The sequence below is a fragment of the Dendrobates tinctorius genome, unplaced genomic scaffold (assembly GCF_039654945.1).
Source record: "Dendrobates tinctorius isolate UK_male_01 unplaced genomic scaffold, ASM3965494v1 ptg000036l, whole genome shotgun sequence".
Taxonomy (NCBI): Eukaryota; Metazoa; Chordata; class Amphibia; order Anura; family Dendrobatidae; genus Dendrobates; species Dendrobates tinctorius.
In genome coordinates this window covers 30,920,211-30,992,299 of record NW_027361704.1, presented here as the reverse complement: position 1 = coordinate 30,992,299, position 72,089 = coordinate 30,920,211, and positions in this window count along the sequence as shown.

Genomic DNA, 72,089 nt, shown 5'->3' with positions numbered 1-72,089 from the left:
TGCTGAGCCTGTTAACAGCACAGGTACTCAGCGGCACACATGCGCTAACCGGTCACCGGAGTAGTTATAAAAATAACGTCACTACATCCAAAAGGACCTACCGTAACTGGACGTGTGCGTGGCGTCGCAACTGCGAACGCCGGGCAGGACTGCAAGTACAGCGCGGCGTAAACTGTGCCACAGAGATGGCACCGCTATATCGCAAGCGCGATGCAGGACGCTAGCTGCTGAGGTAGATGGAGCATAGGCGTGATGGCGCTAGCGCTGCTACTGGCTGAACCCAAACACTCACACAATCGTATTATCAGAGGGAAGGGGTTTCTTAATAAGTCAGTCACCAGTCCAAGCATCCATCAGCAAACATACAGCAGCAAGTAAGAAAAATACTATCGCATGGCAGAACAGCCATGCGCACTTTTTATAGTGAACGGGACCTTCCGGAAATCTCCAGAGCCCTGGGCTGAACCAATGGACCTGAGCACCTGACTCCTGAACTCCAATGGGAGCTCATCCCATGAGCATGCTCAGAAGAAGGGACGAAGGACTTAGCCTCTGGAGAAAGTTGCTGTAAAGCAATCTCTTCTGCAATCTCCTTTGCATTAACCACAGAGAAGGAGACTGCATCATGTGAGGGTCTAGATTCCTGCCTAGCAATGGCCGAAATCTGACTCCTAACATATACAATATTGGAAGATCATGTAAACAACATACTCTCCTAGTGCAATTGCAACAATTATAAAGTGTTTGTGCTGAGAGGGTCTACCATTAATTGTAATCTGATAATGTGGAAAGCAGGGGCATAAAGTAAATCTACTGCCCATACCCAAGTTATAAGGGTTGCATGGACTTACCCATGTTGTAAAGTGGCGGTGCACAGACCACAGAATTCCCAGGGGCCGACCCCAGACGCACATTTCGTGTAAGCTTTTTCAATGGGGAATTCCCCTCCTCCTCAATGTCAGTGATATTTCTCCAAATCCTGGCCCTCCTCATCACATCCACGCAGTCATTTATACCTCCCATCCACGTTCTATCACATCCATCACAAATATCCGTAACCACTCTAACATTATATCCGTTTTCCTAGTCCCCGCTGCCCCAGTCCCACTTATAGGAGCTTTATGGAATGCTCGCTCTGTCTGCAACAAACTGTCCTATGTCCATGATCTTTTCGTTACTAACAAACTTTCCTTCCTCGCTATCACCGAAATCCCCTCTGACACAGCTTCTCCTGCTGCACTTTCATATGCTGGATTCCACCTTTCCCACCCCCTTGCCCCAGCAGCTAGCATGGCAGAGGAGTTGATTTTCTCCTGTCAGATAACTGCTCCTTCAACCACATCCCACTTTCACCCTCTGTTACCCTCCCTTCCTTTGAGGTGCACTCTATGCGCATCTACTCCCCCTCCAACCTCCAACTGGCTGTTATTTACTGCCCCCAGGGCCAGCCACCACCTTCTTCAACCACCTCAGCACCTGGCTACTTCATTTCCTCTCCGCTGACATCCCCACTATCATCATTGGCAACTTCAATATACCCATTGACTCATCTAACTTAGCCGTCACTAAACTTCTAACTCTTACTTCCTCCTTCAGCTTCGCTGAGTGGTCTTCGGCAGCCATTCACAAAGATGGCCACACACTGGACCTCATCTTCACACACCTCTGCTCCCTATCTAATCTCTCTAACTCACCTCTACCTCTTTCTGAACACAACCTACTCACATTCTCTTCCCTTTCCTCTCCAGGTCCACAATCCCCAAACTACAAATTTGCACACCTTCACAAAAATCTCTAACACCTTGATCTACACTCACTCACTGAATCCCTTCTTCCTCTTACAGACATAAGTTCCCTACACAATGTGGATGCCGCTTTATATTTTCAACATTTTTGCCAAATTTCAGTTTTTTTCACAAATAAACGCAAGTCATATCAAATAATTTTTTACCCCTATCATGAAGTACAATATGTCATAAAAAAAACATTCTCAGAATCAACAGGATCCATTAAAGCGTTCCAGAGTTATTACCTCATAAAGTGACAGTGGTCAGAATTGTAAAAACTGGCCTGGTAATTAACGGGCAAACTACCTCTGGTGGTAAAAGGGTGAAGGACATCAAGAAATGGGCATCTTTGAAGACTTTCGACTCAGTGGTCAGCTGATTAGATCTACAAGATACTTGGAAGAACTACCCTTCTGGGTTCCTTCAAAAACTGTTTGCAGATGTATCAAGAAGAATTGATGCTTTGATGCTGTATTTAAGGCAAAGAATGATCATACCAAATTTTGATTTGATATGATTTATTGCAGTTTTGAGAGACAACATTCATTTGACCATTTAATTTACTGAAAAATATGAAAAAGAATCCATTGTGTTCTGGGTTTTCATGAATTCACTTTACAGTAAATTACATATTTTCTTTGTCCTACAGATAATTTGTTTTGTTTTAATACAGAAAAAATAGTTTTTGGGTATATTTTAAAGTTGTATGAGGACTTGATTTTTGTAGTGCAAACTGCAGTTTTATTTACATCAACAATATTGAGGTCCCTATAGCTTTCTAATTTGACTTCATTGCATTTTTTGGGGAGGCAAATTACAGATCTACACAGTCCAGCCATGGTCTTATCTTCATAGATGTGTGAACATGGCAAATAAGCAGGCCTTGGCCCTGGCTGTCATGACAATGCTATTTGCACTATCGCATTGTGGTAAGGAGATGTTTGTCAGAATAGACACTTCCCCCTGTTTCTAAACACTTGAATGCAAATATTGCATTTACAGTGGTATTTAAGGGGGTCAAACTACTCAGTTTTGAACTAGCTCTAATAGCAGCAGTTTGACTCAAATCTTCAATACATGCAATGTTCCTGATGAAGGAGTTGGAACAACTCAAAACTGCATTGCTCATCTTAAAACAATTGGAAGAGCCCTTCATCTACCATATTTCTTTAAAATGAAGTTTATTCCTAATTTCTGGAAACCACAAGTATTGGAATAATTTGTAAATCAAACTGTGCCCCTATGTTGTATTCCAATAAGAAGCCAAGTAGACACAAGTGAGCACTGCAGCAGTTATACAATATGTATACTTTATTAACCCCTTAGTGACGGAGCCAATTTGCAGCTTAATGACCAGGCCAATTTTTAACGTTCTGACCAGTCACTTTATGAGGTTATAACTCTGAAATGCTTTAACACATCCCACTGATTCTGAGAATGTTTTTGATGACATATTTTACTTCATGTTAGTGGTAAAATTTCTTTGATATGACTTGCGTTTATTTTTGAAAAAAAATGGAAATATGGTGAAAATTTTTAAAATTTTGCAATTTTCAAACTTTTAATTTTTATGCCCTTAAATCAGAGAGATATGTCACACAAAATACTTAATAAATAACATTTCCCACATGTCTGCTTTACATCAGCACAATTTTGGAACCAAAATTTTTTTCTAGGAAGTTATAAGGGTTAAAAGTTGACCAGCGATTTCTCATTTTTACAACAAAATTTACAAAACTATTTTTTTAGGGACCACCTCACATTTGAAGTCACTTTGAGAGGTCAATATGACAGAAAATACCCAAAAGTGACACTATTCTAAAAACTGCATCCCACAAGGTGCTCTAAATCACATTCAAGAAGTTTATTCCACAGGAACTGAAGCAATGTGGAAGCAAAAAATTTACATTAACTTTTTTTTACAAACATTTTAACTCAGAACCAATTATTTTATTTTCACAAGTGTAAAAAAAGAAAATGAACCACAAAATTGTGAAATTTCTCCTGAATACACCGATATCTCATATGTGGGAGTAAACCACTGTTTGGGCGCACGCCAGGGCTTGGAACCAAAGGAGCGCCGTTTGACTTTTTCAATGCAGAATTTGCTGGAATTGAGATCGGACGCCATGTTGCATTTGGAGAGCCCCTGATGCGCCTAAACAGAGGAAACCCCCAACAAGTAACTCCATTTTGGAAACTAGACCACTTAATGAATGTGACATATGCTGTGACAAAAAATAGGTTTACGTCTGAGAGTGGACCCTCTGGATCGCGGCACTGGAGCTCCCGGGGGTGAGCGTGCCAGGTGGTGCTGACCCCTATACAGGTGCCGTTAGGGGCAGGCCCTCGGAAGACAGATGCCGTGACTGCTAGAACCAAGAGGGGCGGCTCAAAGGACTGAGTGAAGCGTGCAGGACTGAGAACGGAATGCAGAGGGGAGCAGGAAGTACCGAGAGGAGAGCAGGATGGAGACACGGAGTACAGGACGGAGGCACGGAGTACGGGACTGGGTACCGGTGTACAGGACAGAGACACGCAGCACAGGACTGGGTACTGGAGTACAGGACGGAGGCACAGAGTACGGGACTGGGTACTGGAGTACAGAGTAGAGAGGAAAGAGTGAGAAGGGGGAACCCCTAAACACTTTGGCCAGGATACCGTAGGGAAAGCCACACGATAATCAGGTGTCTCCACCATGTTGGAGACGCCTGATATACCCTGTGCAGCCAGCGGATTGGGCGCTCAGGCCGCTGGGCGGGCACTGCAGGGTTAAGGGATCTGCAGAGTGCGCGCCCGCAGCCTAAGGCACCCGCATGAAGCAGGCACGTGCCGGACGGAGGAGAAGGAAGAGGAGGCGGGCACAGGGCGGCGCGGCGAGAGCTGGTAAGTAAAGGCGGCGGCGCCGACGTGACAGTACCCCCCCTTTACGTCTCCCCCTCCTGAGGTTAGACAAAAACCTCTTTAAAAGGCGAGGAGCATTAATATTCTCCTTGGGTTCCCAGGACATCTCCTCGGGACCAAAACCCTTCCAATCAATGAGGTAGAGGGTACGCCCCCAAACTTTTTTCACGGCAAGAATCTCTTTCACCTCAAAGACATCATCGGCCCCTACTGGCTGAGGAGAAGGAGGTGGGACTGAGCAGTACCGATTCAGCACAACAGGTTTGAGGAGCGAGACATGGAAGGCGTTAGGGACCCGAAGCGAAGCCGGCAACTTCAATTTATAAGCCACGTTATTAATGCGTCCCAAGACCTTGAACGGACCGATGTACTGAGGACCCAGTTTGTAAGAAGTTATCTTCAAGCGAATATACCTAGTTGACAGCCAAACTTTGTCGCCAGGTTGGTATGGTGGAAGATCTCTGCGCCTCTTGTCTGCATGTCTCTTAATCCGGATACTGGATCTTTCAAGAGCCTCTCTGGTCTCCCTCCAGACTTGAGAAAATTCGGTGGCGAGGGCATCTGCTGCGGGAACACCAGAAGGCATAGAGAGAGGTAGTGGAACACCAGGGTTCTGGCCGGAAACCATGAAGAACGGCGTTTTGGTGGTGGACTCACTAGGATGGTTGTTGTGGGCAAACTCTGCCCACGGCTGAAGAGATACCAGTTGTCTTGATGGGCGTTCGAGAAGTGACGCAGGTAGGCTGTTAATACCTGATTGATCCATTCAACTTGCCCATTGGACTGAGGGTGATAAGCAGAGGAGAAGTCCAGAGATATACCCATCAGCTTGCTGAGTGCCCTCCAGAAACGGGAGGTAAACTGGACTCCATGATCTGAGACAATTCGTTGAGGGAGTCCGTGAAGCCTAAAGATCTGGTGTATGAAGACCTTGGCCAGCTCAGATGCCGTAGGTAATCCGGGCAGCAAGATGAAATGGGCCATTTTGGAGAAACGATCGACCACTACTAAGATGGTAGTACACCCGGAAGAACGAGGTAGATCGGTGATGAAATCCATACCAATCTGTCGCCAAGGGGCTTCAGGAGGAGGCAAAGGGTGGAGCAGGCCGGACGGCAAACTTCTTTGTACCTTGTTCAGAGCACAAGCCGTACAAGAGGCTATAAAATCAGTCTCATCTTGGCGAAGGGATGGCCACCAGTAGTAGCGCGAAAGAAGGCTGAGGGTCTTCTTGACCCCGACGTGACCCGCAATCTTGGAGGAATGCCCCCAGTCCAGCACTTCAGACCTCTTACTCTGTGGGACGAAGGTCTTGCCTGGCGGAATGGGAGAAAGCGTCACGGGCGCCACGGTGACAACCTTGGCAGGTTCAATAATGTCAGATGAACCCTCCTCAACCTCAGGTGATTGTAGGGACCTGGACAGAGCGTCTGCCTTGATGTTTCTGTCCTCAGGTCGAAAATGGAGTTTGAAGTCAAACCGGGAGAAATATAGCGACCACCTAGCTTGTCTGGAGTTGAGCCTTTGCGCGGACTGAAGATAGGCCAGGTTCTTGTGATCCGTGAAGATTATGAATGGATGAACTGCCCCTTCTAAAAGATACCGCCACTCCTCCAGGGCCATTTTAATGGCCAGTAATTCCCGGTCCCCAATTGCATAATTGCATTCTGCGGGGGAGAAAGACTTAGAGAAGAATCCACACGGCACCACTTGACCAGACGTTGTCCGCTGAGAAAGCACCGCTCCCGCACCAGTAGAAGAGGCATCCACTTCTAGGATGAAGGGCCTATTGACTAACGGCCGATGTAAAATCGGGGTGGAGGCAAAGGACTGCTTCAAGGCGAGAAAGGCCTCTTCAGCCTCTGGAGTCCAGGCATTTGGTTTGGTCCCTTTCTTGGTCAAAGCAGAGATGGGCTTGGTCACCGAAGAGAAGAAGGGAACGAACTGTCTGTAATAGTTCACAAAACCCAGGAACCGCTGGATGGCTTTTACTCCAACCGGACGTGGCCATTTGAGAATGGCGGACAACTTCTCGGGGTCCATCATTATTCCGGAGTCCGTGATGATATACCCTAGGAAGGGCAATGAGGCTTGCTCGAACAGACATTTTTCTAGCTTAGCGTAGAGTCTGTTCTCCCGCAGATGTTGCAGAACCAGCCGAACACTTCTTCTGTGAGTGGATAAGTCAGGGGAAAAGATGAGTATGTCATCTAAGTATACAACGACAGAAGAGTAGAGTTGGTCTCGAAAGATCTCATTAACGAACTCCTGAAAAACTGCCGGGGCATTACAGAGACCAAACGGCATAACCAAATACTCGTAATGGCCGTTCCGAGTATTGAAGGCCGTCTTCCATTCATCCCTGGCACGGATTCGGATCAAGTTATAGGCTCCCCGTAGATCCAATTTGGTGAAGATCCGGGCCCCTCTCAAGCGGTCAAAGAGTTCTGGGATCAGCGGCAGGGGATACCTATTCTTGACCGTGATACTGTTCAGGCCCCGGTAGGCAATACATGGCCGAAGGGACACGTCTTTTTTCCGGACGAAAATGAATCCCGCTCCAGCAGGAGAAGATGACTTCCGAATAAAACCCCGAGCCAAGTTTTCCTGGACATATTCAGACATGGCCGAGGTCTCTGCCGGGGACAGGGGATAAATTCTTCCCCTGGGGGAATCGCTCCTGGCAACAGCTCAATAGGGCAGTCGTAGGCACGATGCGGCGGTAGCGTCTCAGCCTCCTTCTTACTGAAGACATCGGCAAACGAGTGGTAAGCCGTAGGAAGCCCAGGAAGATCGATAGGAGCTTGCTGCGGACTAGGGCGAGATACCGGCAACAGACAGCGTTTATGGCAGAAGTGTCCCCAGCGGAGAATCTCCCCGGAATGCCAGTCTAGAACAGGCTCATGAAGACGAAGCCAAGGTAAGCCGAGGAGCACGGGATGGGACAAACTGGGCAAAACATAAAAGGCAATTTTTTCTCGGTGAAGAGCTCCAACTTGTATCTCCACCTCAAGGGTGACCGTGGTGATAGGTTCAGGTAGTGGTTTGCCATCCACGGAAGCAATGGAGCGTGGACTCTCTAACGCAACAACCTGAATTCGGAGCTGGTCCACTTCTTTGAGCCGGATGAAGTTACCAGCCGCACCCGAGTCCACATACGCCTCCACAGATCTGCGCTCCCGACCTGAAATAATTAAAGCTGAAATAGTAAGGGGCAGAGAGGAATCGGTGTCACCTAGGAAGGTCTCTCTTACCTGGCCTAGGCGGAGGCGTTTCCCGGCCGCACTGGGCACGTGCGCACAAAATGATTAGCCCCGCCACAATAAAGACAAAGGCCCTGCGTCCTTCTCTCCCTGCGTTCTTGCTCCGACAACCTTACACGGTCTACTTGCATGGGCTCAGGTGTGGAATTACTCGAAGACGCCGGGGTGCGGGGAAAGGTCGCCTGGTATAGCCTAAAAGATCTCTTCTCCCTAACTGACTCCCGGGAGCGTTCCTGAAACTGTAAATCTATATGGGTAGCTAGGGATATGAGATCTTCCAGAGTGGTAGGAGTGTCCCGGCCAGCAAGCTTATCCTTTATTTTACCCGAGAGTCCCCTCCAAAAGGCCCCAACCAAAGCCTCGTTATTCCACCCTAGTTCAGAGGACAGTGTCCGGAAGTGGTTAGCATACTGTCCTATGGTGAGGGAGCCTTGGCGAAGATTGAATAGAGCCTCAGTGGTGGATGCCACACGGCCAGGCTCATCAAATACCCTGCGGAAAGTATCCAGGAACTTGTGGATGCTTGATACCACCGGGTCATCTCTCTCCCAGAGAGGATTAACCCACGCTAAGGCCTCTCCCTCTAAATGGGACACAATGAAAGCTATCTTGGCCCGATCTGAGGGGTATTGCTGAGGTAGGAGCTCAAAGTGTAAGCGGCACTGGTTTAAAAAACCCCGACACAACTTGGGGTCGCCGCTAAACCTGGGAGGTTTCCCCAAGTGTGGTGGCGGATGGGATAAGGGAACCTGTGGTAAGACAGAAGCGGCAGCAGAGGATTGTAGGGACTGGAGTCGGTCGTCCACGGACGCCATGTAGCTCAGAATGTGGGATTGGGCGTCACGCTGCTGCCCGAGCTCCTGCTGGAGTCCCGCTAGCAACGGGGCGTTCCCCGGATCGGTGGTTTGTAAGGCGGATAGGCGGGTGTCCATGGACTTCATAAAGGACATTATTCTAGTCTGATTTTCACGCAAAAAGAGCAATTCCTTTTGGGTGGCCGCCGAGGCGCTAGCAGGGTCCATGGCCTGATTATGCTGTGACCCATGCTGTGACAAAAAATAGGTTTACGTCCGAGAGTGGACCCTCTGGATCGCGGCACTGGAGCTCCCGGGGGTGAGCGCGCCAGGTGATGACGACCCCTATACAGGGGCCGTTAGGGCAGGCCCTCGGAAGACAGATGCTGCGACTGCTTGAACCAAGAGGGGCGGCTCAAAGGACTGAGTGAAGGGTGCAGGACTGAGAACGGAATGCAGAGGGGAGCAAGAAGTACCGAGAGGAGAGCAGGACTGAGACACGGAGTACAGGACGGAGGCACGGAGCACGGGATTGGGTACCGGAGTACAGGACGAGAACACGGAGCACAGGACTGGGTACTGGAGTACAGGACGGAGGCACGGAGTATGGGACTGGGTACTGGAGTACAGGGCGGAGGCACGGAGAAAGGGACTGGGTACCGGAGTACAGGGCGGAGGCACGGAGCACAGGACTGGGTACTGGAGTACAGAGTGGAGAGGAAAGAGTGAGACGGGGAAACCCCTAAACACTTTGGCCAGGATACCGTAGGGAAAGCCACACGATAATCAGGCATCTCCACCATGTTGGAGACGGCTGATATACCCTGTGCAGCCAGCTGATTGGGCGCTCAGGCCGCTGGGCGGGCGCTGCAGGGTTAAGGGATCTGCAGAGCGCGCACCCGCGGCCTAAGGCACCCGCATGAAGCAGGCACGCACCGGACGGAGGAGAAGGAAGAGGAGGCGGGCACAGGGCGGCGCGGCGAGCGCTGGTAAGTAAAGGCGGCGGCGGGCCCCGCCGTTGCTGGGACGGCAGCGGCTACCACCGCCGACGTGACAATGAACTTATCTAGATGTGTGTTGAGCAGTTTTAACCTCCAAGTGCTTCACAGAAGTTTATAACGTAGAGCTGTGAAAATAAAAAAAATCATTTTTTTCCTCAAAAATGATTTTTTTTAAGCCTGCTATTTTTTATTTTCCCAAGGGTAACAGGAGAAATTGGACAACAAAATTTGTGCAATTTGCCTTGGGTACACTTATACCCCAGATGTGGGGAGAACCACTGTTTGGGTGCATGGGAGAGTTCGGAAGGGAAGGAGTACCGTTTTGGAATGCAGACTTTGATGGATTTTTCTGCAGGCATCATGTTGCATTTGCAGAGCCCCTGATGTGCCTAAACAGTAGAAACCCCCACAAGTGACACCACTTTGAAACTAGACTCCCCCAAGGAGCTTATCTAGATGTGTTGTGAGCAGTTTAAACCCCCAGGTGCTTCACAGAAGTTTATAACGCAGAGCCATGAAAATTAAATATTTTTTTTTCCACAAAAGTGATTTTTGAGCCCCCAATTTTTTATTTTCCCAAGGGTAATAAGAGAAATTAGACTGCCAAAGTTGGTGTGCAATTTGTCCTGAGTACGCTGATGCCCCATATGTTGGGATAAACAACTGTTTGGGCACACGTTTGGGCTCAGAAGGGAGGGAGCACCATTTGACTTTTTGAACGCAAAATTGGCTGGAATCAATGGTGGCGCCATGTCGCGTTTAGAGACACCCTGATGTGCCTATATAGTGGAAACCCCTCAATTGTAGCTCCAACCCTAACCCTAACCAACCCCAAACCTTAATCCAAACCATAACCCTAATCCCACCCATAACCCTAATCCTAGTCCCTAACCCTAATCTTAACCCTAATCCCACCCTTAACTCTAATCCTAACTCAAATTCCAACCCTAACCCTAATTCTAACCCCAACCCTAACTCCAACCCTAATTCTAACCCTAACCCTAACGGAAAAATGAAAATAAATATATTTTCTTTATTTCATTATATTTCCCTAACTAGGGGGGTGATAAAGGGGGGGGGGGGTATTTACTATTTTTTTATTTTGATCATTTTGATAGGGTTTATCACAGTGATCAAAATGTACATTCAATGAATGAATGAAATCTGCCGGCCGGCAGATTCAGTGGGCGCACTACGCAGGCGCCCACCATCTTCTTCCCTGAAGAACCGGAGTATGCAGGAGGGTCGAGGACCGCCGGGAGGTACCGGGGGGAGATCGGGGACCCTATGTCTCTCTCCTCGGATGTGCGATCACATCAGAGGAGAGAGAAAGTAAATGCAAAATTGCGGCTTTTTTTGCAGTCGCCAATATACGGTTAATAATGGCTATTGCAAAAGCAGGGTCGGTAAAAACAGACTCGAATCATGTTCTCTAGGGTCTCGGCTACCCGCGGCAGCCAAGACCCCAGGGAAAATCTGACTTTGGAGGGCGCTATACACTTTTTCCATAGCGCTGTTAAAGGTACTTAAACCACAGTGCCATTAATTAACTACTGCCATATCGGCGTTCGTTAAGGGGTTAAATATAGTAGAGGTAGACTAAGAACACTAAAAACAGAAGTTAATCTATGAACTATTTATAATTAGTTACAGATATCAACAATTCCAGTAGTGATGCAGTAACCTCCCGTATGGAAGGACCGACTACAAAATATTCAAATTGGAAGAGAACATATCCACCTTCCAAAAATTACAACAGGGAAAGGCAGTTTGATAAAAGCAAGGTAATCAATTTATCCTCTCACATTCTTACTTCATCACAGTTACAAGACCTGGAAAATGGGTTAACATTCTCTCTGTCTCATTCTATAGATCCATTTCTAGCCACAAAAGATGTCCACTTCTTTGCAAGAAAGCTTATTTTGAAAAAATTACACTCCAAACCCAGTGCAAAAGAGGTGTTTACAGCAATGGGAGAACAGGAGGCGTTACATATCTTAGAATGCCTTGCAGAAAAATACGATATCTCCACTCAGATCTGTAACTTTCCCTTTCAGGATTTTTAATAAACAAAAAAAATTTCTTATGCTAGTTTTTTTCCCAGCGGTTGACATTTTTAACAGACTTGTCACCATCACCAAATTGAAATGTTGGTTAAGGGTAAGTTCACACTGGGCGTTTTTGCTATGCTTTTTTTCTGCAGCCAAACCTTATTTCTTGGCAGGAAACAAGCTGAGGCAAAAATGCATGTTTGGGTGTGCTTTTGATGCATTTTTTTATTCAGTTTGTAGTAGTTTTGGTGTGTTTTTTCCATGCATTTTTGGGGCTACCTTGTGTCTCTTTGTGCATGCTAATAAAGTTGAATGTCCCCAGAGAAAAACTAACTACTTCCTATATATCCTGTGCAGTGATGAGGCAGCGACCCAAGCAAGTTCAAAACAAAATGTATTTAATGTCCAAAGCTCACACAGTGCACAGCACGCTGTATCCTCCGAATCACAGACGGGAAAACAAAAGACAGTCTGGGACCGGTTGCCATGAGTAGTGTTGAGCATTCCGATACCGCAAGTATCGGGTATCGGCCGATATTAGCTGTATCGGAATTCCGATACTTAGTTCCGATACTTTTTTCATATCGAATACCGGAATCGGAAGTTCCCATAATGCTAGGAGCCCGCTCGATTTTATTCAGCCAATGGGGATCCTCAGAAGTGTGGGCACATCCTGTTAGGCATGTAGGCGTGTTAACTACTGGCATGGCTGTGATTGGCTGCTGAAATGATGTCATGATGCACTATAAAAACCGCTGCAGCCGCCATTTCTGGTCACTCTGCTGTGAATTCAGTTAGGGACAGGCTGCTGTTGAAGACTGTGAGGGACAGTTAGAAATAGCGATTCTAAAAACAATATTGTGCTTTATCCAGGCTACATAAACCACCACTGTAGCTTTCTTTTGCCTAGCAGCAGTGTTCACAGCTGTCTGCAAGGGCTGTGTGAGTGCAGACCCACGCTGTGTAGTGTGTCCTGCAGGCACGTCTGCATGTAGGCCGCCCAGCGTGTGTCTCTGCCTCATACACATTTTTCTTTTATTGCTGCTTTTTTTTCTCCTGTATAGTGTGCTTCCATACGTATCCATATACGTTGGTTGCAAACACTAAAGGAGTGGACAGCGGAGCCTTTCAGCAGCCTTTCAGTGCTATAGCCCATTTCTCTGCACTGTTTTTGGCTGTCTGATAGGTCTCTCTGTGTGTGAGTGCAGCTCACGTTGCAGTGTGTTCTACAGCCACCGCTAGCTGTAGTCCGCTCAGCGTGCGTCACTGCCTTATACATAGTCCTTTTTTTGCAGCTAATTTATCCAGATTTTTGTTCCTATATTAGTGTGCTTCCATCCGCATCCATTGTCATTGGTTGGTTGCAAACACTATATAGGATTAGATAGAGGAGCCTTTTTGCTGGCTTGTGCCCTTCAGGGCCAGCCAGACAAGTATCACCCTATTTTTTGGAGCCTCATCAATTGCATTGTAGGTTAGCTTCCTGCATTGTAATCGCTCCAAAAAGTTTGTGATACTATAGCTTTCAAACTTTGGTCACATCCTTTTCTTCCCCCCCCCAAAAAAAAAGGAAATAAAGTTCACCAAACACTCCACTTTACAGTTGTCTAGGCCACATTAGATCATATTAAAGTGTAGTACACACACTCTTAGCCAAATTAGTGTTTCTTATACTGGTTAGCAGGTGTTCAGGAATAAGAACACTAAGCCACCCCTTTTTTACTTTTCTGCCTATCTTTATCAGTCTACCAAGATGAAGAAGGCAGGGAGTAAGGCACATGGTCGTGGCCGTGGAGTTTCAGCAGAGAGAGGACGGGGGGATTCAGCAGGGAGAGGACGTGGGGATTCGGTGTCTGCTGCGGCCACCAGTGACCCGGCATCCCCCACTTTTACCAGGCAACAGTCCTTCATGCGCAGCTTTGTAGGACCTCGCCGTACCCCACTGCTGCGTGACGAACAAATTGAAGCCGTTGTCGGATGGATGGCAGCTAACGCATCCACTTCAATGACTTCCGCATCCTCCCAAGGCCAGAGCACTGAAGAGCAACCATCTGTCTCTTCACCACCTGCCAAATTGCCCAGGCAGTCTGAGAGCCATGGACAGGAGCCATCTCAATCTTTACTTCTGTTCTCAGAATCTGTTGGCTTGGAAAGAGGTGGCCAGCCAAGCAGCATTCTAGAGCGTGAAGAAGAGGGAGTATGCAGTGATGCGCAACTGCTTTGTCCCTCTGAATCTGAAGAGGCGGGTGGGCCAGTGCCTATTGTCAGCACACCTCAGTGCTCATCTGATGATGATGAGACTCAGTTGCCAATTTCTGGTGCGTACGGTGCTGGCGAGACAACCCAGGACCAGCCGGTGCTTGAAGAGGGGAGTGGAGATGATGAGGTCCTTGACCCATCATGGCGTCAGCCACAGGAAGGTGGTGGGAGCAGCTCTGAGGAAGAGATTCCCCGAACGTCCAAAAGAGGTGGGAGAGGGCGGGGGCAGACTTGGTTGCCTGTAGCCTCCACTTTGGCACCCGTGAGGAGCAATCCTCTTCCAAAACACAAAACGGGCGCTCCCAGGACTTGCAGTGCGTGGTCTTTTTTTGACACAGTTGCAGATGACATTTGCTTTGTCAAATGCAAGCTGTGTCATCAGAAAGTGAAACGAGGGAAAAATGTCAGCAACCTCAATACCACAAATATGTGGAAACATGTGCGTACCAAGCACGAGGTGGAGTTACACAGACACACTGAAGATGTAGGCCAACCTTCAGCAGCACCTACCACCTTTTCAGCTCGTGTTAGGGCCTCTTCCTCCAGCTCACACACAGCTGGTTCGGCTTCCTCACTGGAACGCCATGGAAGAACCACTGCCACTGTTGTCCAGAGACCCAGTGAAATTCCACCCACTGAACCACGTTCGCAGTCATCAGCACACTCCCAGGCCACTCACCAGCAATCGGTAGCACAGGCATGGGAGAAAAAGTGGCCATACTCGGCAAACCATCCCTGAGCACTGGCTCTGAATGCCGGCATTGCCAAACTACTGGCCCTTGAGATGCTGTCATTCAGGCTGGTGGAGACTGACACCTTCCGGAACTTTATGTCATTGGCAGTTCCACAATACAATGTGCCCAGCCACTTTTATTTCAGCAGGCAAGCCGTCCCTGCCCTGCAAAAGCATGTGGAGGGAAAAATTAAAAATGCGCTACTAAATGCCGTCAGTAGCAAGGTCCACCTGACCACCGATGCGTGGACCAGTAGCCATGGACAGGGACGATACCTTTCCCTCACTGCCCATTGGGTCAATGTTGTGGAGCCGGGTACAGATCTGGAGAGTGGCTCTGTACGTATTCTGCCAACTCCAAGGATTGCAGGAATGCAGTCTGTACATATTGAGTCCTCCTCCTACTCTAGTTCCTCGGAATCAGCACTGCGTGAGCCTGTTAGGCCAGATATGAGCACAGGTGTGGCCAAACGTCAACAGGCCGTCCTTAAATTAATTTCTTTGGGGAATCGGAGCCACACAGCACAGGAGCTCTGGAATGCCATCAAGCAGGAGAGCGATGTGTGGTTTGTGCCAGCGAATCTCCAGCCAGGTTTGGTAGTGAGTGACAATGGCCGAAATCTAGTGGCAGCTCTGGGCCTAGGCAACCTCACTCACATACCATGTCTGGCACACGTGCTCAATTTGGTCGTGCAGAGCTTTCTGAGGGACTATCCGGATCTTGATGCACTGCTGCACAAGGTTCGCCTAGAGTGTGCTCACTTGCAGCGTTCCAGCATGGCAAGATCGCGCATTGCATCTCTGCAATGACGATTCCGCCTGCCAGAACATCGCATCATATGTGACCTCCCCACCAGGTGGAATTCAACGTTACATATGTTGGAGCGGTTGTGTGAGCAGCATGTAGCAGTCATGGAGTACCAGCTGCATCAGGCGCAAACAAGTCGCACTGTGCGCCGGACACACTTCACCACCACTGAGTGGGCCACTATGAGGGACATCTGCCAAGTTTTGCGTGCCTTCGATGACTCCACGCGGATGGCCAGTGCAGATGATGCACTAATCAGCATGACTGTCCCCCTCATCTGTCTGCTTCAAAAAACCTTACAAGCACTAAGTGAGGAGGTTTTTGAAGAGGTCGAGGATGAGCAGTCAGAAATGCCATCTGCTTCTGGCAAATCTGCGCAATGTGCTTCCACACAAAGGCCCAGGCAGGGGACACTTAGTGAGGAGGATGACGAGGAGTCAATGGAGGAGGAGGAACACATCTCTCCAGAGGAGGGAGGTACACAAAGCTCTAGTAGTCAGTGTGTACAGCGAGGGTGGGGTGATGCTGAGCAGGCAGAGATGCTGCCTCAAGCTGGGGACAGCGTTTCCGGTCCAGTTGGCAGTCTGCAGCACATGGTTGATTTCATGCTGCAGTGCTTGTTAAATGACCGCCGCATCGCCAACATTCTCCACACGGCAGATTATTGGGTGTACACCCTCCTAGATCCTCGCTACCGGGACAACTTACAAAGCCTCATACCACAGTTGAACCGGGAGCGAAAAATGCGGGAGTACCAAGAAACACTTGTGCAGGCCATCATGTTCTCCATTCCCCCCGCAAGTGTTGCTGGTAGTGCGTTTCAAAGCAGCCATGTGGGTAGAGGCAGTGGAGGAAGCTCTGCACAAAGAGGTAGCAGAGGCAGTGCCACAGGACAAGGCAAGGCCAGTATGGCCCAAATGTGGAAAAGTTTTGTGGGACCGCCACAAACGGCTACACCATCACAGACGGCTCCAGTCAGCAGGAGGCAACGTTTCCGTCAGATGGTGACAGACTACTTGTCGTGCCCTGTTAGTGTTCTCCCAGACGGCTCTTCCCCATTCAAGTATTGGGTCTCTAAGCTGGATACATGGCCAGAGCTTAGCCAGTATGCATTGGAGGTGCTGGCTTGCCCTGCTGCCAGTGTATTATCGGAACGTGTCTTTGGTGCTGCAGGTGGTGTGGTAACAGACCGTCGCACGCGACTATCCGCCGATAATGTTGACCGGCTTACTTTTGTGAAAATGAACAAGGCCTGGATCTCACCTGAATTTGCCAGTCCTCTTCCAGAATAAATAATTGGCTGGCAACAGGATCCAGGTCTCCTGTTGTGTTCATGTTTCTATGACCTGAACTTTATTTCCTGGGCTACAGCAACGCCCGTTGTTGCTCAGAAGTGCTGTCCGCACAGACAAAACACTCGCTCATGTGTAAGTGGGGTTCGGTAACATCAGCTGATCCCCTGCTGTGTGTATGACAAAGTGTCCTGCTCCCTCCACAGTCAAACAACCTCAGATTTACACCTGGCTCCAAGTAGGCCTCGGCCTACTACCTGATTTTCCCTGGGCTCTGACACCGCCAGTTGGTGCTCAGAAGTGCTGTGCGCACAGACAAAACACTCGCTCATGTGTAAGTGGGGTTCGGTAACGTCAGCTGATCCCCTGCTGAGAGTACGGCAAACTCTCCTGCTGCCTACAACTTCTGACTACCTCTGATTTAATATGTTCTCTGATTTGCCCACTGTCTCCATTCTGTTTTGAGTATTTCCTCCGGCCTACAACACCGCCTGTTTCTGCTCTCAAGTGCCGTCTGCACAATCCACACTTGTTCCTGTGTTACCTGGGTCCTGTAACATCTGCTCATCTCCAGAGGTGAGCACGGCAATGTCTCATGCTTTGTCTACATTCCCACTACTTGTAGTGGAAATGTGGACAGAGCAGGAGACATTGCCTGACTCAACTCTAGGGAGAAGCTGCTGTTACAGAACCCCAGTAACACAGGATCAAGTGTGGGTTGTGCAGATGGCATTTCAGAGCAGCAACTGGCGTGGTTGGAAGCCAGAGGAAATACTCGAAACAGAGTGAAGACAGAGGCCTAATTGGAGTACGTTGACAGTTAGTAGTAGTCTAGAAACAATCGCAAACTGCCACCAAGTAGGCCTCGGCCTACTACCTGATTTTCCCTGGGCTCCGACACCGCCAGTTGGGCTCAGAAGTGCTGTCCGCACAGAAAAACACACTTGTTCATGTGAAAGTGGGGGTCGGTAACGTCGACTGATCCCCTGCTGTGTGGAGGGCAAACTGCTGCTGCCTCCAAATTCAAACAATGTCTGATCTTAAATTGCCTCCAAGTTGGCCTCAGCCTACAAAATGACTATCCCTGGGCTCCAACATCGTCAGTTGTTGCTCGGAAGTTCTGTCCACACAGAAAAACACACTTGTTCATGTGACAGTGGGGGTCAGTAACGTCAGCTGATCCCCTGCTGTGTGGAGGGCAAACTGCTGCTGCCTCCAAATTCAAAATACCACAGCTTTACACCGGGCTCCTAGTAGGCCTCGGCCTGCACCCTGATTGTCCCTGGGCTCCAACAACGCTAGTTGGTGCTCGGAAGTGCTGTCCACACAGAAAAACACACTTGTTCATGTGAAAGTGTGGGTCGGTAACGTCAGCTGATCCCCTGCTGTGTGGAGGGCAAACTGCTGCTGCCTCCAAATTCAAACAACGTCTGATCTTAAATTGCCTCCAAGTAGGCCTCAGCCTACAAAATGACTATCCCTGGGCTCCAACATCATCAGTTGTTGCTCGGAAGTGCTGTCCACACAGAAAAAAACACTTGTTCATGTGAAAGTGGGGGTCGGTAACGTCCGCTGATCCCCTGCTGTGTGTATGGCAAAGTGTCCTGCTCACTCCAAAGTCAAAATACCTCAACTTTACACCTGGCTCCTAGTAGGCCTCGGCCTGCACCATGATTGTCCCTGGGCTCCAACAATGCCAGTTGGTGCTCGGAAGTGCTGTCCACACAGAAAAACACACTCGTTCATGTGAAAGTGGGGTTCGGTAACGTCAGCTGATCCCCTGCTGTGTGGAGGGCAAACTGCTGCTGCCTCCAAATTGTAACTACTTCAGATTTAAACATTCTCTGATTTGGCCTCTGTCTCCACTCTGTCTCTAGTATTTCCCCTGACCTCCAACACCGCCAGTTCCTGCTCACAGTTGCCGTCCACGCATTCACACATGTTCCTTTGTTACTGGCGTTCTGTAACGTCAGCAGATCCCCCAATATGTGTCCGCCACTGTCTCCTGCGCTGTCCACCTTCCCACTGCAAGCGGTGGGAATGTGGACAGAGCAGGAGACAGTGGCAGACACACATCAGGGGATCTGCTGACATTACAGAACCCCAGTAACCCAGGAACACGTGTGGATTGGGCAGACGGCTGCTGTACGCATAAACTGGTGGTGTTGGTGGTCACGTGAAATCCTGAAAACAGAGTGGAGACAGATGCCTAATTGGAGCACGTTGACAGTCTGTTTTAGCCTACAAACAATCTAAAACTACCACCAAGTAGGCCTCGGCCTACACCATAATTCTCCCTGGGATCCAACAACGCTAGTTGGTGCTCGGAAGTGCTGTCCACACAGAAAAACACACTTGTTCATGTGAAAGTGGGGGTCGGTAACGTCAGCTGATCACCTGCTGTGTGGAGGGCAAACTGCTGCTGCCTCCAAATTCAAACAACGTCTGATCTTAAATTGCCTCCAAGTAGGCCTCAGCCTACAAAATGACTATCCCTGGGCTCCAACATCGTCAGTTGTTGCTCGGAAGTGCTGTCCACACAGAAAAAAACACTTGTTCATGGGAAAGTGGGGGTCGGTAACGTCGGCTGATCCCCTGCTGTGTGTATGGCAAAGTGTCCTGCTCCCTCCAAAGTCAAAATACCTCAACTTTACACCTGGCTCCTAGTAGGCCTCGGCCTGCACCATGATTGTCCCTGGGCTCCAACAACGCCAGTTGGTGCTCGGAAGTGCTGTCCACACAGAAAAACACACTCATTCATGTGAAAGTGGGGTTCGGTAACGTCAGCTGATCCCCTGCTGTGTGGAGGGCAAACTGCTGCTGCCTCCAAATTGTAACTACTTCAGATTTAAACATTCTCTGATTTGGCCTCTGTCTCCACTCTGTCTCTAGTATTTCCCCTGACCTCCAACACCGCCAGTTCCTGCTCACAGTTGCCGTCCACGCATTCACACATGTTCCTTTGTTACTGGCGTTCTGTAACGTCAGCAGATCCCCCAATATGTGTCCGCCACTGTCTCCTGCGCTGTCCACCTTCCCACTGCAAGCGGTGGGAATGTGGACAGAGCAGGAGACAGTGGCAGACACACATCAGGGGATCTGCTGACATTACAGAACCCCAGTAACCCAGGAACACGTGTGGATTGGGCAGACGGCTGCTGTACGCATAAACTGGCGGTGTTGGTGGTTACGTGAAATCCTGGAAACAGAGTGGAGACAGATGCCTAATTGGAGCACATTGACAGTCTGTTGTAGCCTACAAACAATCTAAAACTACCACCAAGTAGGCCTCGGCCTACACCATGATTGTCCCTGGGCTCCAACAACGCCAGTTGGTGCTCGGCAGTGTCTTTGGCACAGGGACTCCCTGTTGCCCAGCCTGGTTCCAGCACGCCTGCTGTTTCCGGGTAGTGTCAAGGTCACTATGCCACCAATCCGTTGTCCTGTCGTCTTGCGGCCGGGTTAGCCGACTCTACGGTGCCTGCAGTTTAGGTGACTTCTATGTGGGCTGCGGGAACTGGCACTGAAGGCTGGATCCGTAGTGCCAATGGGACATGGACCCCCTGTAGGACTGTGGGTTTCGGTAACTGCGGCCGGCTTGCGGCCTGGCTACTTTGCTTTGAATGGGTACCTTCTGCTACCCACCCGGGTTCCAGCACTGTCTGCTGGTTCTCGCCAGAGCCTTTGGCCTAGGTGCCTCCATCTCGGTAGCCGAAGTCCAGCACCGTCAGCTGGTCCTTGGTAGTGCTTTTTAGCACAGGTACCTTCTGCTTAGTAACCGTGGTCCAGCACCGTCAGTTGGTCCTCGGTAGTGCCATTGGCTCTTGTTCCTTCTGCTACCCATCCGGGTGCCAGCACTGTCTGCTGGTTCTCGCCACAGCCTTTGGCCTAGGTGCCTCCATCTCGGTATCCGAGGTCCAGCAGGGTCAGCTGGTCCTTGGTAGTGCTTTTTAGCACAGGTACCTTCTGCTTAGTAACCGTGGTCCAGCACCGTCAGTTGGTCCTCGGTAGTGCCATTGGCTCTTGTAGCTTTTGCTACCCATCTGGGTTCCAGCACCATCAGCTGGTTCTCGGCAGTGTCTTTGGCACGGGTACTCCCTGTTGCCCAGCCTGTTTTCAGCACGCCTGCTGTTTCTGGGCAGTGTCAAGGTCACTATGCCACCAATCCGTTGTCCTGTCATCTTGCGACCGGGTTAGCCGACTCTACGGTGCCTGCAGTTTAGGTGACTCCTATGTGGGCTGCGGGAACTGGCACTGAAGGCTGGATCCGTAGTGCCAATGGGACATGGACCCCCTGTAGGACTGTGGGTTTCGGTAACTGCGGCCGGCTTGCGGCCTGGCTACTTTGCTTTGAATGGGTACCTTCTGCTACCCACCCGGGTTCCAGCACTGTCTGCTGGTTCTCGCCAGAGCCTTTGGCCTAGGTGCCTCCATCTCGGTATCTGAAGTCCAGCACCGTCAGCTGGTCCTTGGTAGTGCTTTTTAGCACAGGTACCTTCTGCTTAGTAACCGTGGTCCAGCACCGTCAGTTGGTCCTCGGTAGTGCCATTGGCTCTTGTTCCTTCTGCTACCCATCCGGGTGCCAGCACTGTCTGCTGGTTCTCGCCACAGCCTTTGGCCTAGGTGCCTCCATCTCGGTATCCGAGGTCCAGCACCGTCAGCTGGTCCTTGGTAGTGCTTTTTAGCACAGGTACCTTCTGCTTAGTAACCGTGGTCTAGCACCGTCAGTTGGTCCTCGGTAGTGCCATTGGCTCTTGTAGCTTTTGCTACCCATCTGGGTTCCAGCACCGTCAGCTGGTTCTCGGCAGTGTCTTTGGCATGGGTACTCCCTGTTGCCCAGCCTGTTTTCAGCACGCCTGCTGTTTCCGGGTAGTGTCAAGGTCACTATGCCACCAATCCGTTGTCCTGTCATCTTGCGACCGGGTTAGCTGACTCTACGGTGCCTGCAGTTTAGGTGACTCCTATGTGGGCTGCGGGAACTGGCACTGAAGGCTGGATCCGTAGTGCCAATGGGACATGGACCCCCTGTAGGACTGTGGGTTTCAGTAACTGCGGCCGGCTTGCGGCCTGGCTACTTTGCTTTGAATGGGTACCTTCTGCTATCCACCCGGGTTCCAGCACTGTCTGCTGGTTCTCGCCAGAGCCTTTGGCCTAGGTGCCTCCATTTCAGTATCCGAAGTCCAGCACCGTCAGCTGGTCCTTGGTAGTGCTTTTTAGCACAGGTACCTTCTGCTTAGTAACCGTGGTCCAGCACCGTCAGTTGGTCCTCGGTAGTGCCATTGGCTCTTGTTCCTTCTGCTACCCATCCGGGTGCCAGCACTGTCTGCTGGTTCTCGCCACAGCCTTTGGCCTAGGTGCCTCCATCTCGGTATCCGAGGTCCAGCACCGTTAGCTGGTCCTTGGTAGTGCTTTTTAGCACAGGTACCTTCTGCTTAGTAACCGTGGTCCAGCACCGTCAGTTGGTCCTCGGTAGTGCCATTGGCTCTTGTTCCTTCTGCTACCCATCCGGGTGCCAGCACTGTCTGCTGGTTCTCGCCAGTTTCTCAGCCTTCTTGTACCTTCTGCTACATTTCCAAGATCAAGCTTTTTGAAATTGTCTTTGGTAATCCTTATTGATCTCCATGACGACGACCCTGATGACGACGACCCTGAAGACCACACCAAAGAAGACCAGAAATATGACCCTAAATAATAAGACCAAGAGGACAAAGAACATGAAGACAACCACCAAGATACAGAACAAAAGACAGAAGAAAAAGAAGCAGAACAAGCAAAAGCAGAAGAACAGAAAGCAGAAGAACATTAAGCATAAGACTAAAAATCAGCATAGAAGAAATCAAAATTATAAGCAGAAGAAGACTAAGCAGTAAATGGGGGTGAGTCCGTTCCTCCTCGTAGTGCCCCTGGAAAATGCCTGCTGCTGCAGGCCAAACTGAACGCGGACAAATCCTGTTGTAAATCTTTTGTGACAGGCAGAACGTAAGGTGTAATCTTATAACTTTTATAGATAAGTACTACAGGAATGCCTGTCACCATAAGAAAATGAAGACAAAGAAGAATAGGAAGAAGATGAAGAAATAGCATATTAAAATTAATAATAGCTGAATAAGAAGAATATGAAGAATGGAAAAAAAAATTAATGGGAAGAAGATGAAGAAGAAGAAGATGAATAAGGTGAAGAAAAAGTTGATGAAAAAAATGCTACTGCTGCGGATCATGAAGGAGAAAGTGTGAGAGGAGTACAAAAGAAGGTGAAGAGCATGGAAGTTGTGAAACATACAGTACATATCTGACAAAATATAAAAAAGGTTAACATAGTCAATATCTTTTTAACTCCGAACGTATTGAAAAAAAAAATTGGAATTAATGCTATGCCATGTGATTTGAATAAACCACTATGCTTTTAATGTCTCCTCCACCTCCCACAATACATTCTACATGATTCTTATTTGTTTTCAATTATGTAGAATTAGCCAACAAGGAAATAAAGGGCTTTTTTTAATTCCAATACCGGAAGTCCCATTGACTTGAATGGGACTTCCGTAATCAGAATCGGCGATACCGGATATTTTTTTCGTATCGGGCGATTCCATCCGATACGATATTTTTGGGTATCGAACGGTATCGCTCAACACTAGCCATGAGTGACCACACTGCTGTGTAAGCAGGGGGTGCCAGACCTTTTTGCTCTGCTTGGCCTTGTGTTACCTCACACAGGGAGTGCTCTGCAGACCAACTGCTCTGACCGCTTGCAACACCAAAACTGACACACCCACACTGGCAGGTCCTTCTGTCCGACCCCACATTGAAAAAATGTTTACCTCCAGCTCCAATGATTACAGCAAGAAGGTCTAAAAACCTCAAAGACATTTTGGTGCCTAGTCACTATGAGTCCCTGCAAACTCATACAAGAACGTGGTTAGAGACTCATGGCTTCTTTCCATGTGACCATTGAAAGGCCTGTTCAAATATGACTAAAAGCAAAACTTTTTGCAATTCTACTGGAGACCGCACCTATTCTATTAAACAGTTCTTATCATGCTCTTCAGAAGGGATTGTGTTCTGTGCTGAATGCCCATGTGGTAACATTTATGTGGGTCTCACAACCCATGAACTTTGAACCAGAGAACAAATAAGAGACATAGAATAGAGATTGACAGCTGAAGATCCCCTCCAACTTAAAACTCTGCCACTAGGGATGAGCGAGTAGTGAAGTATTCGGACTCACTGTACTCGTTATGAGTACCTCCTTATACTCGGGCACTTGTAACGATTAGCAAGTCCAATATAAGTCTATGGGAAATGCGAGAAATGGGCTGTGTGTGTGTGCTGGGCTGGGCAGGGCCTGTGAGAAGACTGTGCCGGGCTGTGCGGGACTGTGCTGGCCTGTGAGAAGATTGTGCTGGGCTGTGCGGGACTGTGCTGGCCTGTGAGATGACTGTGCCGGGCTGTGCGGGACTATGTTGGCCTGTGAGAAGATTGTGCCGGTCTGTGCAGGACTGTGCTGGCCTGTGAGAAGACTGTGCTGAGCTGTGTGGGACTGTGCTGGCCTGTGAGAAGACTGTGCCGGGCTGTGTGGGACTGTGCTGGCCTGTGAGAAGACTGTGCCGGGCTGTGCAGGACTGTGCGGGATTGTGCTGGCCTGTGAGAAGACTGTGCCGAGCTGTGCGGGACTGTGGTGGCCTGTGAGAAGACTGTGCCGGGCTGTGCGGGACTGTGCTGGCCTGTGCGAAGACTGTGCCGGGCTATGCGAGACTGTGCTGGCCTGTGAGAAGACTGTGCCGGGCTGTGCGGGACTATGCTGGCCTGTGAGAAGATTGTGCCGGGCTGTGCGGCACTATGCTGGCCTGAGAAGACTGTGACAGGCTGTGCGGGACTGTGCTGGCCTGTGAGAAGACTGTGTCGGGCTGTGTGGGACTGTGCTGGCCTGTGAGAAGACTGTGCCGGTGTCATGATCCAGGTTGGATATGACAGAGAAAATGCACAAGTAACCTTTTTTTTTCCTTTAGCTGTGTGCTAAAGTTTGGTTTCAGTTCTAATTTCCCCCCAGTGGCCATTAGGGTCATTGCACTGTGGTTGTTTCAGTTCCAGTTTCCCCCGGTGGCCATTAGGGTCATTCCACTTGGGTTACTTTAGATTTGTGCACATAATTATAAGACAGGTGTGATTGCTCTATAAAAGAGTGTCAGGTGTGGTAATCACTGTGGGTGATAGGCCTCAGTTACAAGCAAGCCTGGGTGAAGGATGGAGCCGAAGGAGAGTCCCGGGCAGCTCAGTGAGAGTTCAGGAGTGGCAGCTATGATGTCTGCGAGGAGGGCTGGCATGGCTTGGTGGAGTTGCAGCTATGGTGTCAGCAAGGAGTTCTTGCATGGCGTGGTGGAGTGGCAGCTATGGTGTAGAGCTGCACTCATGATGCTGGACTCGGTTGCTGGAAAGCTGGACTCAAGATGCTGGACTTTTTTGCTGGAAAGCTGGACTCATATGCTGGACTGTTTCTGGACAGCTGCACGCAGGTGGTGGACTCTGTTTGCTCCAAGGCTGCACTATGGTGTTGGATCCGGTCGGTGGAAAAGATGCACGCAGGTGGTGGACTCTGTTTCTGGGAGCGTAAGCAACAGAGCAAAGCTAAGTGGTGTTTCCCTGTTTTGTCTGTTTTCCTTATGTATGTTTTAGTGCAGTGGTGGGATTAGTTTCCGCACCATCCACTTCACTAGTGAGGGTTTAGGTGCAGGACAAGTCAGGGTTTTTAGGTTCCTGATCGCCGCCCGGTGCGGAACCAGCCAAGGGAACGTTAGGAGTGTAGAGACACTGAGTCAGGGGAGTGCAGGAGGTCTTCACTTCCCCGTTCCCTATCGCAGGGGCAACATTGTCATTGTTACCCAGGTTTTCCTTTTTATTGTTTAAATTCGCCTTACTGGAGGTGGGGTTTCCAGACATACGTGTATTTCCAAAATTCGCCAGTTGGAGGCAGCGTATCCAGCTGCACGTTTTATTATTTAAATTCGCCCAACTGGAGGCGGTGTATCCAGGGTCACGCGTGTCATCTAAATCTGCCCTGCTGGAGGCACTGTGTCCAGCCACGCGTGACCATGACATTGGGGTTTAGTGGTTTTCTTTAAAAGTCCTATGATATTCGTGATGTCCTTTGTTTTTAGGTGTAGGAGAGATTTTGGGAGGGATATCTACAGTAATTGATTTTATTATGTTTGTGTGGTTTTAATATTTATTTTTGATTTATTTGTCATAGATTTTTTTCCATTTAGCTCTCCTTGCCATGCTGGACCCTTGTGATTCTACACTGCTGGTATAAACTGGGCATTGGATTGTGATCCAGTGTTGGTAAACCTGCACCTCTTGTGAATTTTCCTCTATCTTAACTTCTTATCATGCCATGTAAAATGACCACTACTTTTGGACAATTATAAGGAAAAAACTTTTTCTTCAGCAATCCTGATGAATTATGGGACTTGTATTGTATATTTTTACTCTATCACCTTTGTTTTCCATTCCATGGGATTCTCCATACATATGGGATTGAGGATTCCATTTAAAATATATTAATTTTTTCCCCTTATAAAGAGATGCAATTTTCAGTAGACAGTTAGTATCTGGTATACTATTCATAACAAAATATCACTTTATTAATCTTTAGTAATATTTAGTAACTGATAATACCTTCATTCACTTTCATATAAGCAATTAAAGTCAGCTAATACACTTGAGTCAGCTCCAATCCATGATACACTTAATCACATAGTTCTATTGTCAAATTGTCATACTCTTACACTTACAATTACTTCACTACAATCTTGTCCCATTCAGATACATTTGCATGGCAACCACACAGCAGGTAAACAGAATTGCTGGGAGTGAGCGCACTTGCCGATAGTCTCAGTCCCCGGACTTGTTCCGCCCCCGGACTTGTTCCGCCCCCGGCACTTTGACCCAGCTGGAGCACACAGTGGCCATCTTGGAGGCTGCACTGCGTGCTTGACAAGTACCTTACCAAGGGATGGGCAAACAGCATAGTCTGCCGCATCATGCCCCTGGTAATCTCCTCAGCCCACGTGATCGCAGCACTCAGACTTTCATTGGCACATCACTTATTTAAAAGCTATGTTTTGACAAAGCATAGGCGAAACGGCGTCGTAAGGATGGTGGGCGCTGTATCTACCTCATAAGGCGAAAGACACTTTGTAAGTTTATTGACTTTAAATGTAATAAATGGAGTGCTACAATGGTAAATATGATCCCTAGTATTTCAGACTGACAGGAAATTTTTCATAACAACTTATATCTCTTTTCATAACAACTTATATCTCTTGCTATATAATAATGCACTTGCACCTTAAAAATTAGCCATTTGAGATTTTGCAGCATTACTCTGTGGGAATAGCAAGTATCTTGTAACCTCTTTGGAGTTAAATATATATATATATATATATATAAAACTGAGAGTATGTATGTTTATGTGTGTGTATCAAGCCACACCCACTCCACATAGCCGAGCTCACTCCACACGCACTCAATGCCACGCATAATAAATATGTAATCTAATATATAGAAAAATATAAAATAAATAGCTAATCTAATATACAGTATATATATATATATATATATTATCTAATATATATTTCATAGGCACAGCTTCTTGACCACAGACCACAAGAGGTTACACTACCTGTGTTGCCCACAGCAACCAATCATTAAGCATCTTTCATATCACCAGAGCTGTTTAAAAGATGAAAGCTGAGCTGTGATTGGTTGCTATTATTATTATTATTTATTTATTTATATAGCACCATTGATTCCATGGTGCTGTACATGAGAAGGGGTTACATGCAAATTACAGATATCACTTACAGTAAACAAACTTACAGTGACAGACTGATACAGAGGGGAGAAGACCCTGCCCTTGTGGGCTTATATTCTACAGGATGGTGGGGAAGGAGACAGTAGGTTGGGGGGTTGCAGCAGCTTCGGTGTTGGTGAAGCGGTCGCTCCAGTAGTGGCAGCGGGGATCATTGCAGGTTGTAGGCTTTCCTGAAGAGATGGGTTTTCAGGTTCCGTCTGAAGGATCTGGGTGTGGTTGACAGCCAGACGTGTAGGGGCAAAGAATTTATGAGCAATGAGTAACAGTTTTCCTTGTAGACAGTTGTGGTAACTGAGGCCTAATATTCTTATAATTTCTATGGTGTTATTGTCCTCCTGTAAAGATGGAAATAACACAATTTATTACTGTGCCAACACAGACCACCCTCTGACACAGACTGCAGGGAAGCACAGAATCAAGAACTTCTCTTTGTCTGGCATGAAGCATCTCATTAACTTAAAAATTCAAACACAGATTAAAAAAAGAAACACAAGACAGATTTCTCCAACTCAGGTATCATTTTAATCAGTGTAACAGCGCCAACCTTACAATGCCTGGTTCGCTTTAAACTTATTTATACAGCTACAACTATTGCAACTCTAAATTAATCCTACTTTACAATTTCTAACTAAATGGTATTACACTCAGGGGGCGGAGACGCCGCACTGAAATGCTTGTGCTGTGGGGAAACTGCGCCTTCACCATGTACAAATGGGAGGGAAACTGGAGATGACATACAGGTATATACTATATACAGGGGAGATAACATACAGGTATACACTATATACAGGGGACAAGACAAACAGGTTTATACTACATACAGGGGAGATGACATACAGGTATATATTATATACAGTGGAGATGACATACAGGTATATACTATATACAAGGGAGATGACATACAGGTATATACTATTTACAGATGGAGATGACATACAGGTATACTGTATACAGGAGGATATGACATACAGGTATACACTATGCACAGGGGAGACGACCTACAGGTATATACTATATACAGGGGAGATGCCATACAGGTATATACGGTATACAAGGGAGATGACATACACATATATACTATATACAGGGGAGATGACATACAGGCATATACCATATACAGGAGGAGATGACGTACAGGTATATAATACATACAGGGGAGATGACATACAAGTATATACTATATACAGAAGGGATTACATACAAGTATATACTTTATACAGGAGGAGATGACGTACAGGTATATACTATATACAGGGGAGATAACATACAGGTATATACTATATAAAGGACGAGATGACATACAGGTGTATACTACATATAGGGGAGATGACACACAAGTGTATACTATATACAGGAGGAGATGACATACAATTTTATACTATATACCGAAGGAGATGACATACAGGTATATACTATATACAGGGGAGATGACATACAGATATATACTACATAAAGGAGCAGATGACATACAGGTATATACTACATACAGGAGGAGATGACCTACAGGTATATACTACATACAGGAGGAGATGACCTACAGGTATATACTATATACAGGAGGAGATGACATATACAAGTATATACTATATACAGGAAGATATTACATACAGGTGTATACTATATACAGGAAGAGATGACTCACAGGTATACACTATGTAAAGGGGAGATGAAACAGGTATACACTATATTCAAGGGAGATGACATACAGATGGAGATGACATACAGGTATATACTATATACAGGAGGAGATGACACACAGGTATACACTATATACAGGAAGGAATAACACACAGATATACACTATATACAGGAGGAGATGACACACAGATATACACTATATACAGGAGGAGATGACATACAGCGACAATTAATGTGCAATAAAATCATAATTTGTTATGAATAACCACAGTTAGTTACTATGTCCTATTACCGTGCCGACACAAACCACCCTCTGACATAGACTTCAGGGGAGCCCAGAATCAGGAACTTCTCTTTGTCTGGCATGAAGCATCTTATTAACTTAAAAATTCAAACACAGATTAAAAGAAGAAACACAAGATGGATTTCTCCAACCCAGGTATGATTTTAATCAGTGTAACAGCGCCAACCTTACAATGCCTGGTTTGCTTTAAACTTATTTATACAGCTACAACAAATGACACTCTAAACTAGTCCTTCTTTAGAATTTCTAACTAAATGGTATTACACTCCCACAAGGTTGAAATCTGCTTTCTTTAAGAGAAAAGCTGTATTATGCCTTAATGAGAAAGACTTACAGAAAGAAGAAAGGGAGCCAAAACTTACAGAAAGGACTACAGAAATGGAGAAATGGAAGAAAGGGAGGCAAGAGCTGCTTCCTCAAGGGCCACTGAAACGTCTCAGCAGAGACTGTGCCTCCACCGTGTACAGACTAAAGGGAACCTACGAGACTTACACATACTGTATATAGTATATACAGAGGAGATGGCATACAGGTATATACTAAATACAGGGGGAGATGACATACAGATATGTACTATATATAGGGGGAGATGACATACAGGTATATAATATATACAGGGGAGATGACATACAGGTGTATACTATATACAGGAGAGATTACATAAAGGGATATACTATATACAGGGGAGATAACATACAGGTATATACTATATACAGGGGAGATGACATACGGGTATATACTATATACAGGAGGAGATGACATACAGGTATATACTATTTACAGGGGGAGATGACATACAGATAAGTACTATATACAGGAGGAGATTACATACAGGTATGTACTATATACAGGGGGAGATGGCATACAGGTATGTACTATATACAGGGGGAGATGGCATTCAGATATCTACTATATACAGGGGGAGATGACATACAGGTATATACTATATACAGGGGAGATGACATACAGGTGTATACTATATACAGGAGAGATAACATACAGGGATATACTATATACAGGGGAGATACCATACAGGTATATACTATATATAGGAGATTACATACAGGTATATACTATACACAGGGGAAGATGAAATACAGGTATATACTATATACAGGAGGAGATTACTTACAGGTGTATACTATATACAGGGGGAGATGACATACAGGTATATGCTATATACAGGGCGAGATGACATACAGATACGTATTATATACAGGGGCAGATGACATACAGGGATATACTATATACAGGGGAGATGACATACTGGTATATACTATATACAGGGGGAGATGACATACAGGTATATACTATATACAGGGGAGATAAAATTTGGATATATACTATATAGAGGAGGAGATAACATACAGGTATATACTATATACAGAAGGAGATGACATAGTATATATTATATACAGGGGAGATGACATACAGGTATATACTTTATACCTTTATACAGGAGGAGATTACATACAGGTATATACTATGTACAGGGGGAGATGATATACAGGTATATACTATATACAGGGGGAGATGACATACAGGCATATACTATATACAGGAGGAGATGACATACAGGTATATACTATATACAGGAGGAGATGACGTACAGGTATATACTATAGACAAGAGGAGATAGCATGCACATATATACTATATACAGTAGGAGATGACACACAGATGTATATACTATATACAAAAGGAGACGACATACAGGTATATTCAGGGTGGGCCATTTAGGAATGCGTGGATCTGGCACTCATAAAGTGGTGGTGCACCATCATGTAGGTGCATTCCTCTGTGAACAGTTTCCTGGAAAGTGGATTGGTCGTCGTGGGCCAGTTGAATGGCCACCAAAGTCTCCCGATCTGACCCCCTTAAACATTTATCTTTGGGGTCATCTGAAGGTAATTGTCTATGCTGTGAAGATACGAGATGTGCAGCATCTGAAACAACAGATCCTGGAATCCTATGCTAGCATTTCTTCTGCAGTGTTGCTATCAGTGTGTCAAGAGCGGGAGAAGAGGGTTGCATTGACAATACAACACAATGGGTAGCAATTTGATCACATTTTATAAGTGGTCATAAACTTGTAAATAACTCATGAAAGAATAAAGTTACCAAGAAAACCATTGTTTTTCTTGTGAAATTCTCAATAAGTTTGATGTGTCACATGACCCTCTTCCCATTAAAAAAATAACGTTGGATCCAAAATGGCAGACTTCAAAATGGCCGCCATGGTCACCACCCATCTTGAAAACTTTTCCCCTCCAATTTGCTAATAAGCCACAAACAGGAAGTTGATATTACCAACCATTCCCATTTTATTTAGGTGTATCCATATAAATGGCCTACCCTGTACTATATACAGGGGATACTATGCCCAGGCAATGCCGAGCTCTTCAGCTAGTATAAATATAAAAACCAAATGTCAATCTGCCTTTAACATGTGATATTGGTATATTTTTTTTGTTTACTCTGTTAACTTGAGTACAGAGCACAATTGTTGATACACTGTTATCATATAGTTTTTTCTGCTTGCATTTTTATTTTAAGAATATTTTTAAAAATTAATTCATGAAAAATTTAAAGGTGTAAAGGATACTTCTTTTGCAATGTACCCTTTTTCACCTTAAAATTTCTAAGGGGATGTGTTCTGATTAGTGTTGAGCGAAATGGGTTGGTCATATTCAAAAGTCGGCGACTTTCGCTGAAGTCGCGTTTCATGAAACAAAACCCGACCATAGCGTGAGGTCGGCCACGAGGTTGGCGACCAGAGCGCTAAAGTGGCGTTTCAAAAGATGCTACCAGCGCCATTTTTCAGCCAATGATGGAGGAAGCACACTGTGGGCAACGTGATGACATAGGCATCGGTCACCACCATCTTAGAGAAGGGCATGCAAGTGATTGGCTGGCATTGTGTGGCATCACAGGGGCTATAAAAGGGCGTGAACGCCGACCGCCATCTTACTTATGCCGATCTTAGCATAGGGAGAGCTGCTGCTGCTGATGATTCTGTAGGGAGAGCGTTAGGCAGGGAAGAAGAACCAAAAAACTGCTTTTGCTATTAGCGATTTCCACTTACAACACAACACTGTGTGCAGTGACAGAGGAGGCTCTATTTTTTGCATCAGCTCTTTTGGTTATTAGGCTGCCTTATAAGGCTCCTTGATAGCTGCATTGCTGTTTTCACACTGCTGTGCAAACTGCTTTTTTAAAAGCAAAAATACTTTTCTACTTTTCTTCCTCTTTTCTGCACAGTTACCAAGTGTTCATTTTTCCACCCTTTTGTGTGTGCACTGTGCAGCAGTCCTGCTTATTAGGCTGCCTGCGTCCATACTTGGACTGAGAGCATCATTGTCAGTGTCCTCAAATCTCTAGTGAGATCCAAATTCTCACCAATCCTATAGAAACCCTCCACCTTGTCATACACCATCCAATTTCAGCCTGTTACATTGAGGTGTAATCTCTACTGGGCCTGAGACGATAGTTCAGCGTCCTCAAATCTCTAGTGAGATTCAAATTCTCACCAATACTACATAAACCCTCCACCTTATCATACACCATCCAATTTCAGCCTGTTACATTGAGGTGTAATCTCTACTGGGCCTGAGACAATAGTTCAGCATCCTCAAATCTCTACTGAGATTCAAATTCTCACCAATCCTATAGACACCCTCCATCTTGCCATACACCATCCAATTTCAGCCTGTTACATTGAGGTGTAGTCTCTACTGGGCCTGAGACAATAGTTCAGCGTCCTCAAATCTATAGTGAGATTCAAAATCTCACCAATAGTAGATACACCTTCTACCTTGTTTTACAGTACCATATAGCTGGTGGTATTTTGGATACATTTTCACAAAAATGAGCAAGTATGGTGGAAGACGCTATGGAAGTGGGCGGGGGTTGACAGCTGGTCCCGATGGTGGTAGTGGTGGTGTTGCATCTGTTGGTAGTGGCAAAAGCACAATAGCACCTAAGGCAGGAGGTGTTGAGCCTGCGTCATCGTCTGGCTCCACAAGGCCTCGAAGGCTCTCTTTTCTGGGAGTAGGTAAACCACTTTTAAAGCCCGAGCTTCAGGAACAAGTTTTGGCTTACATTGCTGACACAGCCTCCAGCTCTCTCGCCTCCTCTTCTGAAGTTTCATAAAATAAAAGCACCGAGTCGTGATTGGAGGCTCCTGGTCAGGAACAACACCTTTCCTTGTGTCCTTCACCCCTACCAAAAGTGAAGGATGTGGCAGGACACACTACCTATTACTCCATGGAGCTCTTTTCACATACCATACCTGGGTTAGCAAGTCAAATCGTGAATTCCCCAGTCCAAGATGAATCTGACATGGAGTGCACTGATGCACAGCCACTGCTAGATTTTTCTGCTGGTACATTCACTCAGAGCACTACATTGTCCTCGTAGTGTACTGAGGCAGAATCAGACCCTGATGAAACTCAGGTGCCCCTTCCCGCATACTATACCACCTTACACGGTGACACAGAGGGAGGTGCACATGAAATTGAAGAGGAGGTGATGGATGACCCAGTTGTTGACCCAGACTGGCATCCATTGGGGGAAGAGGGTGCCGCTGCCAATAGCTCAGAAGAGGAGGAGGAGGATCCGCAGCAGGCAACGAAATCACAACAGCTGTTATCTGGCATGACCATAGCAGTCCAAAAACGTGTTACAAAAACCAAAAGAGTTGCAAGACAGCTTGGCCAGACGGTCAAATTAGCACAGCGTGCAAGGTCTCAAAATGTCTTCCATAGTAGGAAGAGTGCAGTGTGGCACTTTTTTGAACAAAATCGTAATGATCAGGCAAAATTTATCTGTAAGAAGTGCGCAAAGACCTTTAGCAGATCGAAAAATCTGAGAAATTTGAATATCAGTTGCATGATTAGACATTTAACCACCATGCACTTGCAAGCATGGACGGACTACCAAATCTCACGTACCACATGTGCACCTGCTCCCGAATGAAGGTAGTAAGCAACGCTACATCGCTTCCCCCACTGTAAACCCACCGGTTAGCACACCACCAGCAGCAAATGTTGAAGTGTCATCGCAAGGGCAAATCAGTCATCGAATCACAATGTTATTGCTACAAAAGACTGAATCTAGGCCATCAGCAACACCACCAACACCATCACCATCACCAACCCTCTCTCAGTCCGCCATGTCCACCGCTAGTTCCACCATATGCAGCACTCAAGTCCAGTTCACCCTACCAGAGACTCTGAGTAGGACAAGAAAGCACTCATCCTCTCATCTGCGTACACTGGCTTTGAACGCCCACATTGCCAAACTAATCTCGTTAGAGATGATGCCCTACCGGTTGGTTGAAAGCAAAGATTTCCGCGAGCTCATTGCCTACGCTATGACCCAGTCGGCACTTCTTTTTGCGAAAAGCCATCCCAGCCCTCCACATGCATGTGAAAGACCGCATTGTCCTTGCACTCAAGCAATCAATGAGTGGAAAGGTGCACCTCACAACAGATGCATGGTCCAGTAGGCATGGCCAGGGCTGTTACGTGTCCATCACTGTGCACTGGGTTAATGTGGTGGATGCAGGGTCCACAGGGGACAGCGGCAGTGGGACAGTGCTGCCTAGCCCACGGTATAGGAAACAGGTGGCTGTAGGCATTCGACCCTCCTCCTCCATAAGCGAAAGCTCGTCCACAGAGCGCAGACGCACGAGCACTCCATCCGCAGCTGCCACACACGAGTTGTCCCACTATCGAAAAGCTAGTGGTAAGTGTCAGCATGCTGTGTTGAAGATGATGTGTTTGGGCGACAACAGACACACCGCGGAGGTATTGGCCAACTACTTGCCATGACAAACTGAGTCATGGCTGGGCAGTCTACATCTTGAGGCAGGCAAGGTAGTTAGTGATAACGGCCGGAATTTTATGGCAGCCATAGCCCTTTCAAAACTCAGACACATACCTTGCCTGGCTCACACCTTGAACCTGGCGGTGCAGTGCTTCCTCAATAATTATCCGGAGCTAACACCCCTGCTCCATAAGGTTGAAGACTGTGCTTGCACATCCGCCGATCGCCCGTACACTCCAGTCGTATGCAGAAGCTGCAGCGATTGCTCCACCTTCCCAAGCACCGCCTAATTATCGACGTTGCAACAAGGTGGAACTCCACCCTGCACATGGTTCAGAGGCTGTGCAAACAGAGGCAGGCTGTAATTCATTTGTGGGAGGATACACGGGCAGGCAGTTTGCAGGCAGACATGGAGTTGTCTGGTGTGCAGTGGTCGAAGCTGAAAGACCTCTGTAAAATCCTTCAGTGTTTTGAGGAATGCACACGGCTGGTAAGCGCAGACGACACCATCGTAAGCATGAGCATCCCACTTATGTGTCTGCTCATGCAAACTTTGACGCACATTGAGGAGCAGGCGTCTGCAGCCGAGGAGGAAGAGGAGGAGGGAAGCCTTGATGACAGTCAGCCATTGTCTGCTCAGGGAAGTCTCGTGGATGAGATGGAGGAAGAAGAGGAAGAGGAGGAGGAGGATGATGGGGATGATTATTTTGGGGAGGAGGATGCTTCTCAGGGGGCAAGAAAAAATGTTGACGTGGCAAGGTCAGGTACAGGGTTTGTGCGTGACTGGAGGGATGTGGATTTGCCAGAAAGTTCTCCTCCACCCAGCACTCACAGTGCATCATTGACACCTGGAAGATTGGCCCACATGTTTGATTATGCCTTGGAGATCCTAAAAAGGGACCCCCGCATTGCCAAAATGATGAACGATGACGACTACTGGTTGGCCAGCATCCTGGATCAACGCTATAAAGGCAAATTCCAAAACATCATGCCACAGGAGAACCTAGAGCTAATATTGGCTAATAAACAAGCAACTCTGGTAAACCGTTTGTTTCAGGCATTCCCAGCACACAGCAGAGGTGATGTTTTTCCAACAAGCCGTAGGGGGCAACATGGAAGAGGTGTTCGTGGTGCACACAGCCGAAGTGGCGTTGGACACAGGGGTTTCATGACCATGTTGTGGACTGATTTTTCAAGTACCGCTCACACGACTGCTAATACTGCATCGATCGAAAGTGACAGAAAACAGCAGTTGTCAACTATGGTAACAAACTACTTCTCGTCCCATATCGATGTTATCCCTCACCGGTCATTCCCCTTTGACTATTGGGCCAGTAAACTTGACACCTGGCCTGAATTGGCACAATATGCCTTACAGGAGCTCGCTTGCCCTGCTGCTAGTGTGTTATCTGAACGAGTCTTCAGTGCTGCTGGATCAATCCTGACAGAAAAAAGGACCCGTCTGTCAACCCAAAATGTTGATGATCTAACCTTCATTAAAATGAACCATGCATGGGTTTCAAAGGATTTTGTCCCACCCTCCCCTGCTGACACGTAGGTTGCCAGAAAAATGGCTTGTGTCATGGTTTGAACAGGGTTCTTGCCCTGCACTCACAGGGTAAAGTGTTCGTGGCCTCTTTCTGGTTCTGGTAGGGGTATTTATACTCACTCTTTACCAGGGTTCTCTGTCAGCTATACTGTTGTTCTGGTGTGTCTGACCCCTGGTGTGCGTGTATTCTGCGTGGCTTGTTTGCTTCCCGTGTATGACCCAGTCCATTCCCTCGCTCTGTACTCCGTCTCTCGTTTTGGTACTATTGTCTTTTCCGTTTCTGACCTCCTGGCTTTGCTATCGTTACTCCGTTACAGTTTGTCGCTATTGTACCATCTATTGCCCATTCTAGTTTTCTTATCTATTGCTACGTCCTGACTATCCATTTGGTCTAACCCTTTGGTACTGTATTGCTATCTCGTGCTTTGACCCGGCTTGATCTGGTTTCTGTCTCTGTCTATGCCCTTGGTAACATTGTCCAGTAGTTACCTTTCTAGGAGTTTCCCTGCAGCTCCTGGCTCTGTGGCACTGAGGCCATGCCCCCAGCAGTCACGTGCTTCAGGTCCTGTGAGCTTGGAGCATGCATCGTCACCACTGAGACCCCGCTCCATAGGTATCTTTGTGCACAGTCTTTGTACTCAGGACACGCACACTGGACAGGTGGGTGGGCACACTCTTTGGCAACGGCACTGGCACAAGGTACCTCATAGTAGAATCAAGTGTCTCTGACGGTGGGGGTGCACACCCACCGTCAGACACACCGGCGTACTATGAGGGGCCCTGTGCCAGTACCGCCGCCCATGAGTGGGCCCCCCTGCTTGTTCAGGGCACCAGCACTTGCAATACTTACCTCTCCCTGCTCCACCACTGTGTAGTCTGGCCTGTTAAATAGTGTTGAGCATTCCGATACCGCAAATATCGGGTATCGACCGATATTCGCGGTATCGGAATTCCGATACTGAGTTCTGATACTTTTTGCATATTGAATACCGGAATCGGAAGTTCCCATAATGCTATTACCCAGTTTGATTTGATTCAGCCAATGACAATCCTCAGAAGTGTGGGCACATCCTGTTAGGCATGTAGGCATGTTAACTAATGGCATGGCTGTGATTGGCTGCTGAAATGATGTCATGATGCACTATAAAAGCCGCCGCCGCCATTTCAGGTTCACTCTGCTGTGAATTCAGTTAGGGACAGGCTGCTGTTCAAGACTCTGAGGGACATTTAGAGATAGCGATTTTCCAAATAATATTGTGCTTTACCCAGGATACATTATCAATCAGTGTAGCTTTCTTTTGCCTTGCAGCGCTGTTCACAGCTGTCTGCAAGGTCTGTGTGAGTGCAGCACACACTGTGTCGTGTGTCCTGCAGTCATGTCTGGTTGTAGGCCGCTCAGCGTGCGTCACTGCCTCATACATATTTTTCTTTTATTGCTGCAAATTTTTCATTAATTCTCCTATTAGTGTGCATCCATCCGTATCCAAATACATTGGTTGCAAACACTATAGGAGTAGACAGCAGAGCCTTTCTGCAGCCTTTCAGTGCTAGTGCCCAGTTATCTGCACTGTTCACGGCTGTCTGAGAGGTCTCTGTGTGTGAGTGCAGCTCACGCTGTAGTGTGTCCTGCAGCCATGTCTGGTTGTATGCCGCTCAGCGTGCGTCACTGCCTCACATATATTTTTCTTTTATTGCAGCTCATTTTTCATTAATTCTCCTATTAGTGTTCATCCATCCGTATCCATCTACATTGGTTGGTTGCAAACACTATATAGGAGTAGATAGAGGAGCTTTTTTTCTGGCTTGTGCCCTGCAGCCGCAGCCAGATTAGTATTACCCTATTTTTTGGAGCCTCATCTATTGCATTGTAGGTTACCTTCCTGCATTGTAATAGCTCCAAAAAGTTTGTGATACTATCGCTTTCACATCTTTGGTCACATCCTTTTTGTTTTTTTGAAAGAAAAAACAAAATAAAGTTCACCAAACACTCCACTTGACAGTTGTGTAGGCCACATTAGCTCATATTAAAGTGTAGTCCACACGCTTTATAAAATTAGTGTTTCTTATACCTGTTAGCAGTTGTTCAGGAATAAGCACAATAAGCCCCCCCTTTGTCCTTTTCTGCCTATCTTTATCAGTCTACCAAGATGAAGAAGGCAGGGAGTAAAGGGGGTTTTACACATAGCGATATCGCTAGCGTTATTGCTCTAATGTCACAGATTTTGTGACGGTATAGCGATATCGCTATGTGTGATACCTCCAACCGGCTCCCCCGCTGTCCATCGCTGATCACACGAGAATGTCCGGCTCCATTTCTTGTCGGGCGCTTCCTGCTGGGCTTCCTGCTGTGACGACGCGTGACGCGTGGACGCGGGCGGGAGGACGTCAGGATCGCTGTGTGTGAAAGGTGAGTATCGTACGCTGCGTCGCTGCTGCATCACTGTGAGGTCTGCCTGTGTGACAGCTCACTAACGATCATTTAGCGATGCATCAGCGATCCTGACCGGGTCGGATCGCTGGTCAGATTGCTGGTGCATCGCTAAATGTAAAGGGGCCTTAAGGCACGTGGTCGAGGGCATGGAGTTGCAGCAGGGAGAGGATGTGGGGATTCACCAGGGAGAGGACGTGGGGATTCTGTGCCTGCTGCGGGCACCAGTGAGTCAGCATCCCCCAGTTTTACCAGGCAACAGTCCTTTATGCGCAGATTTGTAGGACCTCGCCGTACTCCACTGCTGCGGGATGAACAAATTGAAGCCGTTGTCGGATGGATGGCAGCTAACGCATCGACTTCAATGACTTCCACATCCTCTCAGGGCCAGAGCACTGAAGAGCAACCATCTGTCTCTTCACCACCTGCCAAATTGCCCAGGCAGTCAGAGAGCCCTGGACAGGAGCCATCTCAGTCTCTACTTCTGTTCTCTGAATCTGTTGGCTTGGAAAGAGGGGGCAAGCCAAGCAGCATTCAAGAATGTGAAGAAGAGGGATTATGCAGTGATGCGCAACTGCTTTGTGCCTCTGAATCTGAAGAGGCGGGTGGGCCAGTGCCTATGGTCAGCACACCTCAGTACACATCAGATGATGAGACTCAGGTGCCACTTTCTGGTGCGTACTGTGCTGTTGAGACTACCCAGGAGAAGCAGTCGTTTGAAGAGGGTAGTGTAGATGATGAGGTCCTTGACTCATCATGGCGTGAGGAACAGGAAGGTGGTGGGAGCAGCTCTGAGGAAGAGATTCCCTGAACGGCCAAAACAGGAGGGAGGGGGCAGACTTGGTTGCCTGTAGCCTCCACTTCGGCACCCGTTAGGAGTATTCCTCTTCCAAAAGCCAAAACGGGCGCTCCCAAGACTTGCAGTGCGTGGTCCTTTTTTGACACAGATGCAGATGACATTTGCTTTGTCAAATGCAAGCTGTGTCACCAGAAAGTCAAAAGAGGGAAAAGTGACAGCAACCTCAATACCACAAATATGTAGAAACATGTGCGGACCAAGCACGTGGTGGAGTTACAAAGACACTCTGAAGACGAAGGCCAACCTACAGCACCACCTAACACCTCTTTAGCTCGTGTTGTAGCCTCTTCCTCCAGCTCACACACAGCTGGTTCTGCTTCCTCACAGGATCGCCATGTAAGAACCTCTGGCACTGTTGTCCAGAGGCCCAGTGACATTCCACCCACAGCACCACATTCCCGTTCATCCTCACACTCCCAGGCCACTCTGCAGCCATCGGTAGCACAGGCATGGGAGAAAAGGCGGGCATACTCGCAAACCATCCCCGAGCACAGGCTCTGAATGCTGGCATTGCCAAACTACTGGCCCTTGAAATGCTCTCATTCAGGCTGGTGGAGACAGACACCTTCCGGAACTTCATGGCATTGGCAGTCCCACAATACACCATGCCCAGCCGCTTTTATTTCAGCAGGCAAGCCGTCCCTGCCCTGCTAAAGCATGTGGAGGGAAAAATTAAACATGCGCTACTAAACGCCGTCAGTAGCAAGGTCCACCTGACCACCGATGCGTGGACCAGTAACCATGGACAGGGATGATACCTTTCCCTCACTGCCCATTGGGTCAATGTTGTGGAGATCTGGAGAGTGGCCCTGTACGTGTTCTGCCAACTCCAAGGATTGCAGTAATCCAGTCATTACACATTGACTCCTCCTCATACTCCAGTTCCTCAGAATCAGTGCTGCAGGAGCCTGTTACGACCGATATGAGCACAGCCGTGGCCAAACATCAACAGGCCACTGGATGCACAGCTGAGGGGGGCCGACACTGTCCTGCACTGACAGCGTGTGACGTCACAGGCTGAGGCTACGGAGCCTAGCTGGGGCCAAAAACCTACGCGTTTCAAAGCAAAACGTGCTTCTTCATCAGGGTTCAAACCATCACACGCTGTCAGTGCAGGACAGTGTCGGCCCCCCACAGCTGTGCATCCAGGACGCTACCGGCCAGAGCTATCCTGGCTCTGCCCAGCTCTCTTCATTACTTGCACCCCAGTCAGCTAGTTCATTTACTTCATCCTCCCAGCTTCTCACCTGGCTTTCCAGCATTTCTGTGGATCATTCACTGTGATCAGCACAGCACCTTCATTCAGCAGAGCTAGGGTAAGTTTGTACAAGTCCTTTACCATTCATCAGTGTATCTTCCTTTGGCAGATTTTCATCTCCTGCACGCTTTGACTATCGGCTTACGTGTGAAAGGCAGGACTTTCACTTTCACTTTTACATTATCATCTGTGAATCATCCTGTGAGCGCGGTGCCTTCCTCTATTTACAGAAATAAAATTTGATGAAATTAGGCCTCAGGCTCCAACATCGCCAGCTGCTGCTCAGAAGTGTCTATGGTGCCTGCAGTTTAGATGCTTCCTATGTGGGCTGCGGGTTCTGGTAATAAAGGTTGTTTCCGTAGTGACAATAGGACAAGCACCCCCTGTAAGGACTGTGGGTTTTGGTAACTGCGGCCGGCTCGTGGCCTTGCAAATTTGTTTTTCATGGGTACCTTCTGCTACCCATCCAGGTTCCAGCACCGTCAGCTGGTTCTCGGCAGTGCCTTTGGCTTAGGTGCATCCTTCTCGGTATCCGAGTTCCAGCAACGTATGCTGGTCCTTGGTAGTGCTTTCTAGCACAGGTACCTCCTGCTTAGTAACCGTGTTCCAGCACCGTCAACTTGTCCATGGTTGTGCCATTGGCTCTTGTTCCTTCTGCTGCCCCTCCGGGTTCCAGCACCGTCAGCTCGTCCTCGCTAGTTCCATTAGCTCTTGCAGCTTCTGCTACCCATCCGGGTTCCAGCACCATCAGCTGGTTCTCGGTAGTGTCTTTGGCACGGGTACTCCCTCCTGCCCAGCCTGGTTCCAGCACGCCAGCTGTTTCCGAGAAGTGTCAATGTCACTTTGTCACCAAATACGTTGTCCTGTCGTGTCGCGGTTGTGTTAGCCGAGTCTATGGTGCCTGTAGTTTAGGTGCTTCCTATGCGGGCTGCGGGTTCTGGTAATAAAGGCTGGCTCCGTAGTGCCAATAGAACAAGCACCCCCTGTAAGGACTGTGGGTTTCGGTAACTGCGGCCGGCTCGCGGCCTTGTAACTTTGTTTTTCATAGGTACCTTCTGCTACCCATCCGGGTTCCAGTACCGTCAGCTGGTTCTCGGCAGTGCCTTTGGCTGAGGTGCCTCCTTCTTGGTATCTGAGTTCCAGCAATATCTTCTGGTCCTTGGTAGTGCTTTCCAGCACAGGTACCTCCTGCTTAGTAACCGGGTTCCAGCACCGTCAGCTGGTCCTCGGTAGTGCCATTGGCTCTTGTTCCTTCTGCTGCCCCTCCGGGTTCCAGCATCGTCAGCTGGTCCTCGTTAGTTCCATTTGCTCTTGCAGCTTCTGCTACCCATTCGGGTTCCAGCACCGTCAGCTGGTTCTTGGCAGTGCCTTTGACTGAGGTGCTTCCTTCTCGGTGTCCGAGTTCCAGCAACGTCTGCTGGTCCTTGGTAGTGCTTTCTATCACAGGTACCTCCTGCTTAGTAACCGGGTTCCAGTACCATCAGCTGGTCCACGGTTGTGCCATTGGCTCTTGTTCCTTCTGCTGCCCCTCCGGGTTCCAGCACCGTCAGCGGGTTCTCGGCAGTGTCTTTGGCACGGGTACTCACTCCTGCCCAGCTTGGTTCCAGCACGCCAGCTGTTTCGGGGAAGTGTCAACGTCACTTTTTAAAAAAATACGTTGTCCTCTCGTGTTGCGGTCAGGTTAGCCGAGTCTATGGTGCCTGCAGTTTAGGTGCTTCCTATATGGGATGTGGGTTCTGGTAATAAAGGCTGGTTCCGTAGTGACAATAGGACAAGCACCCCTGTAAGGACTGTGGGTTTCGGTAACTGCGGCTGGCTCATGGCCTTGCAACTTTGTTTTTCATGGGTACCTTCTGCTACCCATCCGGGTTCCAGTACCGTCAGCTGGTTCTCGGCAGTGCCTTTGGCTGAGGTGCCTCCTTCTCGGTATCTGAGTTCCAGCAACGTCTGCTGGTCCTTGGTAGTGCTTTCTAGCACAGGTACCTCCTGCTTAGTAACCGGGTTCCAGTACCATCAGCTGGTCCACGGTTGTGCCATTGGCTCTTGTTCCTTCTGCTGCCCCTCCAGTTTCCAGCACCGTCAGCGAGTTCTCGGCAGTGTCTTTGGCACGGGTACTCCCTCCTGCCCAGCCTGGTTCCAGCACGCCAGCTGTTTCGGGGAAGTGTCAACGTCACTTTGTCACCAATACGTTGTCCTGTCGTGTTGCGGTCGGGTTAGCCGAGTCTATGGTGCCTGCAGTTTAGGTGCTTCCTATGTGGGCTGCGGGTTCCGGTAACAAAGACTAGTTCCGTAGTGCCAATAGGACAAGCACCCCCTGTAAGGACTGTGGGTTTCGGTAACTGCGGCTGGCTCGCGGCCTTGCAACTTTGTTTTTCATGGGTACCTTCTGTTACCCATCCGGGTTCCAGTACTGTCAGCTGGTTCTCGGTAGTGCCTTTGGCTGAGGTGCCTCCTTCTCGGTATCCGAGTTCCAGCAACGTCTGCTGGTCCTTGGTAGTGCATTCTAGCACAGGTACCTCCTGCTTAGTAACCGGGTTCCAGCACCGTCAGCTGGTCCTCAGTAGTGCCATTGGCTCTTGTTCCTTCTGCTGCCTCTCCGGGGTCCAGCACCGTCAGCTGGTCCTCGCTAGTTCCATTTGCTCTTGCAGCTTCTGCTACCTATCCGGGTTCCAGCACCGTCAGCTGATTCTCCCGTCAGCTGATTCTCGGCAGTGCCTTTGGCTGAGGTGCCTCCTTCTCGGTATCCGAGTTCCAGAAACGTCTGCTGGTCCTTGGTAGTGCTTTCTAGCACAGGTGCCTCCTGCTTAGTTACAGTGTTCCAGCACCGTTAGCTGGTCCACGGTTGTGCCATTGGCTCTTGTTCCTTCTGCTGCCCCTCCGGGTTCCAGCAAAGTCAGCTGGTCCTCGCTAGTTTCATTTGCTCTTGCAGCTTCTGCTACCCATCCGGGTTCCAGCACCATCAGCTGGTTCCAGACAGAGCCTTTGGCCTAGGTGCCTCCTTCTCGGTATCTGAGTTCCAGCAATGTCTGCTGGTCCTTGGTAGTGCTTTCTAGCACAGGTACCTCCTGCTTAGTAATCGGGTTCCAGCACCATCAGCTGGTCCTCGGTAGTGCCATTGGCTCTTGTTCCTTCTGCTGCCCTTCCGGGTTCCAGCACCGTCAGCTGGTCCTCGCTAGTTCCATTGGCTCTTGCAGCTTCTGCTACCTATCCGGGTTCCAGCACCGTCAGCTGATTCTCAGCAGTGTCTTTCGCTGAGGTGCCTCCTTCTCGGTATCCGAGTTCCAGCAATGTCTGCTGGTCCTTGGTAGTGCTTTCTAGCACAGGTGCCTCCTGCTTAGTTACCATGTTCCAGCACCGTTAGCTGGTGCACGGTTGTGCCATTGGCTCTTGTTCCTTCTGCTGCCCCTCCGGGTTCCAGCACCGTCAGCTGGTCCTCGCTAGTTCCATTTGCTCTTGCAGCTTCTGCTACCCATCCGGGTTCCAGCACCATCAGCTGGTTCCAGACAGAGCCTTTGGCCTAGGTGCCTCCTTCTCGGTATCTGAGTTCCAGCAATGTCTGCTGGTCCTTGGTAGTGCTTTCTAGCACAGGTACTTCCTGATTAGTAACCGGGTTCCAGCACCGTCAGCTGGTCCTCGGTAGTGCCATTGGCTCTTGTTCCTTCTGCTGCCCTTCCGGGTTCCAGCACCGTCAGCTGGTCCTCGCTAGTTCCATTGGCTCTTGCAGCTTTGGCTACCCATCCAGGTTCCAGCACCGTCAGCTGGTTCTCGGCAGTTCCTCAGCCTTCTTGTACCTTCTGCTACATTTCCAAGTTCAAGCTTTTGGAAATGGTTTTCGTTTATTATCACTCTGGATCTCCCTGACGACAACCCTGAAGACGACAACCCTGAAGACCAGCCCGAAGAAGACCAAACAGCTGACCCTGAAGAAGATGACCAAGAGGACAAAGAACATGAAGACAACCACCAAGATACAGAACAACAAGAGAAAGAAGACGAAGAAGCAGAAGAACAAAAAGCAGAAGAACCAAAAGCAGAAGAACAATAAGCATAAGACTAAAAATCAGAGCAAAAGATATTATCTAAAGTATAAGCAGAAGAAGACTAAGCAGTGTATGGGGTTGAGTTTGTTCCTCCTTCTGGTGCCCCTGGAAAATGCCTGCTGCTGCAGGCCAAACGGAACGCGGACAAATCCTGTTGTAAATCTTTTGTGACAGGCAGAACGGAAGGTGTAATCTTCAAACTTTTATAGATAACAACTACAGGAATGCCTGTCACAAATAAGAATATGATGATGAAGAAGAATAGGAAGAAGATGAAGAAGTAGAATATGAAGAAGAATAATAGTTGAATAAGAAGAATATGAATAATGTAAAAAAAAAAGAATAATAGGAAGAAGGTGAAGAAGATGAATAAGGTGAAGAAGAAGTTGATGAAAAAGATGCTGCTGCTGCTGCTGCTGAGGATCATGAAGGAGAAAGTGTGGGAGAAGTAAAAAAGAAGGTGAAGAGCATGGAAGTAGTGAAACATACATATCTGACAAAATATAAAAAAGGTTAACATTGTCAATATCTTTGTAACTCCGAACATCTTTAAAAAAAAAAATTATTCCTGCTCTTCCACTTGATTGGGCTAAACTTCTATGCCTTTAATGTCTACTCCACCTCCCCCAATACATTCTACATTATTCTTAGTTGTTTTTCTTCATGTAGAATTAACCTACAAGGAAAGAAAGGGTTTTTTTTAATTCCGATATTTCTGTCCCATTGACTTGAATGGCACTTCCGGTATCGGAATCGGCGATACCCGATACTTTTTGGGTATCGGCCGATCCAATTAGATCCTTTATTTCTCAATATCGGATGGTATCGCTCAACACTACTGTTAAAAACTTCACTGGGACTGCCAATACAAATTTGGTGAAATGATAGATGATGGTTAAGACGTAGCTATGCCCTGTCCTGCTGGGCACTATCTTCAGATGATCAATGGCTTCCATTTGTTATGGACGTCGACTCTCAATGAGAGGCAGTGGTGGTTTATCATCAGCGTTCACGGTTTTCCGACTCACTAATGTGTAACATTCCTGCCCACATTTTTAAATGTGTTCTCTCATGCAAATCCAATAAAATCGCCTACAGCCTGTGGCTTCTGTCTTTTGCACTCCAAAGTTACCTGACAGATCATGATAGGCAGTGAGGACAATGTCTACATCTATCCCTGTGATCACAATTTAATGGAGATGAGTAATGGTGATGGGTTCCAAGGTACTGTGATACAGCAAACCTTTCTTCACAAAGACCTGTTTTCGCTGTCTCCACAGACAAAGTAATTGAGGGTCAGCATAGCCTCTGAGAAATCTAACGGGAGTTTTTACCGTGATTAGTAATTCCAAAATTTCTGCAATCACTCGACTTTCCGTCTGTACTTGTATCCAGCTCGTTTCCTCTTGTGGAGAGTCCTTACTGTCTTACTGAGACTGAAATATATATGAAGATTGAAAAATACCCCAACAGTATATACTGGTGTACGCTTCGAATACATTACCCTTTTTCTACTTTTTAGATTCTTGTCTAATCCATACTGAGGCTGGGAGTGTGTTTGTCGGACTCCGGAAATATACACGCAGATTTTTAATGTTAAAACTATGCTATATATAACTGCTATCCAGTGATACTGTACCCTTTCTCAACTTTGTACAATCACGTCAAATACATACTGGGCGTGAGACCCTCTGAGTCAGCCTCCTGATATATAGACATAGGTTTTTAATGTTTAAACTATGCTATATATACCTGTTATCCGGTGATACTGTGCCCTTTTTCAACTTTCTACAATCTTGTCGAATCCATACTGGGCCTGAGAACGTCTGACTCTGCCTCCTGAAATATCTACGGAGATTTAGAATGTTTAAACTATACTATATATACATGCTATCTGATGATACTATACACTTTTTCTACTTTTTAAATTCTTGACTAATCCATTCTGAGCCTGTGAGCGTCTCTGTGTGACTGATGGTATATATAGGGAGATTGACAATCATCCTTTGACTGTATAGAGCTGTACGCTTCTGATACAGTACTATATATCTGATGCTATTTTGGGTTCATTTTCTGCAACATTTTGAAGTTTGGTGGAAGAGGCCGCGGACGTGGGCGTGGGGGGGCCAGCTGGTGCTGATGGTGGTGGTGTATCTGCTGGTAGTGGCAAAAGCACAATAGCTGCTAAGGCAGGAGGTGTTGAGCCTGCATCATGGCCTGGCTCTTGAACGCCTGGAAGGCTACCTTTTCTGGGAGTAGGTTAACCGCTTTTAAAGCCGGAGCATCAGGAACTGGTTTTGGCTTACTTTGAAACAGACCACAGCTAATATGCCCTCCTCTTCTGAAGTTTCAAAAAATGCAAGCACTGAGTCATCAAGTGCTGGCTCCTGGTCAGGAAGAACCCCTTTCCTTGTGTCCTTCACCCCCACCAAAAGTGAATGATGCAGCAGGCCACACTGCACATTAGTCATTGTAGCTCTTTCTATCATACCATGTCTGGGTTATCAAGTCAAATAGTGAATTTACTTGACGCCACCTGTGGTTTCTGATCAGATTGACCCGCGCTGCAGTGTCGCTTCTCTGGGACAGATGTTGTGGTGCAGCTAAGATGTAGAAACCCAGCACAGGTAGGGCCGTAGTCGCAGGGCAGATGAAAGAGATGGGAGATGGTGTGCAGTGCAGGATGTAGCTGAGCCGTGCACCAGGCGCAGGAGAAAGATGACAGACACAGTCGTGCAGTTCCTTTACCTGTACTTGGTAGGTGCTGTCCAGATCCCATAGTACAGATGGAGAAGGAGTTGGTCAGCCTGGAAGCCAATTTGGATTTCTCTCTCTGCAGATAGGTAGTGTGGCCTCCATTCTCGCGCTTATCTGAGGTACTCGCAGTGCTGAGTTCAATGCAGTTCCCCCTGTTGACTCTCTGTTGTGAGTTCATTTTCCCCTTCACCGTCGATGTCTGATGAACTCCCTCTTCTGGTGAAGGAAGGTAGTGAGGCTGATTACCAAACACCTGAGCTGGTAGATGATGACTGGGTAACAGGAACTTCTGACTGGATATAAGGCAGCCGACGCCCTTCTGAGTCGCTGGTGATTTATCTGCTGGATTCTTGGAGACCAGTCTGATTCCTGCTTCCCAAAGATAAGTTTTTGCTCTGCTATTGAACTTATTAGTTTTGTTTTGTTTACTTTGTTTTTTGGAGTTCAGCCATCCCCGGTCGGGGGTGTGCTGAGTTCCATTTTTGTCTCTGATCAGTTTGTCTCTTTGCTTTGTCTTCAGAATTTACCTGAGTGCTGATATAGTCATTTTGAAGTCCTAGCGACTTCAGGGCCTGTTTTTCCTATCAGACGGTTGGGACATTTTTTGGTAGGGTTTTTTACGGATTGCAGACAGCAGCTTTTCTATCCTGTCCTTTTTAGTTAGCTTGGGCCCCATCGTTTGCTCAACCTATCTTTCGATCTGTGTTAGTGTTTTCATCTTGCTTCACCGTCATCATTATATGTTGGGGGCTGCCTATTGCTTTGGGGTCTGCTCTGCGGCAGTTTAGATTTCCCCTTTCTTTCTTTAGGCCTATTTAGTTCTCCGGCTGTGATCGAGGGGTCTAGGGCATCGTAGGAACCCCCCACGGCTACTGTTAGTTGTTGTGGATAGGATCAGGGGTCTGCAATCCGATAGCTACCAACCTCTCCGGTTTTCAAGACTTAGCTTGTATTTTTGTTTTTTCCTCCTTCGGTGACTCATTCATAGCAACTCTCTTTTGGAACTTTTTTCGTATGGCAGGCAGCCATAGCCTTTTCCTTCTGTCTCACACAAGTCGCTGCTGGGGCCTCCAAGCCTTATTTTGGAACAGAGCATTTACAGCCGCTACTTCCTCCGGTTTCTGCTGCAGGACCGTCAGTGTCACTACTAACTTGGAGATTGGAATACCGACCATGTGCTCCAGCTAGGAGTGAGCCTTAACTCTGCTCATCCTCCAGCTCCCCTTCTCACGTCCACACACTTCCCCTTCCCTTCACAGACTGCCCTAACTTCCCTCCTCCCGACCACAGAGAGCAGCTCCTCAGCAGTCAGGTTCAGAGGTCTCCCTGCTGGCCTGGAGTGGGAACTGTGTTGTGTGTTGGTTTAACTGCTAGAGAGATCCTTCGTTGCTCCCAAGCATGACGTCACACTCCCTAGGAAGAAGGTAATGCCACTGTGGCGACCATACTCCTGGGGGCACCAAAAGTACACTGATGCCCAGCCACTGCTAGATGATTCTGCTGGTACATTGACCCAGACCACTACGTTCCTCTCGCACTCTACATAGCCAGAATCTGACCCTGATGAAACTCAGGTTGCCCTTCCCGCATACTATATCACCTTACACGGTGACAAAGAGGAAGGTGCATATGAAAGTGCAGATTCCTTGAGCAGGTGGGGGGGCATACTCATGGGCGATGCACTGGCACAGGGCCCCTCATAGTACGCAAAAGTGTCTCTGCCGGTGGGAGGGCCCACCTGCCGTCAGACACACCGCCGTGCTATGAGGGGCCCTGTGCCAGCGCCGTCGCCAACAAGTGGGCCCCCCACTTGCTCAGGATCACAGCACTTGCAAAGTTGAAATACTCACTTCTCCCTGCTCCACCGCCGTGATGTCTTCTGCGTTTCCTGACAGTGGCATTCTGGTCAAAGAGCGCAATGACATCACGTATGTACGCCCTCTGCCTAACCATTCCAAGTGCAGTGAGATGGAAGATGGGGACGACGAGGAGTCAAGACTAGTACAGGGATTCACTAGCGAGGAGACTTATTTAATTGTTTTCAATGTTGGCACAGCTATTTTTGGGGAGCACTATACTCTGGAGAATGATATATGAGGCCCACCATACACTGGAGCATTCCAAAGGTGGACATCAGACACTGGAGCAGCATTTACAGGGCCCATTATGCACTGGAGCATTAGAAATGGGGCCAATTATATATGGAGCATTATTTGGGCCCATAAGACAGTGGAGCTTCATCCATGGGGACCAACATATACTGTAGCATTATGTGGAGCTCATCATATACAGTTTCAAACATGATATGGGACCAATGATTCTGTATGGAGAAATATTTGTGCCTAAATACTTTGTATGGCGCACTATGCGGTGGCCGTAATACTGTATGGAGAAATATACTGTCCGTTTTTGGAGCTATTTGAGAATTTAAGATGGATATCAGTCATGAGATGTAAGAAGTGAAATATTTTTCATTTTACTATACCGTTATTTCTCTGCCGTATCAGAGGATCATGAATTGTGGCATGTGTTAAAGGAGCCCAGTAACACTCTTTGGCCCAGGGCCCACGAAAATCTGGAGCCAGCCCTACCCCCCACAACTTTAGCCAAATAACCCCCAGTTTTCAATGCCTAACTATTATTATGAATTAAATTAAGGTTGACAAGCTTAAGTAATAATAATTGATGTTTTTGGCATTAAAATGAGCACTGTAGATGTGTTTCCTGTCCTCCACTCCCTGCCGACCTTGGTTCCCCATTGACTTGGATTGGGTTTTGTGTTTCAGTCGGCCTTCGACTTTTCACGATAATCGGCCGATTTTGAGATAGTCGGGTTTCATGAAACCCGACTTGACCCGAAAAAAGGCAAAGTCGCTCATCTCTAGTTCTGATGTTAGATTGCTGGGGGTATTCTGCCTGTAAAATGACCATGGATTGTGCTGTGCGATATACAGTGGGGAAAAAGTATTTAGTCAGCCACCAATTGTGCAAGTTCTCCCACTTAAAAAGATGAGAGAGGCCTGTAATTGACATAATAGGTAGACCACAACTATGAGAGTCAAAATGAGAAAACAAATCTAGAAGATCACCTTGTCTCATTTGGCAAGACTTATTTTGCAAATTATGATGGAAAATAAGTATGTGGTCACCTAAAAACATGCAACATTTCTGGCTCTCACAGACCTGTAACTTCTTTAAGAGGCTCCTCTGTTCTCCACTCATTACTTGTAGTAATGGTACCTGTTTGATCTTGTTATCAGCATAAAAGACACCTGTTCACAACCTCAAACAGTCACACTCCAAACTCCACTATGGTGAACACCAAAGAGCTGTCAAAGCACACCAGAAACAAATTTGTAGCCCTGCACCAGGCTGGGAAGACTGAATCTGCATTAGGCAAGCAGCTTGGTGTGATGAAATCAACTGTGGGAGCAATAATAAGAAAATGGAAGACATACAAGACCACTGATAAACTCCCTCGATCTGGGGCTCCACGCTAGATCTCACCCCATGGGGTCAAGATGATCACAAGAGCGGTGAGGAAAAATCCCAGAACCACATGGGGGGACCTAGGGAATGACCTGCAAAGAGCTGGGACAACCGTAAGAAGAGCTACCATCAGTAACACACTACGTCGCCAGGGACTCAGATCCTGCAGTGCCAAACGTGTCCCCCTGCTTAAGCCTGTACATGTCCGGGCCCATCTGAAGTTTGCTAGTGAAAATTTGGATTATCCAGAAGAGTATTGGGAGAATGTTATATGGTCTGATGAAACCAAAGTAGAACTGTTTGGTAGAAACAAAACTTGTCGTGTTTGGAGGAGACAGAATGCTGAGTTGCATCCAAAGAACACTATACCTACTGTGAAGCATGGGGGTGGTAACATCACGCTTTGGGGCTATTTCTCTGCAAACGGACAAGGACGACTGATCCGTGTACATGAAAGAATGAATGGGGCCATGTATCGTGAGATTTTGGGTGCAAACCTCTTTCCATCAGCAAGAGCATTGAATATGACACGTGGATGGGTCTTTCAGCATGATAAAGATCCCAGACACACCACCAGGGCAATGAAGGAGTGGCTTTGTAAGAAGCATATGAAGGTCCTGGAGTGGCCTAGCCAGTCGCCAGATCTCAAATCCAGAGAAAACATTTGGAGGGATTCGAAAGTCTGTGTTGCCCAGTCACAGGCACAAAACATCACTGCTCTAGAAGATATCTGCATGGAGGAATGGGCCAATATACCATCAACAGTGTGTGCCAACCATTTGAAGACTTTTGACCTCTATTATTGCCAACAAATGATATGGAACGAAATATTGAGATGGACCTTTGTTAATGATCAAATTCTTATTTTCCATCATAATTTGCAAAATAAATCTTGCCAAATCAGACAAGGAGATTTTCTGGATTTTTTTTCTCATTTTGACTTTCATAGTTGTGGTCTACCTATGATGTCAGTTACAAGCCTCTCTCATCCATCTTTTTAAGTGGAAGAACTTGCACAATTTGCGGCTGACTAAATACTTTTTTTCCCCACTGTAGCTTCTCCATTAGTCCGGCTCCACTCAGTGTCCTGCCAGGTTGACTGGACAGAGGAGTATATTTTCATGATGCCTGAAAGGACATTGCTCTGATATGACATCTGTCTCCTGTTTCTTGCAGCCCATCCTACATGTCCTCTGAAATCTAGGATGGGTTGTAATTGATGGTTTTTGTCATCTTGGAATCCTGAGTGTAGTAGATAATGTGCACATTTTTGCTCAATAAAGGTAATTATAAAAATGTTTAATATTTAAATGTGTATTTTTTTATTTTGTTACATTTCTATTAGAATTCCTTTAAACACTCAGTAACCCCTTTGACCATTCAACCAACTTCACTTATTGCTGATTTCTAGTGTTGAGCATTCCGATACCGCAAGTATCGGGTATCGGCCGATACTTGCTGTATCGGAATTCCGATACCGACTTCCGATATTTTTTCAATATCGGAATTCGGCATCGGAATCGGAAGTTCAGTTGATTGACGGCCTGACGTCATCATGATGCGCGGTGTGTGCGCATCATGATGCGCCGTCATTTCGGGCCTTCCGGGGGTCTCTGCCGGCCTGCCGGGGGGCTGTGCCGGCCTGCCGGGGGGCTGTGTGGACTGCCCGGGGTCTCTGCCGGCCTGCCGGGGGGCTGTGCCGGCCTGCCGGTGGTCTGTGCACCCTGTGGGGGTCTGTACCGGCCTGCCGGGGGCTGTGCCGGCCTGCCGGGGGGCTGTGCTGATGTCCGGGGGTCTGCGCAAGCATCGTCCGATGGGACTACAAGTCCCATCGGGCGATGCCTGCTACCATGACAGTTATTGACACATTAGCCAATGATGGGACAGTAGTAGTCCCATCATCCGGCTAATGTGTTAAATGTTAAAAAAAAAAAAAAATACTACATACATACTACATGCATGCTACATACATACTACATGCTACATACATACTACATACATGCTACATACATACTACATGCATGCTACATACATACTACATGCATGCTACATACATACTACATGCTACATACATACTACATGCATGCTACATACATACTACATATATACTACATACATACTACATACATGCTACATACATACTGCATGCTACATATATACTACATACATACTACATACATACTACATGCATGCTACATACATACTACATATATACTACATGCATGCTACATACATACTACATGCTACATACATACTACATATATACTACATACATACTACATACATGCTACATACATACTGCATGCTACATACATACTACATACATACTACATACATACTACATGCATGCTACATACATACTACATGCATGCTACATACATACTACATGCATGCTACATACATACTACATATATACTACATGCATGCTACATACATACTACATGCTACATACATACTACATATATACTACATGCATGCTACATACATACTGCATGCTACATGCATGCTACATACATACTACATACATACTACATGCTACATACATACCACATATATACTACATACATACAATACATTCATACAATACATACATAGACATACAGTACATATAACATAGAGTAACATACTTACCAATACTTGTCACATTGTTCCCCGAAGCCATTGTCTTTCCGGAGTAAATATTAACATAACAAACCACAAAAATACTCACCCACGATCCGAAGCAGTCCACGAGTGTGTCCCACGACGATCTTGGGTAGAGAACTGCAGCATCAGATGATGCTGCCGTTCTCTACGGGCTGCAGGAATCCAATGACGGAAGGTAGGTATCCTTCCGCACTGTATTCCTCCGCCACTTAAAAAAAAAAAAGTCCCTAGTCTCACTTTATGCCATTGCTGCGTGGGAATTTCCCACACAGCAATGGCATAAAGTGAGACTAGGGACTTTTTTTTTTTTTAAGTGGCGGAGGAATACAGTGCGGAAGGATACCTACCTTCCGTCATTGGATTCCTGCAGCCCGTAGAGAACGGCAGCATCATCTGATGCTGCCGTTCTCTACCCAAGATCGTCGTGGGACACACTCGTGGACTGCTTCGGATCGTGGGTGAGTATTTTTGTGGTTTGTTATGTTAATATTTATTCCGGAAAGACAATGGCTTCGGGGAACAATGTGACAAGTATTGGTAAGTATGTTACTCTATGTTATATGTACTGTATGTCTATGTATGTATTGTATGAATGTATTGTATGTATGTAGTATATATGTGGTATGTATGTAGCATGTAGTATGTATGTAGTATGTATGTAGCATGCATGTAGCATGCAGTATGTATGTAGCATGCATGTAGTATATATGTAGTATGTATGTAGCATGCATGTAGTATATATGTAGTATGTATGTAGCATGTAGTATGTATGTAGCATGCATGTAGTATATATGTAGTATGTATGTAGCATGTAGTATGTATGTAGCATGCATGTAGTATGTATGTAGCATGCATGTAGTATGTATATGGTATGTATGTAGCATGTAGTATGTATGTAGCATGCATGTAGTATATATGTGTTATGTATGTGGTATGTATGTAGCATGCATGTAGCATGCATGTAGTATGTATGTAGTATGTATGTAGTATGTATGTAGCATGTAGTATGTATGTAGTATGTATGTAGCATGCATGTAGCATGCAGTATGTATGTAGCATGCAGTATATATGTAGTATGTATGTAGCATGTAGTATGTAGCATGCATGTAGTATATATGTAGTATGTAGCATGTAGTATGTATGTAGCATGCATGTAGTATATATGTGTTATGTATGTAGCATGTAGCATGCATGTAGCATGCATGTAGTATGTATGTAGTATATATGTGGTATGTATGTAGCATGCAGTATGTATGTAGCATGCATGTAGTATATATGTAGTATGTATGTTGCATGTAGTATGAATGTAGCATGTATGTAGTATGTAGTATGAATGTAGCATGTATGTAGTATGCATGTTGTATGTATGTAGCATGTAATTTTTTTTTTTTTTTTTTACATTTAACACATTAGCCGGATGATGGGACTACTACTGTCCCATCATTGGCTAATGTGTCAATCACTGTCATGGTAGCAGGCATCGCCCGATGGGACTTGTAGTCCCATCGGACGATGCCTGCACAGACCCCCGGAGCCTGCACAGACCACCGGCAGGCCGGCACAGCCCCCCGGAGCCTGCACAGCCCCCCGGCAGGCCGACACAGCCCCCCGGCAGGCCGGCACAGCCCCCCGGAGCCTGCACAGACCACCGGCAGGCCGGCACAGACCACCGGAGCCTGCACAGACCCCCTGGCAGGCCGGCACAGCCCCCCGAAAGGCCCGTACAGACCCCAGAGAGGCTGTACAAGGGCAGGAAAGGGTTTTTCTTATTCCGATACCGGAAGTCCCATAGACTTGAATGGGACTTCCGGTATCGGAATCGGCGATACCGATACTTTTTTTAAAGATCGGCCGATACCATCCGATACGATACTTTGAAGTATCGGACGGTATCGCTCAACTCTACTGATTTCATATTTTCCCAAAATTCTTCAATCAAATCTCCTAGCGTTCTCTCTTTCTTTGGTTATTACTTTGCATCAACCCACAGTCACATAGTAAACCTCCTAGTAGTAATGTCAGTAAATGGATTTCTGGGCTCAAAGTGAAACAAACTTTATCTTTAAGTATGATAGTATACATTTTCTGAAACACAAACCTAGAAATGTTGGTGTAGTACACTAATAATAATAATAATTTTTATTTATATAGCGCCAACATATTCCGCAGCACTTTACAATTAAGCAGGGACATGTACAGACAATAAATTCAATACAAGTTAAGACAATTTAAACAGTGACATTAGGAGTGAGGTCCCTGCTCGCAATCTTACAATCTGCAAGGAAATGGGGGGACACAGAAGGTGAAAAGTGCTTGTTATTTCAGGTCTGGCAATTATACACTACTTTACACCTTGTGGTAGAACGGCTGCACATGAAGATAGACAATGGAACACTGTCTCTTTAAAGCCCCCTTCACACACAGCGATCTCAAAAGCGAGATCGCTGTGTGTGACAGATATCAGCGACCACCCCCTGCTGGGTATCGCTGATCATCATGGAATGGCCAGGACATTTTCTTGATCGCTGGTCTTCCGCTGGCCAGCACGCTTTGCTGCGTGTGGCAGGCGGGAGACCAGCGATTAGCGAGCTGGAGCTGGTAACCAAGGTAAACAACAGGTTTCTAAGCGCCTCATGGCGCTTAGAAACCCGATGTATACCTTGGTTACCAGCTCCCTGCACCAGCGCGCTGGTAACTAAGGTACACAGTGGGTAACTAAGCGATGTGCGTCGCTTGTTACCCGCGTGTCGCTGTCCTCATCGATGGTGAAGCTGCCTGTTTGGCAGCTCACCAGCGATCATGTAGCGACACACCAGCTATCCTGACAAGTTCATATCATTGTCGGGATCGCTGGTGAGTCGCTATGTGTGACGGGGCCCTAAGACTCTCAATGGTTTACTAGGATACTAGGATTAATGTATAAGTTAGTGAAGCGTTAGCAAAAAAAAGGCATTCCTGGCCTAAGGTTAAACATACAAAGCAAAACATACAACAAAGTCACTGTGGTTGAGGAGATTCACCCTCTCAGGGAAAAAAAAAACAACGTTCACAGGTTCAGCTTCCTTGTCAGGACTAGTGATGAGCGAGTATCCACGTTGCTCGGGTATCCCGAAGCACGCTCGGGTGGTCTCCGAGTATTTTGGTGTGCTCGGAGATTTAGAGTTCGTCATCTTATCTGCATGATTTGCGACTGCTAGACAGCTTGAATAAAAAGAGAAAAGAGCCAGCACTGCCAGTGGTCAGAACGCATAACATGAGGTGCATATGCACATATCTTACTGCATTCAAAATGAGACATTTAGCAAAATATTGATCAATATATTGAGCCACCCCACCACGCCAAGGCAATCTCATATGGGGGGTCCTACTCTACATTTGTATTTATTCACTGTGCCATTGCGGCCGCCTAAATGTTTTAAAAGCAAGACCATATCAAATGCAATCCATACCTGAAGCATGACTGCATCACTCCCGTGCAGCCAGATGGAGCAGGTGCAGATGTATCTAGGAGGCCGTAATGGCACAGTGTTTATTAAAAACGTAGAGTAGGACCCCCCCACATGAGATTGCCTTGGCGCGGCGGGGTGGCTCAATTGAATTGATCAAAATTTTTTTGCCAAATATCTCATTTTGAATACAGTTAGATATTATGTGCATATGCACTTTATGTTATGCGTTCTAACCTTAAGCAGCGCTGGCTTCTTTTCTTTTTTTGCATGTTGGTTTGTGGCTGACCACCACTTTTGCCGTGCGCGCTGGGTTATGTTCGCCATTTTTTCTGTGTTCACTGTGATGGATCTAGGCTGCTGTGCACACACACAGCAGCCCCGCCCTGCCCCAAGCTTTATTTAATTGTGCACCTGTGTCTGAACCTGCATTGCCCTTCATCTATGTTTGCTGGTCAGGCAATGTGTGGAGGCTAAACCTGACATGTCTGCATTCAGACCTGGTTGGCCTTCATCCGCACTTGCTTTTTCTGGCTTCATGGGAGCGATCCAGAAATGCTCAGGTACGGATTGCACTTAAAGTGGTCTTGCTTTTAATGTATCTAGGAGGCCGTAATGGCACAGTGTTTATTAAAAACGTAGAGTAGGACCCCCCACATGAGATTGCCTTGGCGCGGCGGGGTGGCTCAATTGAATTGATCAATTTTTTTGCCAAATATCTCATTTTGAATACAGTTAGATATTATGTGCATATGCACTTTATGTTATGCATTCTAACCTTAAGCAGCGCTGGCTTCTTTTCTTTTTTTGCATGTTGGTTTGTGGCTGACCACCACTTTTGCCATGCGCGCTGGGTTATGTTCGCCATTTTTTCTGTGTTCACTGTGATGGATCTAGGCTGCTGTGCACACACACAGCAGCCCCACCTGCCCCAAGCTTTATTTAATTGTGCACCTGTGTCTGAACCTGCATTGCCCTTCATCTATGCTTGCTGGTCAGGCAATGTGTGGAGGCTAAACCTGACATGTCTGCATTCAGACCTGGTTGGCCTTCATCCGCACTTGCTTTTTCTGGCTTCATGGGAGCGATCCAGAAATGCTCAGGTACGGATTGCACTTAAAGTGGTCTTGCTTTTAATGTATCTAGGAGGCCGTAATGGCACAGTGTTTATTAAAAACGTAGAGTAGGACCCCCCACATGAGATTGCCTTGGCGCGGCGGGGAGGCTCAATTGAATTGATCAATTTTTTTGCCAAATATCTCATTTTGAATACAGTTAGATATTATGTGCATATGCACTTTATGTTATGCGTTCTAACCTTAAGCAGCGCTGGCTTCTTTTCTTTTTTAGACAGCTTGAATACATGTGTGGAATGCCTGTTTGTTAGGGAATTCCCACATGTATTCAGCCTGTCTACAAGTCGCAAATCATGCAGCTGAAAAGACGAAATCTAAATCTCCGAGCATGCCAAAATACTCGGAGAGCATCCGAGCATGCTCAGGGACATCCTAGCAACAATGCTACTCGCTCATCACTAGTCAGGACATCTAGCACTGGTGTTCCACTCTCCAGGCCTACCGAACACTGAATGTCTCTGGAGGCTAACTATTTAATCCCCAGACCACACTCTGGGGTGGATATATGGTGGACAACCTCCTATCCACACTATAGTTGTCCACCAAAACCCAGCCCTTAAAATGGCCAATTAACCCCTCTCCACACATAGTGTGCTGGAAGAAACATCTGGGTTTCAAATCACTGAAGCTAATAGCCTCAGTGAAGCATTTCTCCCATCCAGCACTTTGCCAGTGACTTTATCACAACCTCAATTGACTTTTTTCTATTGAACTTAAATATCATTTTCATTATAAATTGCCATAATATTGCCCTGGATGTGAAATATATCGTAAATTGAAACAGAAGCATTTGATTGGTGCCAGCCCGGGGGCCAATGAGGTAATGCTGAAAATATCTTCCCAATTCAATGTCAGTTTGACCACTAAGTGCTGGGAGGGGGTGTCAAGGTTATAGTCTAATCAAAAAAGGAATTTTACAATTAAATGTGAATCCTGTGTATCAAAAGTAGTTCAAGGTCAAAATCAAAGATTAATGAGTGATTAACATATGAAATAAAATGAGTGGAGGAGGAGAATGGATTATCAAGCACTCGTGTAATATAATAATAACACATCATAGTGCAATGTTTGCCATATAGCATATATTTTTAAAGACCAACTGTTCTTTGTTAGAACAAGAGATACCAAAGTTGGTGCAGTTATTGCAGAAGTTAGGCCGTTATGTAATGTAAACATTCTAGAAAGCATTTCTCTCTGTACTTATAATATACTGAACACATTATATTATTAAGAAGAATAAATGTGTATTGACAATAACAAATACGCTTTTTTGCAATACTAAATTCTATAATACGCCATCCTCTGTAAATTGGAGAATATTAGCAGTCACTGAGTTCTGTGATCATATAATTCTACAAGGCTGCAAGCTGAATTCATTTTACACTTCACAGAACTCTCAGATGACTCCTAAGATTTTTATTAATAATAGCACACAGTGTATTAATTCTTATAATTCACAACATATCTGTTGCAGAGCTTCATTTTGAAAAGAATAGGAGACATTTCTGTCCACTGTTTACTGACTGACTATACAATATATCCTATTTTTTTACTATGCAAGATGTGTATATTTTTATGTTCTGCAGCAGTTAGCGCACATTATCGTAAAATGCCAATGGCAGCCGCTGAAGATCTTCTTTAACCCTTTTCCAACATGTGCCATAATAGCACACACGTCGGATTCCCCCTTTCCAGGCACATGACAGCTGATCTATACAGATGACATGTGCCCGCAACAGCCACTGCTGGAATCGCGATCCAACCGTGGCTGTTACCTATTTAAATGCCGTTGTCAATCTCTGACAGCGGCATTTAACTCACGCTTACTGGAAACGTGTCACTAATCCCGCCCAATGGTGACTCTGTCACATGATTGCGGGTCACCTATGGGTTAGCATGACAAGCAGAAACCTGCAGCAGACCTTTGTGGCTGTCATTGCCAGATCGCTATGAGCACCACCCCTTGGTCAGTGCTCATAACAAGTGAGCATTTCGCCTACATACAGGTGACCTGATCATTGCCTGTGTGTAGCTAGGTCGATCAGAAAACTGCTGCTTCTAGTCTCCCATGGAGACTATTGAAGCATGCAAAAAGCAGAAAAAAGTTTTTATAAATATTGTGAGAATCATGTGGGAATAGTGGATGAGGGCAGATATATCTCGCCCAGATTCCTTTCCTATGTGGCCTAGTCTGGTCAGTATCGCACCTGCTTACTAATGGATAATGGGAGGTGGATATAAAAGGATGCAAGGTGGTTGTGTGAGTGTCTCAGCCTGGGAACACAGAGAGCCTGTCTGTGTGAGAGACACACGTGAGTGGAAGCAGTGCCCACTGCAACTGTGGTTTGGCTGGACGGGAGAAGCCCGCCAGTTGGTAGTTAGGTTGTCCATTGCTTAGTTAGTGCCGGACAGGCAAGGATTTGTTTTATGTTTTATTTCCTTTTGCATTGCTTTCACCGTTAATAAACCTGACCCAGGGTCAGTTACACCTCAATCCCAGCTCTGCGCCTGAGTTTCATGCTGAATGCACGTGACCTTTGACTCCAGCAAAGGCGATACCGGAGTGTTTTATCACATTGTGGTGGAGAACGCGGGCACCACGTTGCAAGCATGAGCATGGAGGACGTGGTGAAAGCGCTGGTACAGTCCACAGCCGTCCAGCAAGAAGCTAATCGGGTGATGATGGCCCAGCTGAAGGAGTTGGTGGACATGACAGCTACCGATCGCTCGCTTCTCCAGCAGGTGGCGCAGCGCCTGGCAAGCCTACATGAGGTTAACCTGGAAGCCGAGTCGAGAGTGATTCACGTGAGTCGGTACTGGCAGAAGATGACGACCGAAGATGACGTCGAGGCATACCTGACCACGATTGAACAGACGGCGGTGCAAGAAAAATGGCCGAAGGCACGATGGGCCGGCCTGATTGCCCCGTTTCTTTCCGGTGAGGCCCAAAAGGCTTATTATGACTTAGAGCCTGAAGCCGCGCAGGACTTTGACAAACTGAAAGCCGAGATCTTGGCCCGGCTGGGAGTGACGACCGCTGTCCGTGCACAGAGAGTGCATCAATGGACTTATCAGCCGGATAAACCACCGCGGTCACAGATGTTCGACCTGATCCACGTGACGAAGAAGTGGCTACAACCCGAGGTGCTGACAGCGCTAGAGATAATCCAGAGAGTCGTCATGGACAAGTACCTGAGAGCTCTACCGCCAGCCCTGAGGAAGTGGGTAAGCCATGGAAATCCTACGACGGCAGATCAACTGGTGGATCTGGTTGAACGTTACTCCGTGGCGGAAGGACTCCGAGACGACGCTACCCCACCTCGTTCTTCATCATCTCCACGTGGAACCAGTAAGACTGTTCCAGGGAGTAGGGGAGAAGGAAAAATCCCTAAGACAGTGGGGGAGGAAAACGGGACTGTCCGCACTGCGATGCCGAGAGTAACGACCTATGGTCTAAGCAAGGGGCCCGTTAGGTGTTTCCGCTGCCAAGAGATGGGACATATTGCTGCGAACTGTCCGCTCACTACTGAACCCATGCAGTGCGACGTCACAGACTCTAAAAAACGCATGTCTATGGTTGCACGGGTAGTGAGTGTGAATGCCGGTCAAAAGGATGTGGAAAAACACTTGTGTGATTTAACTGTTGATGGCAAAAATGTGGTGGCATTGTTAGACTCGGGAAGTGTGGTGACTCTGGTGAAGGCCAGTCTGGTGTCAGCCCCGACTGGACCATCAGACAAATTTTCTGTAACGTGTGTGCATGGAGACACCTGTTCGTACCTCACCACGGTCATATGCATTACAACTTCCTATGGGTCTGTGCAACATAAAGTGGGACTCGTCCCGGCGTTATTGCATGATGTTATCCTGGGCCGGGATTTTCCCCACTTCTGGCAATTGTGGGAGAATCAGTTGATACCCCAGGGTAATAGTGTACATGATTCTTCTCCCAGGGCGCGTGTGGGTCCCGAACCCCTGGAAGAGGTCTCCCCGGAAGACTCGGGGGAAGAGTCTGCTGGAAATGACCTACATTTCCCGTTTTCAGTCATGGCGGGTGATACGGAGGAGACCGGGGAAGAGGAGGAGGCCGACAGCCGTCCACCTCCCCGTTTGCCGGATTTGGAAGTTCAGAAAGATGACTTCCAAAGCGAGCAAATAAAGGATCCTACCCTTTCTCAGGCTAGGACAAATGTAAAAGTGATAAATGGGGTACCCGTTGAACCTGGCTCTAGGCTGGCATATCCTTACATGGTTCTGGAGAATGATTTACTCTATCAGATAGAGAAAAAGGGGGAAGATACGGTGCAACTATTAGTCGTGCCAAAACCCTACCGGCGGCAGGTGCTGGACCTGGCCCACGGACATGTGATGGGAGGTCACCTGGGAGTCCAGAAAACCACCGAAAGGATATTACACTGTTTTGTTTGGCCAGGCATGCATCACGATATTCGAGTATATTGTGAGTCTTGTCCGGACTGCCAAGCCTCTGCACCTAAGCCCCGGTTCTGTAGCCCTTTGGTACCCCTACCTATTATTGAAGTCCCGTTTGAGAGGATTGGGATGGATTTAGTTGGGCCCCTTCCACGGTCTGCACGTGGACACCAACATATCCTGGTCATCTTGGATTATGCCACTCGTTACCCGGAGGCCATCCCTTTGCGTAACACGGCCACCAAGACGATTGCCAAGGAACTGGTGCATGTGTTTAGTCTGGTCGGTATACCAAAACAGATACTCACCGACCAGGGGACCCCCTTTATGTCCAGGGTAATGAAGGAGCTCTGCCGATTGTTACAAATTGAACCGTTACGCACATCCGTGTATCACCCTCAAACAGACGGGTTGGTCGAACGGTTCAATAAAACTCTGAAGCAGATGCTGAGAAAGGTGATAGACAAGGATGGGAAGAACTGGGACTATTTACTTCCGTATTTGCTTTTTGCCATCAGGGAAGTACCCCAGTCTTCCACGGGATTCTCGCCTTTCGAGTTATTGTACACCCGACGTCCTCGCGGACTGTTAGACGTTGCAAAAGAAACCTGGGAGGGTCAGGTCACTCCGTTTAAAACAGTGATAGATCACGTCACACAAATGCAGGACCGTATTGCGGCTGTTATGCCTATCGTCAAAGAACACATGATACAGGCTCAAGGAGCCCAAAAAAGAATCTATGATAGGGGCGCCAAGATCCGTACGTTTGCACCCAGAGATAGGGTGTTGATCCTGGTCCCCACGGTGGACAGTAAGTTCCTGGCAAAGTGGCAGGGCCCCTTTGAGATCAAGTGAAGTAAACTACAAAGTATACCAGTCTGCATTGTGATTGCTATAAGTGTGTGCTAGAAGTGTGAAGATTAATTTAAGAATTAAAACCAGAAGGATGTATACAGACTGTGCCCTGCTACCTGCCACCATCGCACTCTAACAAGCATCTCTATTCTTCCGACAGGTATGTCCATCCACCCAGCTCTCCTGCTCTCCTGCTGTCTGTCTATGAAGGACACACAGTGCGTCACCCAGCTTTGCACATAGACTTGCCTCTGCACCTAGCATTCACATGGTATGTCTTTCAGCTAACCCCAGCTTACCCCAGTGTTATTTATGACCTTGTTTACTCTGGCTTGATCATATACATCTGGTCCACTCTTAATTGTCTGGCCAAGATGAGCAGAGACCACTCCTCTCTGCTTCACACCTGACTGCACTTAGTTGTACATATATTGCAGAGCACAAGTCTGCATAGACTTCAGTCTGCATTGTGATTGCTATAAGTGTGTGCTAGAAGTGTGAAGATTAATTTAAGAATTAAAACCAGAATTGAACCAGAAGGGAACTGAAGGTAACTGGACACAGTCACTGTAAACAATGTTTCTGTTTGTTTTCACTTTCACCCCAATAATCCTTCACTTTCTGCTAATTCCCCTAATCCCTACTCCTAGTAAGGAACTGTTCATCTCTTCTTCAATCCTCCCCATCCACCTCACCTCCGCCTCAAAACTGTTCCTTAACATACAATCCTCTGTCTCCAAACACAGACAGCCCCCTCATGCCCTCTCCTGCTCCCACCTGCTAACACTTTCTCTGCTCCTTCTCACTGCTGGTGATATCTCTCTAAATCCTGGTCCTCCTCACCACATTCCCACAGTCATTTCTACCTCCCATCCACGCTCTATCACAACCTTCCGTAACCTCTCCAACCTTATACCCATTCACCCAGCCCCCGCTTCCCCAGTCCCACTAACAGGAGCTCTGTGGAACGCTCGCTCTGTCTGCAACAAGCTTTCCTACATCCATGATCTTTTTGTTACTACCAAACTCTCCTTCCTCGCCATCACCGAAACCTGGCTCACCCCTTCTGACACAGCCTCTCCTGCTGCACTTTCGTATGGTGGCTTCCACCTTTCTCACACCCCCCGCCCCAGCAGCAAACATGGTGGAGGAGTTGGTTTTCTCCTGTCAGATACCTGCTCCTTCACCCCAATCCCACTGCCACCCTCTGTTACCCTCCCTTCCTTTGAGGTGCACTCTGTGCGCATCTACTCCCCCTCCAACCTCCAACTGGCTGTCATCTACCGCCCCCCAGGGCCAGCCACCACCTTCTTTGACCACTTCACCACCTGGTTACTTCATTTCCTTTCCGCGGACATCCCTACTATCATCATGGGCGACTTCAACATCCCCATTGACACTTCCCTCTCAGCTGCCACTAAACTTCTATCTCTCACTTCCTCCTTCGGCCTCACTCAATGGTCTTCTACAGCCACCCACAAAGATGGCCACACACTGGACCTCATCTTCACCCGCCTCTGCTCCCTATCTAACCTCTCTAACTCACCTCTTCCTCTCTCTGACCACAACCTGCTCACATTCTCTTCCCTCTTCACTCCATGTCTACAATCCCCACCCCACAAACTTTCACACCCTCGCAGGAATCTTAAACACCTTGACCTACACTCATTCTCCGAATCCCTCCTCCCTCTTACAGATATAAGTTCCTTACACAATGCGGATGACGCTGCCGCTCTATATAACACCACAATAGCTGTAGCTTTGGAATCCGCTGCCCCACTTACACATACCAAAACTCGCAAAATCAACAGACAGCCCTGGCACACCAGCCTGACCAAAGAGCTGAGGCGAGCTTCCAGGGCTGCTGAGCGCAGATGGAAAAGATCCCACTCCAACGAGCATTTCATCGCATTCAAACAGTCCCTCACTACTTTCAAGACCACACTCGCCACAGCTAAACAAACCTACTTCTCATCTCTCATATCCTCCCTGTCTCACAACCCTAAACAGTTATTCAACACCTTCAATTCTCTCCTCCGCCCCCCAGCACCTCCTCCCTCCCCACTCATCTCAGCTGAAGACTTTGCCTCATTTTTCAAGCAGAAAATTGATAACATCAGGGACAGTTTTGGTCAACAACCCCCAGAGCCCTTCCTCCCGACTTCCCAGCCCTCCACCTTCAAAACCAACTTCTCCACCATTACAGAAGATCGACTCTCCACTCTACTCTCAAGATCACATCTCACCACCTGTGCACTCGACCCGATCCCATCCCACTTCATCCCAAACCTCACCACAGTCTTCATCCCAACCCTAACCCATCTCTTCAACCTATCACTAACAACTGGTGTTTTCCCCTCAAGCTTTAAACATGCCTCCATCACACCTATCCTCAAAAAGCCCTCTCTTGACCCATCCTCTGTATCTAGCTATCGCCCTATATCACTTCTCCCATACGCCTCCAAGCTACTGGAACAACACGTCTACCTTGAACTGTCCTCCCATCTCTCTTCTTGCTCCCTCTTCGACTGCTTACAATCTGGCTTCCGGTCACACCACTCCACTGAAACTGCCCTTACTAAGGTCACCAATGACCTCTTAACTGCCAAGAGCAAGCGACACTACTCTGTCCTCCTCCTCCTGGACCTGTCGGCTGCCTTTGACACAGTGGACCATTCCCTATTATTACAGACCCTCTCATCCCTCGGCATCACAGACTTGGCCCTCTCCTGGATCTCATCATACCTAACAGACCGGACATTCAGCGTCTCCCACTCACACACCACCTCCTCACCTCGCCCCCTATCTGTCGGAGTCCCACAAGGTTCAGTCCTAGGGCCCCTGCTGTTCTCTATTTACACCTTTGGCCTGGGACAGCTCATAGAATCTCATGGCTTTCAGTATCATCTTTATGCTGATGACACACAGATCTACATCTCTGGACCAGATATCACCTCCCTACTAACCAGAATCCCTCAATGTCTGTCCACTATTTCATCCTTCTTCTCCACTAGATATCTGAAACTCAACATGGACAAAACAGAATTCATCATCTTTCCCCCATCTCACGTGACCCCCCCTACGAACCTATCAATTACAGTAAATGACTGCCCACTCTCCCCAGTCCCACAAGCTCGCTGCCTCGGAGTAATCCTTGATGCTGATCTCTCCTTCAAACCACATATCCAAACCCTTTCCACTTCCTGCCGACTTCAACTCAAAAATATTTCACGCATCCGTTCATTCCTCACCCAAGAATCTGCAAAAACCCTAGTCCATGCCCTCATCATCTCTCGCCTTGACTACTGCAACCTCATGCTCTGCGGCCTCCCCTCAAACACTCTCGCACCCCTCCAATCTATTCTAAACTCTGCTGCCCGACTAATCCACCTGTCCCCCCGCTATTCCCCAGCTTCTCCCCTCTGTCAATCCCTTCACTGGCTCCCAATTGCCCAGAGACTCCATTACAAAACCCTAACCATGACATACAAAGCCATCCACAACTTGTCTCCTCCATACATCTGTGACCTCGTCTCCCGGTACTTTCCTGCACGCAACCTCCGATCCTCACAAGATCTCCTTCTCTACTCCCCTCTTATCTCCTCTTCCCACAATCGCATACAAGATTTCTCTCGCGCATCACCCCTACTCTGGAACTCTCTACTACAACATATCAGACTCTCACCTACCATCGAAACCTTCAAAAAGAGCCTGAAGACCCACCTCTTCCGACAAGCCTATAACCTGCAGTAACCACCGATCGACCAAACCGCTGCACGACCAGCTCTACCCTCGCCTACTGTATTATCACCCATCCCTTGAAGATTGTGAGCCCTCGCGGGCAGGGTCCTCTCTCCTCCTGTACCAGTTATGACTTGTATTGTTTAAGATTATTGTACTTGTTTTTATGTATACCCCCCTCACATTTAAAGCGCCATGGAATAAATGGCGCTATAACAATAAATAATAATAATAATAATAATAATACCAGGCAGGTAAACGGAAACCTGAACAGATTTATCATGTAAATCTGATAAAGCCCTGGAAGGATCAGTCTGCCTTGTCAGCGGAGCTGGCCCGTCCCATCTGCTCGCATACCGTACCGGAGGTACGGGTTGCAGAGACTCTCTCGGAGCGGCAAAAGACGGAAGTCAGGCAGTTTCTACTTCACAACCAAAAGTTTTTCTCAGAAAAACCCGGGCAGACTATGCTAATGAAACATGACATCGTAACGGAACCTGGTGTCACAGTTCACGTAAAGCCCTACCGAATCCCGGAAGCGCTCCGTGAAGCCGTTTCCAGAGAAGTGAAGGCAATGTTAGAGTTAGGAGTCATAGAGGAATCGCACAGTGCGTAGTCCAGCCCGATTGTGCTAATTCCTAATCCGGACGTCACCATCCGGTTCTGCAATGACTTAAGGAAACTGAATGCGGTCTCAAAATTTAATGCCTACCCCATGCCCCGGGTCGACGAGTTAATAGATCGGTTAGGAAAAGCCCGGTATATTACGACCCTAGACCTAAAAAAGGGGTATTGGCAGATCCCTCTGGTGGAGGCTGCCAGAGAAAAGACAGCATTTGCTACGCCGGAAGGTTTATTTCAGTATGTGTATATGCCGTTTGGACTGCACGGGGCACCGGCGACCTTCCAGAGACTGATGGATCGAGTCTTGAGGCCACATAGGCGGTATGCTTCGGCCTATTTGGATGACATTGTCATTTACAGCTTGGACTGGGAGACTCATCTCCAGAAAGTACAAGCTGTGATTGACGACCTGTGGGAGGCAGGTCTAACCGCGAACCCCAAGAAATGTCACATCGGGCTAGAAGAAGCCCGGTATTTGGGGTATGTAATTGGGAGGGGTGTTGTTAAACCCCAGGTTGATAAGATTCAGGCGGTTCAGGACTGGCCACAACCTGTCAACAAGAAGCAGGTGCAAGCCTTCCTGGGGATCGCCGGTTATTATCGCCGGTTCATACCCAATTTTGCAGCCATCGCTACCCCCCTGACGGATCTTACAAAAGGGAAAGACTCCGTCATGATTAAATGGAGTTTAGCGGCTGAAGAAGCCTTCCATAGCCTAAAACGGGCACTTTGCTCTCAGCCCGTACTGGTGACTCCTGACTTCCGCAGTGAGTTTGTGGTACAAACGGATGCCTCTGATACCGGTATCGGGGCTATACTCTCACAAGTGAGGGACGGAGTGGAACACCCAGTCCTCTATCTCAGCAGGAAGCTGAATAAACACGAGCAAAGGTATGCAGTCATAGAAAAAAAGTGCCTCGCCATTAAGTGGGCTCTAGAGGCCCTCAAATATTACCTGGTGGGCCGAAAGTTCAGGCTGATCACTGACCATGCCCCTCTCAAGTGGATGCACTTGAACAAGGAACGGAATAGCCGGGTGACCCGGTGGTTCCTTGCCCTGCAGGCCTACACTTTTACGGTGGAGCACCACCCAGGGGTACAGATGGGAAATGCAGATGCCCTGTCCCGAGTGCACTGTTTGGTGGGTGTCATTGCTCGACCGGAGTGGTCTGAGCAGAAGGGGGGGATATGTGAGAATCATGTGGGAATAGTGGATGAGGGCAGATATATCTCACCCAGATTCCTTTCCTATGTGGCCTAGTCTGGTCAGTATCGCACCTGCTTACTAATGGATAATGGGAGGTGGATATAAAAGGATGCAAGGTGGTTGTGTGAGTGTCTCAGCCTGGGAACACAGAGAGCCTGTCTGTGTGAGAGACACACGTGAGTGGAAGCAGTGCCCACTGCAACTGTGGTTTGGCTGGACGGGGGAGAAGCCAGCCAGTTGGTAGTTAGGTTGTCCATTGTTTAGTTAGTGCCGGACAGGCAAGGATTTGTTTTATGTTTTATTTCCTTTTGCATTGCTTTCACCGTTAATAAACCTGACCCAGGGTCAGTTACACCTGAATCCCAGCTCTGCGCCTGAGTTTCATGCTGAATGCACGTGACCTTTGACCCCAGCAAAGGCGATACCGGAGTGTTTTATTACAATATTAAAAAGACTAAAAGTTCAAATAACCTTCTTTTTGCCCCATTCAAAATAAAACAAACAATGAAAAAAATCAAATATGCACATTTGGTATCGCCGCGTTCAGAATCGCCCAATCAATATAAGAAAAAGAATTACCCTGATCGCTAAACAGTGTAACGAGAAAAAAAATCAAAACACCAGAATTACGTTTTTTGGAGACCGCTACATTGCAATAAAATGCAATAACGGGCAATAAAAACATGGCATCTACACCAAAATGGTATTAAAAAAGGTCAGCTCAGCATATAAAAATAAGCAATCACCCAGCACAAGATCATGAAAAATGGAGACTCTACAGGTCACGGAAAATGGCGCCATTTCTTTTTTTTACCTTTTTTTTTTAAAGTAAATATTGGATTTTTTTATCACTTAAAAAAAAGAATCCAGACATGTTTGGTGTCTGTGAACTTGTAATGACCTGGAGAATCATAATAACAGGTCAGTTTTAGCAATTAGTGAACATGGTAAAAAAGAAAAACAAAAAACAACTGTGGAATTGCACTTTTTTTGCAATTTCACCGCACTTGGAATTTTTTTCCCGTTTTCAAGTACACGGTTGGCTAAAGCCAAAACCAATTATGTCGTTCAAAAGTCCAACTAGTTCTGCAAAAAACAAGCCCTCACATGGCCATATTGATCAAAAAAAAAAAATTAAAAGCTATGGCTCTAGGAAGCAGGGGATAAACAAATGAAAAAGCAAAAACGGAAAATGGCCCAGGGGTTAAGGAGTTCAAAAGAGGAGCCTCTTTACTTTATGTCAATCAGTGGTTTCAGCAGGAAAATATATTTCTTTCAATCAATAAGTAACATTTCTATATAGCTCTTCTTATCTCTGTAATCATCAGATTCTGGCATCAAAGCGTGACAATTATACAAATATTATTTAGAGACAGACTTGAAAATGAATAATTCCATAAATCTCAACAAGTTTCATAATGAAATTATAGTGCCAGTAATCTTGTTATTTGACAATTTTTATTTCTAGTTTTGTGTTTAACTGTCATCCCTGGGTGTGTGTAATATGTAGAATGTTGTCAGTTCAAACTATTGTGTTCACTAATATTCATGATTATTTTTCATGCTTGTGCATTTTATTTAATAAAACACATTTTAAGTGTTTATTTTTAGAGTTGAGCGATACCGTCCGATACTTCAAAGTATCGGATCGGAATGGATCGGCCGATCTTAAAAAAAAGTATCGGTATCGCCGATTCCGATACCGGAAGTCCCATTCAAGTCTATGGGACTTCCGGTATTGGAATAAGAAAAATCCTGTTTTTCCCTTGTACAGCCTCTCTGGGGTCTGTACGGGCCTTTCGGGGGGCTGTGCCGGCCTGCCAGGGGGTCTGTGTAGGCTCTAGTGGTCTGTGCAGGCCTGCCGGGGGGCTGTGCAGGCTCCGGTGGGCTGTGCCGGCCTGCCGGGGGGCTGTGCCGGCCTGCCGGGGGGCTGTGCAGGCTCCGGTGGTCTGTGCCGGCCTGCCAGGGGGCTGTGCAGGCTCCGGTGGGCTGTGCCGGCCTGCCGGGGGGCTGTGCCGGCCTGCCGGGGGGCTGTGCAGGCTTCGGGGGTCTGTGCAGGCATCGTCCGATGGGACTACAAGTCCCAT